The 72,089-nt window shown below is 34.0% G+C and overlaps 3 protein-coding genes across 3 annotated transcripts; 2 read left to right on the top strand and 1 right to left on the bottom strand.

Moving 5' to 3' along the window:
• Nucleotides 1–13,308: 13,308 nt before the first annotated feature.
• Nucleotides 13,309–14,385, bottom strand: LOC145040710 (uncharacterized). The gene is made up of 2 exons (XM_078988617.1): nucleotides 14,208–14,385; nucleotides 13,309–14,132 (listed from the first exon to the last, which is right to left on the bottom strand). Exons 1-2 carry the CDS (start codon nucleotides 14,383–14,385, stop codon nucleotides 13,309–13,311), a joined length of 1,002 nt encoding a protein of 333 aa, XP_078844743.1.
• Nucleotides 14,386–25,005: 10,620 nt separating this feature from the next.
• Nucleotides 25,006–38,891, top strand: LOC145043679 (uncharacterized). The gene is made up of 11 exons (XM_078992400.1): nucleotides 25,006–25,131; nucleotides 32,362–33,964; nucleotides 34,046–34,156; nucleotides 34,260–34,292; nucleotides 35,137–35,496; nucleotides 37,127–37,263; nucleotides 37,354–37,449; nucleotides 37,519–37,588; nucleotides 37,689–37,763; nucleotides 37,853–37,898; nucleotides 38,494–38,891. Exons 2-11 carry the CDS (start codon nucleotides 32,774–32,776, stop codon nucleotides 38,547–38,549), a joined length of 2,175 nt encoding a protein of 724 aa, XP_078848526.1. The 5' UTR covers nucleotides 25,006–25,131; nucleotides 32,362–32,773; the 3' UTR covers nucleotides 38,550–38,891.
• Nucleotides 38,892–43,431: 4,540 nt separating this feature from the next.
• On the top strand, nucleotides 43,432–47,985 carry LOC145043678 (uncharacterized). The gene is made up of 5 exons (XM_078992399.1): nucleotides 43,432–43,644; nucleotides 44,111–44,872; nucleotides 45,538–45,954; nucleotides 46,951–47,138; nucleotides 47,691–47,985. Exons 2-4 carry the CDS (start codon nucleotides 44,125–44,127, stop codon nucleotides 47,106–47,108), a joined length of 1,323 nt encoding a protein of 440 aa, XP_078848525.1. The 5' UTR covers nucleotides 43,432–43,644; nucleotides 44,111–44,124; the 3' UTR covers nucleotides 47,109–47,138; nucleotides 47,691–47,985.
• Nucleotides 47,986–72,089: the final 24,104 nt, after the last annotated feature.

Here is a 72,089-nt window from a genome sequence, read left to right as displayed (position 1 = left end):
CCCCTATTATTCATGTAACGACACATAATTGAGTTAGAATTAAGGTGTTTCATGACTAAAATGATGGGAAAACATCCTTAGGACATGGAATTACTAAGAATAAGTGCCCTAGGATCCAGACTTAATGATTTATGCAAGTTTAGGGCCAAATGTGGGCATTAAATTGAGTGTATGGCCTTGAAAATGAGTGTGCGGCTGGGGTGTGCGGCCAGGAGTGTGTGTGAGGAAGCACACAAGAGTGTGCAGCCGTACAGAGTGTGTGTGCTGCCGTACACAGGGGTGTGCGGCCGTACACACCTCATTTGAGTCCATATGATGATTTTTGAAGTGTTTGCTCTTCACACTTGGGAGATTTGAATGTATGCTACCCCCATATGAAGGTGTGCGTCCGTACAACTTCAAGGGATGATGAACATGATGAATATGATAAGTTTTAAGCTTGGGATTCAAGTGTTTACCACTATACTTAGCTTGAAGATGGAGTAGATCACAATTAGGAAGCTTTCCAAGTGTTCTTGGTTGATGATTTTAGAGAGAGAAAGTAGAGAGAGAGAGAGAGAAGAGAAACATCCAAATGAATTAATGAAGGGGTATCCATCCATATAAGGGTTTGAGTGTGAGGTTGAGGGTGTGTACGGTTGGGTGTGCGGCCGTACACACAGGTGTGTGGCCGCACACACCTTATTTGGTGTGTTTGGTCCGATTTTGTGATACTTAAGCACTTTCCAACCCTTCCTAGGACTTATATCCAGGTTATACTAATTCTAGAGCACCCATATGGAACCACAAGATGTAACAAAAGACAATGAACTCAAGTTTTAGTGCTGAACACAGATCAATTACATGGCTAGAAGTTTCGGGTTGTCACACTGTAGGAGCTGTTAGACAAAGGATTTATCAGGCCAGGCAGTTCGCCATGGGGAGCCCCGATCTTGTTTGTGAAGAAGAAGGACGGGTCACATCGGATGTGTATAGACTACCAGGAGTTGAATAAGGTAACGGTGAAGAACCGCTATCCCCTCCCGAGGATTGATGAATTATTTGACCAGCTTCAGGGTGCATCTTGGTTCTCTAAGATTGATCTGCGATCAAGCTACCACCAGATGCGAGTCAGGGATGACGATGTGCAGAAGACAGCCTTTCGGACTTGCTATGGTCACTATGAGTTCGTGGTGATTCCGTTTGGGCTCACTAATACGTCTGTCGTATTCATGGATCTCATGAACTGCGTGTGCAGACCAATGTTTGATTAGTATGTCATAGTTTTTATCGATGACATCTTGGTATATTCCAAGACTCGTGAGCAGCACGAGGAGCACCTGAAGGAGGTGCTGGAGACATTGAAGAGGGAGATACTTTTCGCAAAGTTCTCCAAGTGCAAGTTTTGGTTGTGTGAGGTGCAGTTTCTCGGGCACCTTGTCAACCAGAACGGTATACTAGTCGATCTGACCAAGGTATAAGCCATGATGAGATGGGAGGTTCCGTGGTCTCCATCCGAGATTCAGAGTTTTCTTGGTCTGGTGGGTTACTATCAGAGATTCATCCAGGATTTCTCCAAGATTGTTGTTCCACTGACCCGACTGACCAAGAAGTCGGTGACATTCCGCTGGGGCCTGAGCAGCGGGTAGCTTTCGAGACTTTGAGACAGAAGTTGTGCGAGGCACCGATATTGACTCTGCCAGAGGGCATTGAGGATTTGGTAGTGTATTGTGATGCATCTATCACGAGCTTAGGTGCAGTATTTATGCAGAGAGGGTGCGTCATCGCTTACGCCTCGAGGCAACTGAAGCCTCACGAGGCGAATTACTTGACACACGACCTGGAGTTGGGGGCAATTGTTTTGCCCTCAATATTTTGCGACACTGCCTCTCCGGGGTCCGTTGTACTATCTACACGGGCCGCAAGAGCCTGAGGTACTTGACGAATCAGCCAAATATGAACATGGGGCAGTGACGTTGGTTGGATGTAGTGAAGGATTACGACTGTGAGATCCTTTATCACCCGAGGATGAAGCTTCAAAGGTCTAGTTAGTAATAGGGTTTTTTGGAGAATACAAAAATTAGGGTTTTAGATGCAAGGAAGCAAACCTTTCCTATGAAGGAGAAGGATTCCTTTTATACTTGTCCTCCTTGTCAGCATGATCCCAACATTTTACTTTATTTTGTCTAGGTCGAAAGGATGTGGAGAAGATCCATTGGTGGATCGTACATCACTAGTAGTCCCTTATGCTATTGGTGCAGAGGGAATAAAGTATAATGCTCTAAGAATTACACTTGTATCCCTAGGGAGTGGTCAATTGTATTTTGGTTTATTATAGTCCATAGATTTTTGTTTGGAATTGGACCTGGGCGCAAGAGCACCAAGCACCAAAGTCCTAACACGAGGCCGTGAGAGTGAGGGCTCAGGTCTGACACTTGGTTGGTTAGCTAGGTCATTCTAAACATAACAATTCTATTATTTTTAACAAATTCCTAGAGGGATACATTAACAATCATGGAGTTGATCATCTTCTTTTTCTGTAGTCTGGTGATAGCGTTGGTCCATCTGGGACACAACAGTGTCATGGTGACGAGGATTGACATTGTTATACTTTTATGCTTATTTCATTTTATTAGACATAGTATTTCAGTATTTTTATTTTGGTTTGTTTAAAACTTATTTTAGGATTATGGTTTGTTTAAAACTTAGTTTAGTGTTATGGATTGTATTTTTGTGTGGTTTGTTTTTATTTTTTGTTTTGTTTTCCACGATGATGCTCTTTGATTTTTAGATCTTTTCCGAATTAAAATTCCTTTAGAAAGTTGGTCGTAAATTCAGTATGTAGGAGCGATTGTGTCAAGATACTTCACGAGAGGCGTAGTATCACATAAGTATGAGTTTATTTACCACACGAGAGAGGAATCAGGGTATCAGATATGTCACGAATAAAGAGGGACGAGTTATTACAAGGCACTGGAATTCGTGAAGTTGACGACGTTCTAGATCGACTTTTACGTGGAGAAGAAATTTATTGTTCGAATATCGCAAGCAAGCCTAGCTAAACTAAGTCGTAACATACTATTTGATCGCAAAAGAAGTTTCATACTTTTGATAATCACGAAGCGACATTTACATACTAGCGTCGTGGAGATTCTAGAGTTCTTCAATTGTACTATTATATGATGTTTTCTCTAATCAGTTCGCATGAGTCCGATAAAGAGCATAAACGAGATGAACATTCAGTTTTCAATTTCCGACAATTACACAAGTAGTGATTTAGCACTAGCTGCCCATAACAATCATATTGGATCTTCCCACTAATATCCCAAGACATTCTGACCCTTTTCTCCCTTATTTCTTTTAATTGATTTTATGCATACAATTGTGACATTGTATGTAATAAGTGTAGGGTAGGAGGTCATACTAGATAAATTTTGGTCAACTTCAAAGTTTAGAAAAGGTATAAAAAAGTTGTTGGAAAGTTAAAAAAAAAAAAAAAAAAAGTCAATAATGAAAATTTTTCAGTAGTTAGTAAAAGTTCAAATGTTGGATCAATAAGAGCCTACAAAGTATGAATATTTAAAAAAAAAGTCTCACAAAGTAAAGTCAAATGAGCAACTAACAAAAGGAGAGGTCAAAGTTTGCCAAAATTTTCGAAGTCAAAGTCTTTTATTTCTTTGTTCTTTTTTTTAAACTTAGTCTAGAAGCTTGGAAACTATAACAAGGCCTAAATTTATTTTATGTTTGCTTGAGGGCAAGCACAACTCAAGTGTGAGGTATTTTGATAAAGTCTATTTTATGTATATATCTCCGACAATATCTTAATATTTTTTGTTATGCTTTGATAATTTTTAGAACAAAACGTGCTTAAAATGATTTAAATTATGTTAGTGTAGGATTTATACGTTGTTGGAGCGAAAGGATGCAAGAAGATTGGAAAAGGAGCAAAATTAGGAAAAGTCCAGAAGAATGTTGAACTAATGAGACATGCCACACCTTTTAAAGCCGACATACCACTCCCTCGCATATCACATGTGAGGATAGTAATGGATTTGAATTATCATGATGCGGATCTTATTTATCGTGACACTAATTTCACAGAAGTCTATAAATAGATGTGAAATTCACCCTAAAAATACATCTGATAACCCAAGACAACTTGGTTGACAAGAAACCTCAAACCTGCGGTTTTGAGAGTGTAGAATGTGGCCTGAGGGATGTTAAGCTGATATGGAGTGAAGATAAGAAGGATTATAGAGTCGATTATGCTATTTATTGACTTTCATGACCATTAAACTCAATTCCTCGATTAAATCTCTCATAATCCGAATACAATTATAATTGTTTAGATGATTAATTGCATGTCCAGTGTGTTGATTTTCTATATGATTATACAAAATTAGTTTGTCGAACCAAGATAATTGATTGCAATAGGAATCATTAAGTAATGAGTAAATAACCATTGCACTTTAATAACTAACCATGATTTCGAAATATAATCAACTTTAAACCAAAGTACTTAGAAATGAATTAGTTCCAATTAGTTTATCTAGTAAAATTCACAATCATTTAAATTATATAATCAAAACCCCTTCCTTTTGATTGGTTTTTGTTTGTGTTTAGAGTAACATATAATACAAAAGTTATAATATTAATTCATACTCGTTCACAAGAGTTCAACACCCTTTATTATCAAAACTATATTGCTACACGATCATGTTCACTACCTGTAATGTGTATTAGTTTAGTTGTGATAATTAAGAATTATAAATTTAAAACTAATGCATTAAAAAAACACATCAAAAATAGAGTTCGATAATATACTCTATTCTCAAAATGAAAATTTACTTAAAAAATAAAACAGACTACGCAAGGTTACTTATAAAATATGAGACGTTACACTTAATAAAAAAATAAATTAGACTATGAAAGGTTGTCAATATCTCGATTCTACACAAGGTTGTCAAGATCAAGTTACCTAAAAAATAAATTAGACTAAGCAAGGTTGTCAAGATCAAGATTGTACAGTAAGACCATTTTGGTTTTGCAAGATCGGTAACGAGATCTTACAATCCTACAAAAAATACATAATTATAAGTTTAAAACATAATATGTCTCCATCAATCATTTTATTGTTCAAAAGCTATAAAATGTTTCAAATTTTAGTTATAACACATACCATGACAATATTTAGATCGTAAATTAGAAGCTTGGGAAGTTTCAATTATGCTCTTTTATTGTAACATCTGCGGGCTTTAGGGCTAGAGTTTTCGGATAAATTAAAATTTTTGATTAAATTAAAATAATAAATAAAAAAATTAGTTAGAATGACATGAGTTATGAAAAAATGAATCATAATAATATTTTACATGGTAATTGAAAAAAATAATAACTTAAATCTTAACATTTGGATGTTAGGGACTTAATGAGTAAACAATGACAAAAGTGTGGTTCACCAAAGAGTTGACTCACTTAAATGCTTTTGGATCATTAAATTCATAAATAAGATAAAGAGGGACTAAAATAGCTAACTCTCAAAGTTAAAATCTACTAGTTGGTGGATTATGACCTTTATTGTATATATATATATATATATATATATATATATATATATATATGAAGAAAGGTAGTTAAAAATCTAAAATTTGTTCATAAGATGCACCCCTCCTCCCTATTTCAACCAAAAATACAATTGAAGGGCTAGAGGGCAGTTATAGATGGTTATTCCATGGAGAAACACCATTTAGAGTTGATTTCAATCAAGCATAGTAGAGAATGGAAGGATTCTAAGGTTTTAATGTATAATTTCTCAAAAGTTGAACATGTTTTGGTCAAAACTCATATGACTCAAAAAACATTATTGTCTTACTTTTTTTTTTCTTTCTAAACTTAGTTGGACGACCTTCCTCGTCATATATGAGTACCTTCAATTCTTTTTCACTTGTGACACGAGAAACAAAATACATATAACCGACAATGATTGAACACGGGCCTACATAAGTATAATCCAACATTTGATAATTATTTTCATTGATTTTTGTTAATGAGCACAACAAAATTAACAACTTTGGGGAATTGCCTCTGCTGAAAACAAAATGAGATTCTTTTATTAGACGGAGTTAACTTCATGCAAGGTATGTAAGTAGTCTCGTTGAAGAATCTAGCATATATGATTCAGGCTTCAATGACGTGTCTTCCAAGCCTAACAATATGTAATCTAATACCATTGTATAGTCCTTTGGTTTGGTTGATATTACGAAGTAGCGTGACTGGAACACCTATTTTTAGTGTAAGTTTATGGTTGGAAATTCTAGATGCCTTAAAACCATTAAACACAACTGAAGAGTAGATTGATTCCTCAAAAAAATATGGTAACTCTGTCTCATGTAAAGAATTTGAATTCATATATGTTTTCCCATCATCTTTCATAAATCCTAAAATGCAATCATTGGTAGCATCAAATTCTTCATTTGTAGGGACCAAAATAGCTTTATCTTGAAAATATGACGGATCATCAAGATGGTTTTCAAAGGATGGATAAATGGTGGATACAGCTAAATGAATATGGTCACCTGTAGAGTATAATGATTTCAATCTTTTGTGTCTTATTCCATAAAATTGTCACAGTATAAATACAGGAGAATATCCTAAAAACTATGGAAAGTTACAACAAATAAGGAAAAATAAATCAAAAGAGATATGTACATTAAATAACACAAAATTCAAAATAATTTGAATTATACGCCATCTGTTTGTGGTCTAATATGCCCCCGCAAGATGGACGACTTGTGAAGAAGGCCAATCTTGGATATAAGCGATTGAAAGTGGGGTTTTGGTAGAGGCTTGGTGAGAGCATCGGCAAGTTGATCATCTCCAAAAATATGAGTGACACGTATCGTACCTTCTTGAACTTTCTCTCGGATAAAATGGAAGTCAAGAGCTAAGTGCTTCATGCGTGAATGAAATACAAGGTTAGCCGAATAGTATGTGGCACTTAGGTTATCACAATAAATGGCTGGTGTGATGGTTGATTTATAACCAAGTTCGTGAAGTAGGGATATCAGCCATTGTACTTAGGTTGTGGTGGAAGCGACAACTCGAAATTCAGCTTCCGTGGAGGAGTGAGCTAGATTGGGTTGCCTTTTTGAACTCCAAGATATCGGATTTGAGCCAAGGTAAACAATGTATCCAGTTGTGCTACAATAGGTGAGTTTATCACCTGCCCAGTCAACATCGGTAAAAGTATGGAGTTGTAGAGGAGAATGACTTCGTAGTAAAAGTCCATGATGAATTGTGCCATGTAGATAGCGTAACAATCTTTTAAGGCAGCCCAATGGAGATCCGTGGGAGCATGCATGAACTGAGACAACCTATTGACAGAAAAAACAACATCTTGACATGTTAGAGATAAATATTGTAGAGCCCCTACAAAGGCTCGGTATTTGGTTGGTGAGGGAAGCGGTTGTCCGTCGGTTTTGTTGGGCGGATTTGGAGCAACCATAGGTGTAGTGGCCGGTTTACAGTCACTCATATTGGCACGAGTAAGAAGATCGAGAATATATTTCGTTTGGGAAAGAAGTAATCCAGAGGGATGAGAGATAACCTTGACACCTAGGAAATAAGATAGATTACCAAGATCTTTTAAAGAGAATAGAGTAGCAAGAGTTTTAATGAAATTTTTTATAATAGAGGGGTCGGGACCAGTGATGATTATATCATCAACATAGATAAGAATTAAGATTGGAGAAGTTGTATTTTTGTTGATGAAAAGAGAGGAATCTGAAACAGTGGGTTTAAATTGGTTTAAGAGGAGGTGTTTTTTGAGTTCATTGTACCAAGCACGTGAGGCTTGACATAATCTGTAAATAGCCTTTTTGAGCTTGCATACATGAGTAGGAAAGGAAGAGTCGGTAAAACCCTATGGTTGAGACATATATACGAATTCTGTAAGTGTTCCTTGAAGGAAAGCATTATTGATGTCGAGTTGACGAAGACACCAATGCTGAGAAGTGGCTAGGGAAAGAATGAGACGGAGTGTGGCCGATTTGATTACAGGGCTAAAAGTTTCCCTATAGTCGAGGCCAGGACGTTGGTGAAAACTTTAGCGACAAGTCGGGCTTTGAGACGGTCAACGGAACCGTTTATTTTGAATTTAGTGCGGAAGACCCATTTGAACCCGATGAGATTAGATGCAGATGTAGATGGGACAAGGGTCCAAGTTTGGTTATGTTGGAGGGCATCAAACTCACTTTGCATGGCCTTACGTCATTGTGGTTGTTTAAGAGCTTGGGTTATTATAGATGGTTCGGTGAAGGGTTGTGCGGAAGTTGTATATAAGACAAAATCAAAGTTATTATATTTTGGATTAGGCTTTCTAGTAGAACGGGTATTGGGACGAGATATATTTTGGGTATTAGGTGGGGTAGGGTCCATAGGTGGTGTAGGAGAAGTAGAACTGGGTGAAGAATTATTAGATTGGGTGGGATCTTATATGTGAACACTAAGAGGGAATAACGATTCAGGGAGTGGGGTAGGAGGTGTAAGAGAGTTTGTTAATTTTTCATAAGGAAAAACATGTTCAATAAAATAAACATGTCGAGAGGTGTAAATTCGATTTGTTAAGCGATCAAGAAGATGATAGGCACTTTGGGAGGATGAGTATCCAACAAAATACAAGGTGTAGAACGTGGTTGAAGTTTGTGGCTGGTATATGGATGTAACCACGGATATGATAGACATCCAAAAGAGCGAAGTTTGTCATAGTTTGGGTGGCGATGAAACAAGCAATAAAATGGGGAGTTGTTATTTAGAGTGATGGTGGGTAATCGGTTTATGAGGTAAGTGGCGGTGGTAAATGCAAAGGTCCAGAATTTTATAGGTAATTTTGCATGAGCCATTAAAGAAAGACCCGTTTCGACTATATGATGGTGGTGTCGTTCGGCATAGCCGTTGTGTTCGGGAGTGTGAGGTGGGGAGGTTAGATGGGAGATGGCACAAGAAGTAAGGTGTAAGGTTAATTTGATGTATTCTCAACCGTTATCAGAGAAAAGAGTTTTTATTTTACATTGGAAATGGTTTTCAATGAGATTTTGAAATCGGATGAAAGTATTAGAGAATTAGATTTATGTTTTAACGGGTAAATCCAAATATATTTTGTGAAATGATCAACAAATATTATGTAATATTTGAATCCATCAAATGATGTTTCCGGTGATGACCATACATCAGAAAATAAGATCTGTAAGGGTGTAGTAGAAGTAATGGAAGAATAGTTGAAAGGGAGTTTATGACTTTTACTTATGCAACATGAATTATAATGGTCTTGAAAATGTTTGATGGAAGGAAAAGAAGAAGATAAAAAGTGCAAGACTTTGGAGTTTGGATGCCCAAGACGATGATGCCAAAATGAATCCTTATTGGTTTACATGTGAAAAGCATATGGTGGTGGTGAGGAGGAACGAAGAACGTAGATTCCACAACTAGCGGTTCCCTGAAGGAGTGGTGTTCGGGTTCGGAAGTCCTTGATAACAAAATTGAAAGAAAAGAATTTAATTAGTATGTTGTTATCAATACATAAACGTGAGACAGAAATAATGTTGCGTGAAAGTTAGGGAACACAGAGAACATTTTGTAATGTAAATGTGAGATTTGAAAATGAGAGATTGAGAGAGCCAATATGAGTTATAGTAAGTGACGAACCATCACCGATGATTAGTTCCTCGTTACCATCGTAAGGAGTATGGAATGATAATGCATTGAGGTCGTTGGTGATGTGATGAGAGGCACCGCTATCAAATAACCAAGCTGAGTTGGATGTGTTGTGACCGGTAACACCTATCATATGTGCCTGCGGTTGATGAGTATTTGTTTTTTGATAAGTGGGGAGGGTGATATGTGGGTGTTGCCTTTTGAATACAAGAAAAGATGTAAGAGAATGCCCTTTAGCAAAGCACCATTGGCACTTTCCTAAAAATGGTTTAGAGGTATTGGAGGATGAGGGGGTGGGTAGTAATCCAGGGGCATGCGAAGGGGGGCGATTGGTCCAAGGTTTAGGGAGGATCGAGTGTGGGTAGCAAATGCAGTGATAGGTTGATGGAGATTAGCGTTCGGAGCGGGGTGTTGAGCAATAGAAAGTTCATGGTTGATTAGCTTCTCGTGTAGTTCATGAAATGAGATGGGGTTGTCCTGGGCATAAATAGCTTCAATAACGGGTTTGTATGATTGCTGATCAAGACCATGAAGAATAATATCAGTGATGTCTTCAGTATCCATTTTTTTCCGAGAATAGAGAGCTCGTCGACAAGAGTTTTCACAAATTGCATGTATTCTGTGATGGGTTGATCGGGAGTTTTGGATAGTTGCTTTAACCTGTGTTGTAGTTGCTTAATGTGACCACGTGATGGAGAGGCATAAGTGTTGGAGAGGATTTTCCAAGCCTCAAAGCATGATGTAGCATTGGTGATGAGAGGGACGATGGGTGGAGATAAGGTACTGACAAGAGCGCCAAAGAAAAGACGATCCTATCGAAACCATTTGGTGTAGTCCTTGTGCGGAGTAGTAACACCAGCAACATCAACAATTGGAGTAGGTGCATGGTAGGAGCCATCGATAAACTTGTAGGGGTCAAGTCCTTGAAAGAGTGCTTCAGTTTGGGTTTTCCAGCTTAAGTAGTTTGTTGAATCGAGTTTAAGTGAAGTAGGGAAGTCGACCAAAGTTAGGTTGTTGGTGATTGGAATAGACGAAACAGAAGAATTGGAGGAGCTTTATGTTGACATATTGGAGAAGAAAGGTTGGCTGGAAAATAGAGATAGAAAAGATGATGGATGGTGGTAATCGTGTGCTCTGATACCTTATAATGATTTCAATCTTTTGTGTCTTATTCCATAGAATTGTCACGGTATAAATAATTTGATTGTCATCGTGAAACATAATCAGATTAGAAATTGTTTTCTTATCAACTTGAATGAGAACATGTCATCTTCATGCGGACATAGAGGAATCCTTGAACCAAATCTCTAGAATAGTTTATTTCGACTGTTAGTGAATACTTTCTTTCGATGATTAGTTTCAGAAGATTATTTAGGGGGTTAAGGTTTAGAGGGAGGGTGTCTTGCAATACATATTAGCAAATTGGTTAAAAAATGGGACTTATTTATTTCTGCAAATTTGTATATGTTCTTAGCAGGAACATGCTATACTTTAAAGGACACATAATATATTGTTCTTGTATCATCTCCCATTCCTATATAAGTATACATTAACCATAACCAAAATAAATAGCTATTTTTTCAAAATATATGTTTAATAACTAAAATAAGTATGTGAAGTTTATTTTAAGATGGGTTGGTGCTAGTAATATTTTTCGTAATATGGTTTTCATATATGAAAAACATAAACCACGATTTCTTTTATAATTTGACAAATTAAAACATGGTTACTTTTATATATTTAGACAAAAATTTCGTATAACAAAATTTTAGAATATAATTAATCGTTTAAAGATCATAATGAAATAGAGAATCGATTAATTCATTGCTATCTTATTTGTATTTTTATAAGGTGGTAACTTCGTTATGTTTTATTTAAAAACTTATATTTTAATATAACTTTGATATATATATATATATATATATATATATATATATATATATATATATATATATATATATATATATATATAATAATAATAATAATAATAATAATAATAATAATAAATTAATATATTGTTATCATTCTACTTTTATTCCACAAATAAATAAGTACGATGATAATGTAAATTATTTTAAAATAAACTAAATAAGTAATCAGATTTACATAATAATTATATAAATTTTAGAATTAAGACAACTAATAAAACAAAAAGATTATGGTGTAACTTTTGTATTATTAATGTAATACTAAATTTAGCATACAAAGAGGAATAATATTGGTTTTTAAACGATTTTACAGAATGGTTATTTAAAACCGATCATTCAAACTTTATTATTTTAAAACAAAAATGCTACTGTCAAAATAACTATTAGACATTTCACAAAGAAAAAACTACATTCTCCTATATGTATAACATTAAAAAAATACAAAAAATATATATAAAAAATAAAGTATAGTTATGATATCTCTTCTAGGGTACATATGACTATTGAATTAATACCAACAAAAATCTTCATTATTCAAGTGGCTCTAAATACAACTACCCTTCAGTTTTAGGGATGTTGACTTCACCCCACTCCCAAGTAGAAACAATCCCTCGAATACTCTAAAACACCTGAACGATTAAAACATACAAAAAAAGATAAAAAGGTCAAATGAAATTTCAAATATAACAACAATATTTTATAGATAATACTACAAACAAGTTAGAAACATGCAAATAGAGACGAAAGAACATCATAATTATATTAACACTATACACTCATTTAGTCTTATCTTTCTTCTCCCCTTACATGAGTTTATCAAACATTTTCTATTTTGTGATGAATTTCTGAATTACTTTTTTTTAGATATGTGAGGTTGCAAAGAATGGAACTACTAAGAAATGAAATGGATATGTAATCGTAAAAGCAAGATAATAGAATGAGTAATTCCATTTCGGAAACAGGTTTGTGAGGCATGACATGGAAGATAATGAAAATTCCATACGATTTTTATGTTATATATTGCAATTTAAATTATAAAGATAATCCTTCACATATCTTTGTTTAGTTATTATTATGTGGTTAAAAATGGTTTATATTGCAATTTTTATACTAATATATGCTTTTATTGCTGAGAAAACCTTGATACTCACAATGTTCTCAACCCTATTTTCAAGAGTGTAGGGTGTACCTATTTATCCTTGAGAAAGTAAACTCAATAAAAAGATTCAAATCAGTTAAACGAAAGAATAAGATTGTGCAAGGTTCTTACTATACTTCTCGACATGCCCAGACAACGCAAGTCAACCAAAAAGAATCCGCTAATTAATCAATCCCAAACATTTTCCAATAAGATTTATCGATGTAATCTATTTACATAGTATACTAAAACTCTATCTTTTCTTTGCTATTGAGTCTAAAAGATGTTTTTTTATAATATTAAAAAAGGTTTGGTGAATAACTTATTTATGAGAGTCTAATTTGTATTTTTATAAAAAGATGTTTTTTACAATAAATCAAAACAAAGATCACCACTAGGTTTTGCTGAGTTGTAGCCACGGGCGGAACACGAAAAGTTGTAGTGGGGGCCGAAAGTAACACTTGTAAATAAACAAAAAAAAAATTATTCGATTCAATGTCATAAAATATAAATAATCAAACAAAAAATTAATATAAAGTATTCTAGCATCGCTCATTAAAGTGGAATTTGTCGATCTTTTACGTCTTTAAATTCTTGCACAATCGTCTCTAAAGTAATCTTTTCTGCAAGCTCCCTTTCGAAGTACAAAACCAACGAGTCGTTTAAAAACTCATCTTCCATTTTATTTTGTAGCCTTGTTTTAACAAGACTCGTTGCTGAAAATGATCTCTCTATTGTAGCAGTGGAAACTGAAAGAGTGAGTATAAGACTAACTACTCGATAAATCAAATAAAAATTGGTTGTTCTTCTAGTCATTATCAACCATTGACATAATTTTAAAATAGATATCAATTGTTTATAATCATCACATTGAATGACATCCGCCTCGTAATGTTGGAGTTGCATCTTCAAAAGATTTTTCTCAGTTTCATTGAAATCTTCAAGATACAACTTTTCTACTAATTGAAATATATCACCACTTCGAAAAGGCTCATCAGAATTTTTAGGATCTAAAGTTGATGAAAGATGGAGTAATTCCATCAAGCTATCATTGAACCGATGATCTAATTCAATTAACTGACAGTTAATTACTTCAATGAAAATATCCACTCGATAATGATGTTCAAGTGTATGACCGCTCCGCTCATTACGAGCTCGAGTGCCTCTACTAAAGTAAGAAGAAGACAAATCAGGGATATCGATGTTGTGTTCCAAACAAAATGACTTAACATGAGATAGAAAACTATCCCATCTTTCATCTTTCATTTTTTTCAATAACATTTTGGTGGATGCAACTAGCCTCAATGCATTCAATATATCTTGAGATTGTTTTTGTAAAGCTTGGCAAAGTAAATATGTGATCTCCGTTATTTCTTTCTCTAGATGCAGAACAAAAATGAATTAAAATGTTGTAATACTCTCATATGCTGAATCTACATCTCCTCTGATCGAACCAGTGTCATCCTCAATAATTTTAAGTAATACCGCACAAATTGGACTAAACATTTTGATTAAGCTTGAAACTGATTTCAAGTAAGAACCCCATCTGGTATCTCCAACCCGTTGTAATGTACCAATCTGATTGAGGCCTTTACCAGTCTCCAACTCACCAATAGATTTAAAATATGTCATTTACTCTGCATATGCACCTCTTAGTTGGTCAGAACACTTGGAAGAAGCATCAACGACATTGATAACAAAAGATAACTTAGTAAAAAACTTTTACAACTCAATAACTCCTTGTGAAGTGGCCATTAATGCTAATTGAAATTGATGAGCAAAGTAATGAACATAATACGTAGATGGACAATCCTTAGAAATCAATGTTTGCAACCCTTTGAAATGACCTCGCATATTGCTTGCACCATCATACCCTTGACCACAAATCGACTTAAAATCAAGATTGTTATGTGTCAATAGGAAATATATTCTATTCCTTAGAGTTTGTGATGTAGTATCTGGAACATGAACAAGTCCAAAGAAACGTTCCACAATAACGCCATCTTTATTTACGAATCTCAAAACAATAGACATTTGTTCTCTGTTAGAATCGTCACGTGCTTCATCAACAGTAAACAAAATTTCCCACCATCAATCTCATCACAAATCGTCCATCTCACCCTATTAGAGATAAGGTTTAAAATCTCTTTTTAAATTGTTGGTGATGTATATGATGCATGTTTATGTTGTAATAGTGTATAAGGCTGCTACTATATTAAGCAAGTATTTGACCCGATTGAGCATAGTCCTTTTGGGTTGCCTTCACCATAGCAACTTGATAGGATGATTTACAATGAGAGTTGAAATATTATAAGGAATAATATTATTATTTGATTAATATAAGTCATAAGTTAATTAGGAATTAATTTGGTGACTTAAAGAGATTAATTAAATAGAAGGACTTAAACTTTCAAGTGTATGATAGTTATACTTTAGGCTATAATTCCTTATGGATAATGTGGTGGACGATTTTAGGGCTTAGGATAGACCTAAAATCCGTCCAAAGGGTTATCATGAAGGGATTAGGACTGCTTAGGGCTTAAGTTATCCAATTAGGTTTAAGGGTGAAACCCTAGGAGCCTTACAAGTATAAATAGACCATTGGGGTCATGGAAATCGGCACCCCCTTGTGTGTAAGGAAACCCTGGCCGATTTCTAAGTCCCTACCCACTTTCTCAAATCATCCTCTTGCTAGTTGGTGTTTGTAAGCCATTAGAAGAGTGACAATTGTGACTCTAAAGCTCCAAGAACAAGAAGATCAAACAAGTGATTCGAGGTAAACTTATAACTATGATTTGTCTTTGTTATTATGGTAGAATAACCATTAGGAGCCTTGGATTCATGCATGTTCAATTAGAGAAACCTAGATTCAAGCATTAGGGTTTTGTATGTGCACATAAGAATGTTCATATGGCTAAAACTCATTAGTGGTATCAGAGCCTAGAATGGTTTCTATTGAATTGATGCATTGGTTGCTTGTTTAATGCTTGCAAAATTTGATTTTTGTGTTCCTGCCTGATGAGATCGGCGAGTCCCATAGTGGACTCGGCGAGTAGGCCTCAACTCGGCGAGTCCATTGTGGTACTCGGCAAGTTCGAGCGTCAAAAAGAGCTAATTTCAAGATTTCTTGTTGTTTATCCTTTTGAAACTTACCTTAATCATATTAGGTCAATATAAATCCGATTTTTTGATATATGTGAGTATATCCTTGACCTAATTGAAGATATTTATCAATTAATTAAATATTAGTCTCCTTATGTGATAATTGATTAATTATTTTAATTGAATTGGTAAATTGTTTTGCAAGAAATAATTAAATAAATCAAATATGGATAATTATGTGATTAAATGTTAATTTAGATTATTTGTTATTTGATTCTCTATGTTTTGAAAAGTTTAAAACGTACCCTCAAGTTTTGAAATTTACGTTTTGTGATTAAAATTTTAATTTGGACAATTTAAATTTCAAACCCTAAAATTTTACAAGTTTAAAATTCGACCCTATACTAATATAATATTACAAGATTAATATATATATATATATATATATATATATATATATATATATATATAACTAAAATGCTAGTCTTACCGTTAGTAGGCCTCATTCACGAAGCCGGTCTATAAGGTGGGTATAAGGTTGTTGCCTATAAAATGGCGCTTAATGGGTGTACACTCACACCCACCGCTTGCTTGATCGGTGGAGGGTCGTTAGCCGAACGGGTAGGATAGGCAACCTCATATTCTCATTAAAAGTATAATAAGAAATACAAAGTAACTACATGTTTTCAAAAAAAAATTCCCAATCCTAGTTACTTTAGGAAAGGTGAATTGATGCAATCCCATGAAATTACACTTTGCACCCTTTCTAAGAAGTTAGTGGAGCGTGTGTGGTTTACCGGCACACTAATTGGTTCTAAGAAAAGGTGGAAAATGGTGATTCATTGTTTATCATAGTTCGATGGAGCGTGTGTGGTTTACCGGCACATCGAATAGGTGATTGTTACAATGAAGGCACCATGTGAATTTGCATGGTAATTCACACCCACTTTGTGATACTCGGTATCCCAGTCACAAATGAGAGGGGCATATTGAGATTTAAACATGTCATTGAAAAGTTCAATGAATCTCATCTAAATCTAGGAATTCTCATTACACTTAGAGTTAAAGTTATGTTTTGTGGTGGAGAATTAGTGAATCGTCATTCACTTACCTTCAAATTTTTTGCATGTTAGATTAAGGCATCCCTTTTCTAATATGTAAATGTTGTTGTTGGATCCTAACCCTAATTTTTCTTATTAGGTGATAATTAGGGATCTAAATTCTAATCTATCTTTGTCCCTTCTATTTGTAGATGTCGAATGCGAACAACATTGCTGTAAGCTCGTTCACATTGATGAGACTTTGCCAAAATGTAACTTTTGATGGAACGAACTTTAGCGAATGGATAGGATACATTCGCACGATTGCTCGCTACGAGGACAAGGAGTATGTCCTCGATGAAAAGCTCGAGAAGATCAATCCTGAAATCGCTACTCCGGCTGAAATTGCATCATGATAGCCACCATGAATGCCGAATTCCAAAAGTCCTACGAGGACATGTATCCGTACGAAATGCACCAAGACTTGTTAGAGAGATACCACCAAAACGCGAGACAAGAGCGTTACGAGATTTTCACTAACATGATTTCCGCCAAAATGGGTCATGGAGAATCTGTTACCGTGCACCTGCAAAAGATGCAAAGGTATGTCGATCGACTTTGCAAGTTAAATGTTGACTTTGGGGAAGACTTGGCGATCGACATGGTGCTTCACTCTTTGCCTCCATGTTACAATCAATTTAGGAAGACCTACCACATGAACAAGGAAGAGGTCACCCTAAGTAAGCTCCAAGGTCTCTTTAGGGTTGCTGAGAGCAATCTCAAGGACAAGTCTGTTGCACCTACTCCCAATCCACCCGCTGCTCCTGTTTTGGCCATTAGGCGAGGAAGAGGCAAGAAGAGGAAGGCTCCGTCTAAGAGCTACCGCAAGGGAAAGTCCCGAGATGGTTCCTCCTCTAGTGGGACTAAAGTTGATCCCACTAAGCCTACTTCTAACCCAAAGGAGGCAGAGTGCCACCATTGCCACAAAATAGGGCATTGGAAGAGAAGCTGCCCAGAGTACCTGCAAGCCATCAAGGAAGGAAAGATCAAGCCGTCTTTCGCAGGTATATACACAATTAAATCTAATGATTCATCTCATGCTATTTCTTGAGTCCTCGATACCAGTTGTGGTTACCACATTTGTTCTGAATTGCAGGGACTAAGAAGAAATAGGGATGTGGAGCATGGAAGAATAAATCTAATCATGGGGAACAGAAGATCGTCGCCTGTGACCAAGATTGGAGTGTATTCTCTAGTGCTTAGGAATGGTTTATCTTTAGATTTGAACAATTGTTGCTATTCGCCAGAAATGGCAAGAAACATCATTTCATTTCATGGTTTGTTTAGACAAGGATTTAGATTTTCTTTTAATAATGAGAATGGTTCTATTTGTGCTTATCTAAATGGTGTCTTATATTTTGAAGCAATACCATGTAATGGAATTTATGAAACTGTTATGATTGTAGATAACCTAGGAAATGATGTTTTATGCATGGATTCTTCCAATAGTATGGATAGAGAATCCTTGTGGTATTGTCGTCTTGGACATGTCAACAAGAAGTGCATGGCCCAACTCCAAAAGGATAGAGTGTTGGAGTCATTAGACCTTAGGGAAGATGACACGTGCGAATCTTGTTTACTTGGAAAGATGACTAAGTCACCCTTCACTAGCACATGTGAAAGGGGTGAGGGTTTATTGGACCTAATACATACCGATGTATGTGGACCGTTTAGATCAACCACGAAGGATGGAAACCACTTCTATGTGACTTTTACCGATGACTATAGTAGATATAGGTAATCTACATAATCAAGCAAAATTCAGAAACATTTGAAAAGTTCAAAGAGTTCGAGAATGAAGTGGAGAATCAATTGGGCAGGAAAATCAAGATGCTTCGATCCGATCGAGGAGGAGAGTACCTAAGTCTTGAATTCCACGACTATCTAAAAGAGTGTGGAATAGATTCACAATTGACACCACCTAGGACACCACAATTGAATGGTGTGACAGAAAGGTGTAATCGAACCTTGTTGGACATGGTCCGCTCTATGATGAGTCGTGCTTCACTATCTATCTCATTTTGGGGGTATGCCTTAGAGACTGCCTCCCATATTCTTAACCGAGTCCCTACTAAGAAGGTTGCCAAAACACCTCACGAGATGTGGAAAGGGAAAGCTCCTTCGTTAGCACATATCAAGGATTGGGGTTGTGAGGATTTCGTAAGACGAGATACTCACGACAAACTCGAACCTCATAGTGATCGATGTATTTTCATCGACTACCCGCAGAAATCCTTTGGATATCTCTTCTATAGACCGAAGGATAATGTTGTCTTTGTTACGAGGAGAGGAGTTTTCCGAGAGCGAGAACTCATAAGCCAAGGAGACAGTGGGAGGCAAATCGAGCTTGAAGAGATCCAAGAGTCGATAGATGAAGGAACCTCTACCGCTGGCACTCAACCCGAGGAGGAAACTCCGGTTGAACCAATTGACGAGTCCTTACCTCTTAGACGTTCCGAAAGAGTTAGAGTTCAACCCCAGTTTAATGGTTTTCATATTACTACCAAAGGGGACACGTATATTAGTGATGGTACACTAATAAATCTAGATGAACCTAATAGCCATAAGGAAGCCATGGCAGGCCCAGAGTCTGCAAAGTGGAAAGAGGCAATGGACAGCGAGATCCAATCCATGTATGACAACCAAGTTTGGAATTTGGTTGATTATGTGCCCGGACGTAAGACCGTTGGGTGCAAATGGATCTTTAAGAAGAAGACCTACATGGATGGAAACGAACACACATATAAGGCGTGATTGGTTGCGAAGGGTTTTACTTAAACTCTCGGAGTTGACTATGATGAAACCTTCTCGCCAGTTGGAAGATAAAATCTATTAGAGTGATGCTAGCAATTGTCTCATTTCATGATTATGAGATTTGGCAAATGGATGTCAAAACCGCTTTCCTTAGTGGGAAGTTGGCTGAGGATGTTTACATGGCTCAGCCAGAGGGTTTTGTCGATCCGAAGCATCCAAATAGAGTGTGTAAGCTTGAGAAGCCCATTTATGGACTTAAGCAAGCGTCTCGCAGATGGAATCTTTGCTTCGATGAGAAAGTCAAAGAGTTTGGATTTGTACGAAGTGAAGATGAATCATGTGTATATGTCAAAGCCAGTGGGAGTATAGTTAGCTTTCTTGTTTTGTATGCCGATGACATATTTCTCATAGGAAAGGACGTCCCAACACTGCAGGAGATTAAGTCCTGGCTCGGGAAGTGCTTCGCTATGAAGGACCTCGGAGAGGCTTCCTATATTTTGGGAATAAGGATAGTGAGAGAACGAAGTAAGAGATTAATAGGACTTAGTGAGAACACTTACTTAGATAAGGTACTAAAACATTTTAGTATGGAAAATCGAAGAAGGGAGAATTACCGATACAATATAATGCCAAGTTGAGTAAGACTCAAAGTCCAAGTACCGAAGCCGAAATAGCACAAATAAGCCGAGTACCATACGCTTCCGCAGTTGGCTCAATCATGTATGCTATGACGTGTACTCGCCCTGATGTAGCCTTTACTTTGAGCATGGTCAGTAGATATCAAGGGAACCCTGGCAGAGCCCATTGGATTGCGGTGAAAAATATCCTTAAGTACCTTCGGAGGACCAAGGAATGGTTTTTAGTCCTTGGATGGAGTGATGACTTGAAGGTGCAAGGGTATAGTGACGCCAGCTTTCAGACCGACAGGGACAACTACCGTTCGCAGTCGGGCCGGGTCTTTAACCTGAATGGAGGAGCAGTAACTTGGAAAAGTTCCAAACAAGAAACCGTAGTTGATTCAACGTGTGAATCAGAGTACATTGCAGCGAGCGAAGCATCAAAAGAGGCAATATGGTTGAAGAACTTCATTGGTGATCTTGGAGTTGTACCTACCATAAAGGAGCCCATGAAGATTTTCTGTGATAATGAAGGAGCGGTTGCTTTGACCAAGGAACCAAGGGATCATGGTAGATCTCGACATATCAACAGAAAATATCATTTTATAAGACATCGTGTAGAAGAAGGAAAACTCGTGGTGAAGAGGATATCATCAGAAGATAACCCAGCAGATCCGCTTACGAAGGGATTGAGCAGGGTTAAGCACTTGCAGCATGCTAGGAGCATTGGGCTGAAGGATGATATTAGTATAGATTAGATAGTATTAGAAATGTATAATAGATAAATGTAATTAACGTTTGATGATTAAATAAAAGAGTATTATTTATGAGTAAAGTTACTATCTTATGTTAATCATTTAACTATTGTTTCACTTTGCATGTTTTGACTTCCAGAATAATTGAGTTTATTAAGAATAATCGAATTATTCAAATTGTCCACAATCATTCATATGTTGGAAGTAGGTATGAATGAAGATTGTCATGAATTGGTGTGTAGATTGTCTAAATGGTATTAGACATAGAAAAAGTTTGCTGCAACGTTCATGAGTGTTTATGAACTAGTTTTGAGCATTGGAACAAACCCGCGCTTGCTGGAATCACCTTATGGAATGTGACAAAAGAGTGATCGCAAGACGATAATATCATATGGTCTTAAAACCTAGATATATGGTTTGTTATTTGTTAATTGGTTATACATTGATGGTGCGAAACCGCATCAGTAACTTGATGCTATAAAGCGCATTGTTGTGTATAGTTGGTTAATGAATAAGTAAATGCATATAAGTCGAAGTTTATCTGTTACTTTTATCCTAAGAAGGTAAAAGTGATATCTCGGCCACTCGATGATTTGATTTGACTTATGTGTCGGGCCTGGTCAGAACTAAATTGATGTGTTCGATTAAGTTCTATGTCAAATAAATCTGAGATCGAGAAATCAAATGCTAGACAATTGGTTCCATATAAATGTCAGCATGATATCTATACAGAGGACTGTATGATCCCTTATCTAAAGGACAAGATTGATTAGATCAGAGTTTGACAGCGTCTTTGAGAGCTACGATTGCTAATCGGTGTATATAGTTACTAGACTTATCCAAGTGTGTTGGAATAGTGTCTAAGGCTGCAACTATATTAAGTAAGTATTTGACCCGATTGAGCATGGTCCGTTTGGGTTGCCTTCACCATAGCAACTTGATAGGATGATTTACAATGAGAGTTGAAATATTATAATGAATAATATTATTATTATTTGATTAATATAAGTCATAAATTAATTAGGAATTAATTTGGTGACTTAAAGAGATTAATTAAATAGAAGGACTTAAACTTTCAAGTGTATGATAGTTATACTTTAGGTTATAATTCCTTATAGATAATGTGGTGGACGATTTTAGGGCTTAGGATAGATCTAAAATCCGTCCAAAGGGTTATCATGAAGGGATTAGGACTGCTTAGGGCTTAAGTTATCCAATTAGGGTTTAAGGGTGAAACCCTAGGAGCCTTACAAGTATAAATAGACCCTTGGGATCATGGAAATCAGCACCCCCTTGTGTGTAAGGAAACCCTGGCCAATTTCTAAGTCCCTCCCCACTCTCTCAAATCATCCTCTTACCAGTTGGTGTTTGTAAGCCATTAGAGGAGTGACAATTGTGACTCTAAAGCTCCAAGAACAAGAAGATCAAACAAGTGATTCAAGATAAGCTTATAACTATGATTTCTCTTTGTTATTATGGTAGAATAACCATTAGAAGCCTTGGATTCATGCATGTTCAATTAGAGAAACCTAGATTTAAGCATTAGGGTTTTGTATGTGCACATAAGAATGTTCATATGGATAAAACCCATCAGTTTAGGCGCAATACAAAACAATTCTTTCAGCTCATTGTTAAAAGAACAAATTGCCTCTAACATTTCAAGGAAATTTCCTTTGTTAATGGAATCTGGTCTTTCATTATGATCTCTAAATGCAATTTCTTGAAAGGCATACCAATAGACTGCATAAATAATAGTCTTCAATCTCAATCTATTCTTCTTACGATCTTCATTTGTAAATTTCTCAATCGTATTTCGTATATCTTGAGTCTCATTTAACAAATCATCATATGATTTTTGTGCAACATTGCGAAAAGATGTACACTCTATTCCCATATGTTGCAAAAAAGCACATTTTTCCCACCTACTTTATTCCAATTTTGAAATCCATCTATAGTAAGGCCCCGTTTGATACGCATCTTTCCAGGTCTAAACAGATCTTTCTGGCTGAATCGATCGGAAAGACTGTTTGATTTGCACAAAAACAGGGGTCTTTCCCGGTAAGATATGTCTTTCCCATAAAGCCCCAAAATCATATCTTTCTGGCCAAATGGGATGGAAGTACAATTATGCACCAAACCCTGCCTCTTTCTTTCGTTCTTTCTTGGATTATTAAATTTTTTTAATAACTTTTTTAAAATTTATTTGTTATTGAATTATTACTTTTTTTCATCACTCAGCATATTCAATCAGATGTACAATCAAATAACATGATTTCTTTCCCAGTTAGAAAACTTTCCCAAACAGAAACTATCAAACAGGACCTAAATACTCATTGCCCGTAGTATCCCATTCCGAAAGTTTTATTAAAAAGGAAACATGGAAAACAAAACACTGCATCTGAACTCTGTGAGAACTCTGTGAATATTCAAGCCATGGGAATTGCTTGAACCAAGAACATTGAAATCTACGTTTATGGTCTTCCGGTCCAGATTTTGGATATGCAGAAAGTATTGGTTGAAAGGGACCACGATTCATATAAGCTCGTCGAATTGTGTCTCGTTGATTGACTGACAGGATAATCGTAAATTTGAATACGCAAACTAGGATCTCGTTCTAGTATATCAAGATCAACATCATTTGTTTCAAGACAAGTTTTTTTTTTATGGATTCTCGGTCACATGAACACTATCATTAGGAGTATTTGCATCTATAACAGTTGGAGGTGGCTCTATTGGTACTTGAGAAGAACTTTCATGTTTTCTTTTTAAAAATCCGTCAAGTGTTGATTTTTTTTTTCATTTTGGTTTACACTACATGGCATAATTAATAAATAGTTAACAAATAACTAAAAATTTAATAATATAAAAAATAGCCATTAACAATTTAACATATGATTATGTGTAATTAATATATATTTAACTAATAACTACAACTTTCTAAAGCCTTTTGCATAACCAAACAACCAAACAATAAATATTCTAACGACTTTTATGAGAAACAAATAGTATATAATATTATATAATTAAAATTTTATCTTATTAAATCCTTGACAACTAATGTTATATCTATCATTGACAGCTAATGATAGGTTATTCTAATGCCTACAACTATCATATAACTTTCGAAGGATATCATATATTATAGAGAGAGAAAGACAAAGATAGAAGGAGAGAGAAATTGAGAACCAAGGAGCTTACAGATCTAGCCGATTGAAGAAATTGGATAGGCGTACCTGGTGATCGGAGACACAAGTCGGAAAGGGCGGATAGATATATGGAATGGTAAACACTCCAGCGGCGGTGGTGGCTAATGCAGTGATCTGTGGTCGGAAACAGAGAAAATAGCAAAGCAGTGTTGGTCGGAGTAATAGAAGTCAGCAACGGCGATTGTCGATCGGAGACTCAGAAGTCCGTGGGTTTTTTTTGGGTGCGGACTCAGGCGGAGATGAGCACTCGGGTGGTTGGTTTCTAGGGCGCACACCAACAAAGATGAGCACTCCGACGGTGGGTATGATTTCCGGTAGAAGCGAATTGATGATTTCTTATATAGTTCTTGTGTTTCTCAAAGATTTTGATTCAGATAATAAGCGAATTGATGATTTCTTATATTGTTATTGATTTTTTTTAGCAAAAATATGTCTTCTGTTACAAGTGATTTACGTGCATCATAACCGATCTCCTGATTATGCATAGTTAATTGTTTTTTAAAATAAATTTTTTTAATTACACTTTTATATATATATATATATATATATATATATATATATATATATATATATATATATATATATATATATATATATCCTTACTATACATAATAAATTGTAATACACAAATAAAGATATTATTTTATATATAATATGTGTATTTGAATGCAAAAAATCAGGGGGGCTAAGGCCCCTGGCCCTCTCATAGCTGTGCTTTTGGTTGTAGCATACGTGGATCACTCACTGGTATAAATGTTTGAATTCCATCTCCAAATCCAGGAGGGGATCGAATGGGTAAAACATTATAGACATTGACTCGAGTGTATCTTCCATTCATGACCTGGTAAGCCACAAAAAAATCATTGACTAAATGCATATACAAAAATTTTAAAATAAAAAAGAAAATCGACATATACAAATTCACTACCTAGTGGACATATCTTCCAAATCGAAACAACGGATGAGAGGTAGTGGTATTGTTGTGTGCATCCTTTTTCTCTCCAGATACCTATAATTTTAAAAAAGACAAAACTTCAAAAATGGTCCTTGTGGTTTTCGAAAATCTTAAGTTTAGTCCCTAATTTTTAAAAACCTCACAGATGGTCCTTGTGGTTTCAAAACTTTTAACAAATGGCCATTTTTGCTAACTTCGTTAGCTTTTTGTCGTTAACCGAAGGGTATTTATGTCATTTCACTACTACATGGACCATTTATGAAGCTTTGCCTTTTTTAAAAAAATGAAAAAAAAAAAATATAATTATTTAATATTAAAGTCTCTCTCTCTATATATAAACAAGAAATTGAAAATTGGATGAGAAATTCTTTCGCCCCTTTTAGGTTGAAACCAAACAAGCAATCTAAAATCATGTTCATCACAAATCTTTTAGAAATCCAGAATCATGTTCGTGTCTCCAAAAAACCACTCAAATCAAACTATTATAGATCATAATAGACACATTCACCACTTTGAATCCTTTCTGTGCTAAATAGATCGGCAATGGAGTCTTCCCTATTCGTCAAACACCAGCAAGAACAATGTCTTATTTGTGTAAGTTTTAGGATAAAGTTCTGTCATCTTGTTTTATGGTGAATTCAATTTCATCGATTCTCTTGAAGTAATCTTCAGTCAGGGTGAATTTCCTTCCCGAAGCACCATGATACACCACTCTTCACCCACTCGTTCCCAACCACCACTGGTGTTAGAACTAGATGCAGAACCATCTACAAATATGTATTGTAAAGACGGTGAACTAGGTAACTTGAAGATGTTAGCCTGTTACAACGAGGGCTAGACAACACCAGCGATGGCAACAAGCAAAGAATAATACATAATTGAGTTACATGATAGTAATCAATTCTACCTAGAACATTAGGGCATTTTGACAATTTCAATTCTTTCATATAGAAGAGCAGGAAATAGACATCGTGAATTGAGTATTCACCTTAATGGACTCATCTGGACTTCCTCCAACATTGCGCAGATTCCAGATAGTTGATCTAGGGGTCAATTTATAATTCTAGAAACTAGAATTGACAAAGTGTGAGGGTGTGTTTTGTGTGCGACTAGAACGTAAGAAGGAGAGAAGCTGAGAGAGTTTGAGATCGAGATGGACTCCATGGATGCTCTTTCTAGCAATGTTGAAATTAATAAGAGAACAAGAAAGATACATTCGTGTTCTCCGGCAGAGACATTGGGGAAGAGAGTGTGCGATGTTCGTTTTGTTCATGGGGATGATGTCGTGAGTAATGCTTAGGTCGGATGCATTTTTCTTGTTCGTGGTTGCTTCTCGTCCTTCCGACAACACTGAAAGATACGAATTCCGACGAACTTTGTCTCTCTGGTGAGCTTGTTTTTTCTTTTTGTTTTCGTTCATTTGACGTCAAATATGTGCGCGAAGAGAGAGAGAGAGAGAGAGAGAGAGAGAGAGAGAGAGAGAGAGAGAGAGAGAGAGAGAGAGAGAGAAAGACCCTTTAATATTAAATAATTATATTTTTTTCTTTTTTTAAAAAAAATAACACAAATCTTCATAAATGGTCTCTATGATAGTGAAATGACATAAATACCCTCCACTTAATAACCAAAAGTTAATGGAGTTAACAAAAAGGACCATTTATTAAAAGTTTTGAAACCACAGGGACCATCTGTGAGGTTTTTAAAGATTAGGGACTAAACTTCAGATTTTTAGAAACCACATGGACCATTTTTGAAGTTTTGTCTTTAAAAAATCAAAATAAACAATACAAATCACAAGAACAAAAATCGAAACAGATTTAGAAAACATAATCATCATGGATTTAAACTTATATCGAAAGGTTTTATAGATTGGAAATTCATAGTTGAAAAAGAATAAAAGAACACATAATCTAAAACGTACCCAAAATCGATCTAAACTATGATAAAATTAAAGTAAAATATATCTATATCATTCATCCTTCTTCCATGATGATCGAACACAAGACTGACCCACATAGATCGAAGCCCACATATATTCTATTTCTTCTTTCCCCTATTTACTTCTCCATTACAAAGCTTAGGTTAGATAAATTATGTAAAGAAATGAGGGAGATGACATATGGCTACCAGTAATGAGGGGTGAGGCGGGGTATTTTTCATTTTAATTTTGGTGAGATTTAACTTTCATTAATTGAATTCCTAATTTAATTCATTTTATTTTTGGTGAGATTTAGTTGTCATTAATATAATTCCTAATTTCATTCATTTTATTTTTGGTGAGATTTAATTGTTATTAATAGACTTCCTAATTTAAAACATAATCTACGTTTTATAAAATTTATGGAAAAAAAATAAAAGGGTTGACAAAGATAATGTCAGAAAATAATCCAATGGTGGAAAATATAGGATTGAAATACAATCAATGACCTTGATTTATTCATTTAGAGTTAAGGGTTCTCTTTTAATAATATTTAGAGGAAAGTCGGGTGTTATAGTTATAATATTCACATTGCAAAATAAGAAGTATAATAATGAAATCAAATTTATCAAAGTAGATTTAAGGACATGTATTATTCGGTATAAATGCACTTTGATCTTAATAAGTACTTTCCTTCACTTCTAGTGTTGAGTAATTGCTTAGTAGTCACAAATGGTTAACAATTATACACTAAATCAATGATTAGTTTCATAAAATCGAGTATAGAACCAACTTCCAATTATAATTATCTTATTTAAACTATTGCGAAAACTAAAAAGTAATAAGGAAGCTAAAGGATTAAGTGGAAAAAACTGAAAACTTAGCATTCAATACCTAGTTACTCAACCGAATCAAGCGATTCCAAGGCATGAACTTGACCGAGTCACCCTCATCACAACACATTGTGTCACACCCCAAAACCATGAATGGCGGAAAAATTCTGGGGCGGAGGATGTCATGTACAGTATCACAACAATAAAAAGTAGTAAACAAGCAACAACAACATCCATTGCATTAATAATATAATTTCATATATGTGTATTCTGTCAAAGTTATAGACACCAAAAATATACATATCAAAATAAAAGATGAGTCTTGAACGAACTCAATCTTCTCAAAAGCCTGGCACCTGTACCTGTCTAGTGGTGACCCGAGAATACAAGTTATTTTGAAAGCGAGTATCAGCTTAATGTTGGTTAGATCATAAGTATATTAATGTCTGAGTTTGTATGAAAACGTTTGAAAGTTGTTTCTATAAGATGTTTTGTACAATGTTTTGTATAATGTTTGAACTCTCCTAGAAAACCCTATGTTTCCTACTAACTGTAGCCTTCTACTAAGGCATCTCGTGTCCGTAAGTATGTCTCTTGTTAGAGTGTGTGTTTTCCAATTCTGACTATCATTAACCAAAAATATAGTTACTACATTACCGTGCATCATGTGAATATTCACGAAGTGAATGTAATGGGAAAATATTATCGTACCGTAGTATTTGTAATAAGTGACTACCGTGGTACTAACTACCTTAACACAAAAAGGTGTTCCAAATAACATGTGATCGACCTGTATCCTGTTACCGACTCTAGTAAAACGATGATGTAAGACGCTGTAAGAAATGAAATTTGGCACCCGTAGACTTGCAAGTCCCACTGTAGCGAGCAGCAATATGTAGGATAGTCAATCCAGTATAGATCTATACGCAAACTCATACGCTCTCCAGTTAAGGAGATTCAGGATACAAGAGCGGTTGTGGCAGGAAGTGCCATGACCCGCTCAATGGTTCACATAACTGCATAAATGTATATGTAATGAATGTGCTAACTGAAAGTGTAATCTTTCTCTGTCTAGCCTGTGTGTACTGAAATGTTCTGCGTGTGCTAGCTGTAATGTATGTTCTCTCTATCTAGCATGTATAGTAATGTATTGTGTGTACTAGTTGTAATGTATGTTATCTCTTTATCTAGCATGTATAGTAATGTACTGTGAGTACTACTCGAACTGACTCATGAATGAACTGAATCATTGTATGTTTCATTGTTCTAGTTATAGTATTAGTATCCTCCTGTGCTACCCCTATGGTAACTTACTAGTGATGTAACTGGTACGTATGAACATGGAAGTATACCCTAGCTACCCAAGGGTACTGAATGAACTGGAAGGACCTTTATGACTATATATGTACACATGATATATAATTAATATTTAAATGACCTTCGGATGGATACCCGATATCCCACCAGACCACATCTCAAGCGCAAAAAGGAAATAGGGCGGGCAGGCCTTCCTAAGCCTTTTAAACATTTCTTATATAACTATACATACATAGACATGCAATTGATAATAAGTATAAAAGAGTTTAAGTAAAAGTATTTGATAAGTAAAAGAGTTTGTAAAACAGTTTGAAACAATACAGTTTGATAAACAGTTTGAACAGTAAGAAAATCACTGGTTTTGTAGTTATTAATCACATGTGATTGATGTAATAACTATAAGTATTCAACTTGTATCCCCCCCCCCCCCCATAAAGCATTTAAAAACATTTAAATCATTGGTTAAGGGGTATGAACTCACCTGTAGTTAGTGGTACGGATGAACTGAAGATGTAGGATCGCTAGGTGACAAGTAAAGTCTTGAACACACTTTATAACCCTAGTTAACATATAATACCACATATATGTATCCAATTAGTCTTAAACTACTAATTGATAATGTTAAGACATCCTAGAACATAATAAACACTTTATATAAGTGTTATAAGCCCTAAGGATTGCATCTAAGTTGTTGTGGGACAAGGCTAGTGAGTTTAGGGTTCCAAGGGACCTCATACTTGAGTTTACTCTCCAATAAACCCCACACAAGGAGTTTATGGTCGTAAAACCTTGAGTTTATGGCTGTGAACTCCTAAGTATAATGTCATTAGGTGTTTTGAAGTGTTACATGATCCCTAGAAGCAATTCTACTTGGTGGTTTAATCCTTAGAAGGGTTTAGGGAATCAAGACACTCTTTTTAGGAGTTTTCGGCCCCAAGGACATTTCCTTTTGAGTTTACTACTGTAAACTCATATGGAAATGGATATTTTTATGCTTTCAAGTCCCAATCACATGTAGGATAGGTTCTATACATTTATCTAAGGCTAATGAAGGCCTTAGGCACACATTGGTGCCCTTCCTTCATGTTCACGGCCCAAGGACCTTTTCCCTTAGAGATTACGACCGTAATCTCTCTTTAGGAGGGGTTTTTGATGTTTTAAGGTCCCTAAATTAACTAGGAATAAATAGAGGCTATTGTCCAAGGCTTTAGGAGTGATTAAAACACTCTTTGGCCTTTGTTTTGGAGTTCACAGTCCAAGAACTTCTTGGGCCGTGAACACCTAAACCTTGGTGTTCTTTGATGTTTTCTTGTCTTAAATACACCTACATACAAGCCTAAGCTCGTTACTTAACAAGTGGAAGGGACTAGGAATCATATAAGCCTTATATAAGAGTTTACTCCCCAAGATGTTCTTGGGCGGTAAACTCTCGAATCTTGCAGTTTTGCTATGTAATCTATGTTATTAAACACGTTATAAGCCATATAATACAACTAGAGAGAGGTACTCACGATTTGGGATCAAAAACCCGAAGATCCGTGAGAGACAAATGGCTTTTCTCTAGTTGAAAATGTAACTAATGAAATAATTTGGTTAAGAATCATATTTATAGTCCTGGGATTTTTGGTAGAAAATATTTTTATTCCCGCAATGAACTCTAATATAATAGAGTTTTGGAATAACAATGTTGCACAAAACCCTAGTGCATCCACTCTCCTGATATCTCCTTAAGTGTAAATCCCGAAATACTCAAACTTATACGGAAAAGTTTGAAAATTTACTGTGACTGTTATAACTTCTATTGACTTGATAAAGTTCGTACATAATGGAAATTTCGGGTTGTCACACATTGCGAACCATTTTTGCTTCTATATTGTTCAAATATGTCTAAACTACTTCCAATACATTCCAAACAACTTTCACTTGTCCTAGTTATGTACTAACATCTAAATAATTTTTTTAGTACATTCGATGTCAGTGAGTTTCATCCTCTAATCATGATCTACAAGCTCAACATGAAGGTGGAATTAACCACTTGGCGGAATGATGTCTCCTTTATGATCTAATGCTTGATTCTGAATTTAAAACTCATCCAAACCTTCCTAATTAAGAAAAATCTCGGATTTAGGAAATCCTTAAATCTTAACTCGAAATAGCGTAGAAGAATCACAAGTAATGTACCTTACAAAGCTTAAATGGATCGATTTAAGTTTTTTCTTTCCTCCTGATCAACACTTCAAACTTCTTCCTAATTATTCCCCACCCTCAAAATCACCAACTCTTTTTCCCTCCAAAGTCCAAACTCTATCAAATCGATTTGAGTTCAAATGAAAAGAGAGAAGAGTGTAAGTTTCATCTTTTGCATCTTTACATAATTGGTCCCTTAACTAGCCATTTTTCTAAATTAACCACTAGTTGGTTCTACTGAGGGGTGTAAACGATCCGAGTCGAGCCCGATCTTGGTCGGGCTCGATCCAGACTCGTTTAAGTTATGAGGGGATCGAGCTCAAGCTCGGCTTTCGAGCTTTATTGGATGAACAGCTTAAGCTTGTGAAGAATTATATAGGTTCGGCTCGAGCTCGAGATTGGCTCGTTTATTGTGTGATGAACCTAAATAAACTTAAGCTCGATTCAAGGCCGTTTATTCATACCCAAAATCCCTAATTCCCCAAATATATTTTTTTATTTTAATATATAAAAATAATAATAATGTATATTATATATAAACTCGTTTAGGCTTGCAAGTTCATTGATTGAAGCATGGCTTGAGCTCATTTAATAAATAAGTCTCATATTTAGGCTTGAGCTTGATTCGAGCTCGTTTAATTTGATCTCAAGTTGAGCATTTAACAGGTCGATTTCGAGTACCTCGATTTACTTGCACCCCAAGTTCTACTCCCCTTGGTCTGTTCCTTTATTTACCATTCTAACCCTGCCTAACATAGTTTCTAACAAAAATGGTCCAGGATGAGTTAGTTAACAAATGATCAGTTTTTGGCGCGAACGATGATGCCTGCTTACAATCTCTCAAAAGGTACCTTTTTTTCACAGGTATGGACAGACAACGATCCCGACTAAACTATACAAATGTTTTACCTATGCAATTCACCTTGTAAACGGCAGCATTATGCTGATTGCATATTCACTGGTGTAAATAGCAAGCGTGGATCTTGTGACAACTTCACATCGTGTTCAACGATGTCTATGCTTTGTAGACATCGATTTCTCAACCTGAAGCATCTGTATTTCTATCATCGGAAACGACACATCTTCGCATCAAAACCTAGAGAACCATTTCGAGTTCTCATTGTTTGTTGTTAACTTTCTAACTTCCTTCCGGCTGCTGTTCCCCAAGTGTTTGATAATATTCCTGAACCAGATTATGCGTTTTAGGTTTTAGCTCTTGTTTTTGTTCAATCGCGTTGTAGAGTTTGTGGTATATCCGACTATTCCGTGTCTGGATATGGAGAGTCCGGTGCCATATAGCAGAGGGTTGCAGAAACATTCGATCACGAAGCAAGCGCGAAGTGGATATGAACCATCTGATACAGAGACAGAATTGCATGAAGCTCCGTGGAGTCAATTCAATAAAAAGAGCTTAGAATTGGGATCTGGAGTACCAAAAATGAGTCCTGAAGAAACCAGAAATTTAAATCATCTGAGACTCAACAGAAGACACTCTTCAAAGTTCGATCCTGAAGGTCTTCCACCTCCGAGAAGACACAGCAAATCTCCATACAAAACACGACGAGATGACGCGAATCCCCGATCACCAACTCTCGGCCCACTTCCTCTTCCACCTGGGAGAAACATCAGCCCCTTTTCAAAATCTGAGCGTAGGAGACACGTTTCACCATTTCTACAATCGCATGATCCATTGGATGATAATGATGAAGCTAATGGCTCATATATCAAGCAAAAACTCAGACAATCAAATCATGATTACACTAGAACATTATCAGCACCTAGACTTCGACCAAAGGACAAAGACCAAAGGGTAAAAAGGAGAGACGAAAGGAGTAGAACACCTCCATTACGCAGAAGTATAACCCCAAGAAAAGACAAAGAAGTAAATTCCAAGAATTCTCATGCTCCTTCTGTAGGCGAGATCAATGAAATGGTTGCAAATGCGAAACTCGCGAAGAGTCCAATCCGACGTGGACCTGTTTTCGATAGCACAGACTCTCTTCCAGGTGGAGATATCTTCTTTTCTCGAGATTATCCACCAGTTTCAAAGCCGAAAGTCTTCATAGAAAAGAAATCCTACAAATCAAACACCATTCCTAACTACAATACTCCTGGTAATTACTCTTCTAGTCTTTTAACTCCAACAACTATCATCTCAACTTCTGCTGTAAGTAGACAAAGTAGCAACGTAAGCGATGCTAGTGGGAAGTCAACAGGGAGTTCATGGAAGTTCACTGCAAATAGGAGAAAAAACCAGACAGATGCATGGTTTTCTTGCATAGGGAAAGGATCATGTCGAAGTGGAACTAATAAAAAGTCTCCTGAAAGAGCTTTTGATGAAGCTTCTTTTATTGAAAAGGCTTTTGTTGTTGAAAGTCTTAGACAATTTTGGGCTGATAAACATCAACCTTCTTCATTGGATGGATTTGCTTGTCATAAACAAGAAGCCCTTCAACTTAAACAACTTGTAAGTGTCTTCAGTTTCTTAATCTTTGTTTTTTGCTTATATGAATTTGGTTATAAAGATTCTTATTATGTTGCAATTTAGGCATCACAAGAAATATTTCCACATATTCTTTTCAAGGGAGGTCAAGGTTCAGGGAGGAAAGCATTGACAATGGCCCTATTGCGTGAGATATATGGAGATGCTGCTCGAAATGTAATTTTAGTTTTAATAACTAAAACTATGTTTACCCTTTATAGTTTATATAAATTATACACCAATACTCAAATTTCTCATTTTTTTTACCTTTCTTTTGCAGATATCTCATGATTTAAGATACTTCCAGATTCAGGTATGAAAACAGGAAGTAAAATTATTCCACATTACAATCCACATGGTTATATTTTTTAGTTAATGACATAAATAGGTAACAAACTATTTTTTTTTTACAAAACACCATTGTTTTTTTTTTTAAAATACCATACATGGGTGACACTATTTGTTTTCATCCACAAATTACCATTAAAATAATGGTATTTCACTATTTTTGGACCAAACTCTTTTTTTTCTTTCGATTTTCACCTGCTTTATGATTTACCAGGTATAGCAGGTCATATTTCATATTTACACTTTTGACCCAGATTTTAAACTTTGTTACGAATTTGGTCCAAACTTATAAATTTTGTTATGGATATGGTCCAAACTTTAAATTCGAATTTTGGACCAAATTTATGTAGAATGTGTTAAAACAAAAAGTTTGGACCATATCCGTAACAAAATTTATAAGTTTGGACCAAATTCGTAACAAAGTTTAAAATCTGGGTCAAAAGTGTAAATATGAAATATGACAAGGCCAAAATCGAAAAAACATAGTTTGTTACTTTTTCATAACATTTTTTGGGTTTGTTAGCAACTTGAAGACAATTAGCAGGTATATCAGGTCATATTTCATATTTACACTTTTAACCCAAATTTTGAAATTTTGTTACAAATTTGGTCCAAACTTATAAATTTTGTTACGTGTATGTTCCAAACTTTAAAACAAAAAGTTTGGACCAAATGTATGTAGAATTTGTTAAATAAAAAAGTCTGGACCATATCGATAACAAAATTTAAACTTTTGACCAAAATCGTAAGAAAGTTTAAAATCTGGGTGAAAAGTGTAAATATGAAACATAACAATTTTATGTTTACAGGAAACTCGGTTGACTCAAGTAGCTGTTCCTGTAACTTCAAGTGTGCATCATGTAGAGCTTAATGTGTATTTGGAAGCTAATGCCAGATATGCCCTTATGGCTTCAGTTAAACAAATAACTAGCAATCATTCAGTTGCTCCTGAGATTAGTACAGTTAATTTGAAGCCAGATTTTACAGTTATGGTCCTTTATGATGTTGATAAAGCTGATGAAAGCATTCAGCACTTGATAAAGTGGATCATGGATTGCTATTCAGATGTTTGTAAACTTGTCCTTTGTTGTGAGGATGATCTTCATATTCTTGAACCTGTCAAAACTAGGTGCCACGTCATCAAACTTGATCCTCCAGTGACCCATGAAGTAAGTGCTAGTTAACATTTTTCTTTTTTTACTTAAACTTACTTTTTTTGGAATGTAAGGGTAAAACGGTCATTTAGACGGTTTATTCAGTCTAGAAAAGAAACAGAAACAGACCTTATGTATATATACAATACTTTATCTATAGACAAACACCATTAATGTGGCTGAATGGGTAATGATCTTTGTCTGGATAAAGTGTTGTGTATATAAAGTTTGTTTTTTTATATAGCTGAACGAGACTAAATGACCGTTTTACCCCTACATTGTAACAAACAAAATTCACAATATTGGTTAATTTTAACAGTTTTCATCACGTGAGAGGAGTTTGGACAGTGTTGTATACATAAAGTTTGTTTCTTTTATAGCTAAAAGAGACTAAATGACCATTTTACCCCTACATTATAACGAACAATATTTCACAATATTAGTTAATTTTAATAATATTCATCACATGAGAGGAGTTTGGACAGTGTTGTATATATAAAGTTTGTTTTTTTTATAGTTGAACGAGGCTAAATGACTATTTTACCTAGGGGTGTGCAAAAAACCGCACAAACCGCCCGCACCGCACCAAACCGCACCGCATAATGCGGTTTAGAATTTCGTGGTGCGCTTTGCGGTTCGTCATTTTATCAAACCGGACTATGCGGTGTGGTTTGCGGTTTGTATTTATAAAATCGCGGTTCAAACCGCACCGCACCGCATGTTATATATATATATATATATATATATATATATATATATATATATATATATATATATATATATATATTCTTTACTTTGTTATAACTTCAAATCACGATTTAAAAACGATGTATTTAAATATATTTCTTACAATAATCAAATATCTATAACGTAACATTAAATCACTATTAGATCAAGATCCCATAGTTTACAAGAATATAGCAACTATAACGGCAATATATAGCAATAACAGCGACACCTACAAAACTATAGTAGCATGAATCACAATTTATTACAAACGATTTAACTTGAAAATTGTATTTGTTTTTATAAAATAAAAGCAATCAATTTTTTTTAACCGGGTCAGTTTTTTGGTTTTTTGATAGATTTAATGTTGAACAACTCATTAAACCGCACAAACCGCAACCAAACCGCATAAACCGCCAGCATCAAACCACACCGCATAACGCGGTTTTGAACATTTGTGGTGCGGTTTGCGGTTTCTAAAATATTCAAACCGCATATACGGTGCGGTTTGCGGTTTTGACTCTAAACCGCACCAAACCGCACCGCGCACACCCCTAATTTTACCCCTACATTCCAACAAACAATATTCAAAATATTAGTTAATTTTAACAGTATTCATCACATGAGAGGAGTTCAAACAATGTTATATACATAAAGTTTGCTTTTTTATAGCTGAACGAGACTAAATGACCATTTTACCCCTACATTGTAACAAACAATATTCACAATATTAGTTAATTTCAACAATATTCATCACATGAGAGGAGTGTTGACAGTGTTGTATACATAAAGTTTGTTTCTTTATATAGCTAAACGAGACTAAATGACCATTTTACCCCTACATTCCAACAAACAATATTCACAATATCAGTTAATACATTTGGTGAATAACTTTTTTATTTATAAATGAAATTTTCAGATCATGGAAGTTCTTATTCAAATAGCAAGGAAAGAAAACTTTGATTTACCAATGAAATTTGCTGCAAAAATTGCTAATAAATCCAAACAGAATTTAAGGAAAGCAATCATGGCTCTTGAAGCATGCAAGTCTCACAAGTAAGAAAAAAATTTATTTATTATCTTGATAATAATAATAATAATAACATTCTTACTTCTTATTACTCTAACACTCAAGAATTTATGCAGCTATCCTTTTGTAGAAGATCAACCAATTGCAATAGGATGGGAAAATGTCCTAATTGACCTTGCTGCTGAGATCCTAGCTGATCCATCATCTAAAAGGCAAGTTTATAAATTACAACATTTTTTTATGTAAAATTTTAATTACAAATATTAATTTTTTTTTAACAGGCTATTTCTCATACGTGGAAAGCTACAAAAACTTCTGGTGGAGTTTGTTCACCCAAAATTGATTCTTTTGGTAAATTTATATATGACTTTTTAGTAAAAGAAATTTAATTATATTAAAATCCACGTCATTATTAAAATTTATATAAATTAAAAAATTTCCATGTGTACAGAAACTGATTGAACAGTTCCTCAAGGGTGTAGAAGCTACCATCAAAAGGGAACTATATTATTGGCATGGTTATTATGTAAATTCCACGTCATTCTACAATAAATATATTTTTTTTTCTTAATTTTTATGAAATATATGTGACTTAAATTTAACGCTAACTTTCAGGATAAGAGACTCCCAGTTGGAACCAGTGCCTTACTAAAATTAGAAGGTAATAAATATAATCAGTTTTTTTTTATATGATCTATTTATGATAAATAAATGTATCAAAAGGAAAAATAAACGGGTAAATTTGTAAATAGTGAGTATTTAATATAAAGGTTTTTTTTTTTTTTATTAAGTGAAAAAACATCTATATATAGCTTACTGAAACATCTTACCTATTTGCCTTTATTTTTTTTTTATTCCTTTCAACACATTGCATGTTAATATTATTGCATATTGTTAAAATTAATGAATATTGTGAAAATTGATTTTGAGATGTAAGGGTAAAATGGTCATTTAATCTCATTCAGACGATTTATTCGGTTTATTATAGACCTTATGAATACGACATTTCAACACTTTATCCAAAAAACAAAACAAAACAAACCTTATCTATTCAACAAACACATACAATATATATATATATATATATATATATATATATATATATATATATATATATATATATATATATATATATATATATATATATATAATTCTTAGTAGAGAAAGTCAAGAAAAATTTACCTTTATTTATTTTTTCCTTATTTTTAAACATTATTTATCCACTTCAACAAATTTTTTATTGGTCATCCTAACAGAGTTTGTTGCCAAATTCATGAGTATACACCGCAAGAATTTACTTAATCGTCAGTGACTGACTGAAGTTTTGCGAATGCGTATTCAGACACATCGGAAAGAAAAGATAATGCGGAATCCCAAGATTGCAATATTTACTTTTTGGGGGAATTGTTTGGTGTGAAATTACATATTTACCCATTATAATCGTTATGAATATAGATTTGGTTGTGGGTGTTTTTTATGAATATTTTGTATCAAATGGTGAATTATGTTGAACTTAAGTATGTATATTTTAGTTAATAGTTGTTTGAGTTAAGTCACTCAAAAAGAGGTATGAATTTTGAAAATAAATTGATTTGTTGTAATAGTCATTAAACAGACATATCCATGGATAAAGCCGTTATCACATCCATGATTGTAGAGAATTTTGAAAATAAAATGATTGTTGTATATTTATTCATTGTAATGTAATTTTTGGTTGTATAAAAAACTTCATTAGTTGTCTGGCCATTTTTGGAACCGTGTTGCAAAACATTTTACAACACAATGGGTCATCATGCCTATTGTACACACTACTCTAACTCAAACTCAAAATGGAGGGACGTAAATCGAAAGGTTGCAAGGTTCACTTACATCCCTCCGTTTTACAAGACATCGTACGGACATGAGACATAGATTATAATCAATCTCATTGTTTAAGATTTTGTTTCCCGGTTTCTGATTTGTGATGACGACATAAGACTTTTAATCGAATGTATCAATTTAGTCTTGGCTAGGCCTAACACTTGTAAGTCAACACCAAATCACCACTGAGGGGCCTAAAGATATCGCGTTTTCCGTTAGGGAAAAAGGAACGAATAAACTTTGATTTATATGCTTGCATTATTTACTCATCAAATCATGCACAACAATACATTTTATAACATCAATTTACTGATGCGTTTACGTATTATCAATGCACAATTGACTTGTAAACCACAACTCATATATCTTCGTTTCAAGGATATAAGATATTATCATCTCAGAATTACTCGTAATAAAATACATGAAGTAATTCTCTGAGCGTGGGTTTATCCAATACTCAAAGTCCCCATTTTCAAAGTACTCATGAATATTGTAGCAACCATGGTAATGTCTAATCTCCATAGACAATCTGCAATTCAATTCCTGACAGTTTTCATTCACTACTTACTTCCTAAAGTATGAGCGACTGTGGAGTTTCGAATAATCAAATTATTCAAGAAGTAAAACATGCAAAGTGACACACAATAACAACCTAATTAACTATGGTCTCAAAACTATTGAATATAAATAAAACTCTTATTATTTAATCACCATATTAATTAAGACTTTATCATTGTATAATGTTTCGAGTAATCAACTAACCACCTGAATTAAACATCAGTCATGCCATGTTATGAACATACATACTATGTTTCTATATGGTCCTTCCTTTGTGAATAGATCGATCGACACTATTTCAATTATGCTCATTTTTCAATTTCAAATTCTTGTCACTACTAAAACGTGTTAGAATTCTAAGCTTACATACATTGTCCTTTAGTGATTTCGAGGCTTTAAAGTCATAGAGACTTAGCCAATGACATTACAAAATGTTCCATTGGAACTTTGTTACTACAAACAATTCCATGGAAATGAAGTCTTAAATTCAAGCTACACTTCTTTAACACCTTTCTTGCATTAAAGTTTCCAACTCAAATGTAGATTCTAATGATCAACTCTCATTATGGAAACATTTCCACATTCCTATATGACCATCAATTTTGACCAAGAATCATCCTAATCTAAAACATATCACTATGGTCCTTCCAAACAATACCATACTTCCAACCGTCTCTTAGAATGTTTTTTGACAGTTGTTTAACAACTTTGGTCACACAAAGTTCTAGTCCTTTTCCCTCTCAATGTCCAAAGCATTTGGAAAAATCGTAACAAGTGAATATTATAACATATGTAATCGATCCTATACCCGAAGCATATGAGACTCGATTCATTATGTCTTACATAAGGACCCGATATATGTTCTGTCTCTTGATATAATATTTCCATATATTGAATTTCCTATGTTGAATCATTTCAACATGATATTCATATATGTTTATGACTAAGTTCTATTAAACTATGCAATCTAAACTTTTAGATTTGAAACAAAGTATGAATGCCCTCTCCCTTAAGTCTATCATAGAGAAACAATTCCCAAACTTTGCAATTTGCAAAATGAAAAACTTTGTTTCTTATGAACAGTATTGCCAACTTGCAATACTATCATAACAATTATGCTTCCACTAGCATAACAATTATGCTCCCACTAGTTTTGACATGTACCCATAAATTAACTGGACTGCTAGAAACCAATACTCTTGATTTTCTTACTAAAGTGTAGATTTCTGATACGTGATAAAAGAGGGGCACGACTCGATTGCTTCGCATCAACGGGGGACTTGTGTACTTGATAACTTTTAATGATACTCTGATAAATGCACTTGTGATTTCAATAAATACTTAAAGTTTTAATTGAAAATTTTAGGTTGAATTTCGGGGTGTTACAACAACCTTTCGGTTGGAATGCCCCGACCTACAACATTTCAGTTGGATTGCCAATACATAATGGGTCCACAACCTCCTGATTGGATTACCCCCGACCAACAACCTTCTGGTTGGAATTCCCCTGCCCATAACCTTTCATTTAGAATGCCCCACAGTCTCAACCCCACGATATCATGTCAACATATACATAACAATTAACATATATCTAGCTACAGATAAATATATAACTAGCCAGCAAACAAACAAGCAGATCTATAGATCACTACCGCATAGCAACAACCTATTTACTAGGATACAGACCTAACAAATAACTATAGTATAACGACATCCTATATAATAGGATCCATAATCTAGTGGGCCAACATTGGTGCCTTCGACCTATGAGTACATTGAAGAAAACTCGCATCTCAGTCTGAAGAGATAGTTGATCAACACGTTGCTCTAAATATGAACTCTACCAATCACCTTTACATGAGCAAAACTCAGTCCACAGATCAAATACCCAAAATACCCTTATGTCAAACTTAGTCAAAGTCAACATAGCTAGTCGCCACGTTGTGGCCTCATTGGCCGCACTGTGGCTATAAACCGATAAAATAGGCGGGTCTTGACCAAGTCACCACGCCGTGATAACTTTAACCACACCGTGGTGATGCGTCCGGAAAACTTAAACCATTATGTTGTTTCCTTCATCTATATAAGCTCCTAAAGCTCAGATCTAGTCCTTCCCATGGTCTTTATCCCTCAAAACCCTCCATAAACCAAAGTCCCAACCCCAACCTCTAATGGTAACTTAAGGCATCAAGACTCTTATTAAGCGCCCAATATTTAGAGTTGAACCTCCAAATTTTCCAGAAGGATTTCATGCCCCTAAGGGACCTTAAAAATTGTAGCTTTATGAACCTGCATGCCCAATGAATGCCTTTTCCATTTTTGGTCAAACATAGGGTTTTATGACCAAAACTTCCATGCATGACCTCAAAACTCGATTATAATTTAGATCCAATACACTAAATGCTCTACTTGATCTGGAGATTCATAAATTTGCAAAATTTATGAGATCCCATTACTTAAATCCATCAAAACATGGAAAAACGGGATAAAATCCAAAGATCTAGCAACATGGTAAGAAAAAGGTTGAATCTTGGACACTCACCAAGGTCTATAGGATATGCTAGCCGGAGAAATGATGTTTTCCAAGCAACCATCACACCAAGAGCTTCCTTCTTCATCAAAAATCACCAAAAAGCATCAAGAATGAGCTCACAACTTCAATGGAGGCTAGGGCTAGGGTTTATGAGGTTAGGAGGAAGATGAAGGCTGAAACCCTAGCTTTAATGTTCTTTATATAGGGTCCAAAGCCCAAAATTAGGGTTTTCACTAAAACACCTTCCACGTCGTGGTGCCCAAGACCACATGGTGGTGGGTTATTTTAAGTCTCACGATCCAAAACACTCCGCCACGTCGTGGTGATGCTCCACCACACTGTGGCCACCACAATTATGATTTATACATAAAAGTTGATTCATACCTGGACCGGATGTTACATGAAAACTTATAATACAATAAGGGCCCTTTTTTTGGCTCATCCTGGGCCTTTGAGAATATTTAATTCCTCAAAACCGGCCCTACATGTTAAGGTGCAAATGAAGGATTTATAAAAAAAGTTTGTTTTATAAAAAAAAACAGTTTGATACGGTATGTTTAAGAGCATGTAATTCAGTTAATACATATCCAAATAAGGTGCTTTTAGAGTCTAGAATTAATCCAAAACATTGAAATACATTCTAAAAAAATCAGGCCGAATCGACTTATAACAAAACGGGTATGACAATTTAAGGACTTATAACGAAACATGTATGACAATTTAAAATGAAGTAAAATCCAACACATTGTAGAAACAACAACAAAAAATCAACTTTGATACTCCATATTTACGGACTATAAATGAGTCAATACATATGCAAATAAGGTATTTCTGGATTCTAGAAAAAAACAGACATACTTATAACAAAGTGATTATGATAGTTTAAAGTGAAGCAAAAAATACTTCACAATGTAGATTGATTCAAGCCCATTCTAATTTCGGTTCTAGGTCTTAGGCCCAATTAACCCAAAACCCGAAGGACCCCTACACAATACTTGATTTTAGGCTAATAACGAACCCGATAACTAGACCGATTTTGAGTAATATGGTTCCAACCAGTTCCGGTTTGGTTCCGATTCCAGAACAGGTTTCCGGTTTCAAAGCACATCCCTACCATAGGGGCTGGCGTTGTAATGAAAATAATAATTGGACCAACATAGAGTATTATGCCAAACAACAGGGACCACTAATGTAACTTTGTCTATATATAATTGTTACTTAACCATTACCATTTTGTATGGTGCATGGAAATTTTAAGGATTTTGTGGTGGTAATTGGTGCAGAGAGCGATGGTTATTCGCAACGAGAGAAAACTTTAAGCGGTTGTTTTCACCACAAGCCATGGAGAGGAGGGAGGAGTCTTGTTCCAAACTTTCTCATGGGATGATCTTCTTCTTCTTCTTCGTTTCTCGTTTCCCTCTCTGATTCCTTTCCTCCAACTCCACCACCGTTAAAGGTAAATTTCTTTTGTCGATCGGAAATTCTGCTTGCATCTACATTCCATGAATACTTTTTCTTGCTCGTGCTTTTTGGAATTCGATGCTTAATTCGGTTAGCTTGGGTTGTTTCACATTCGACATTTTGTTATTACGATTCCATTTTAAGTTAATTTGTTCAATATAATGTTACGACGTTTCACATTTGAATTTGCGTGTTAATTCGTTTCGAGTGCTCTAGGGTTTTAATTTGTAGTATGCACAAACCAATTGTTTGATTCGACATTCATACATTCTCAATGCATAATATGCATCCAAATTTAGGGTAAACTTTATTGATTTCAGATCGTTTGAAAGAATAAACATGTTTTTAACTTTCAATGTTCGAAACTGTTTTAAAAACGTAATTGCGAAATTACGCACTTGTTTCTTATTATAATCTGTTTTTTGATGTTGTTGTTCCAAAAAATTCTGAAAACAATACAGATCTTCATGGTGCAATGCCTACATTTACAACAGTGGCTTTAGATAGTTTAATAGAACCAAAAGCTTCTAAGCTATCATCAACAAGGAAGACAAAACCTGAACCAAAACTGGAGAGAAGAAATAGCAGCTCCACTCTTACAAAACAAGCCAGTGGAATCCATGGTGCTGATGGAAAATCAGAATTGGGAAACACCACAATCACAATGGAAAGAAAGCATCATTGGAATCAAATCTCACCTGCTCTTTATGCTACCCCTGAACCAACACCACTTCCAGATTCTCAACTATCATTTCCTTCATCACCTTATGTTGTTGACCATAAGAGACGTGGACCTAGACTTTCCAAGACTTATTCAGCTGTTCTTCATCGCGATGAAAAAAAGACAGTTGAAATTGGGAAAAGTTTAGAAGCAGAAGATGTTGGATCTAGCAAGGTTTTTGACACCAAAGATACTGTTTCTAGTAATGCTGATGTTCCCCATGTGAAGTTTCTGAATAATGGAGATCTTGGATCAAAAAAGGTTCTGAATGTCATAAATACTGTTTCTGGTGATGTTGATGATACGCGTGTCAAGTTTCATCATAATGCAGATGGACGTGAGAGTTCAAGAAAGCATGATGCATTGGAAAGAGAAGGTGAAGTTGATGACTTTTTTGACCCTAATGATACAATGAGTGGAAGTGATGGGGAAACTAATCATGTAGTAGAGAGGCCTTTAAATGTCAACACTCCATTTGCAGAGTTTTATGATGCTTGGGAAGGTAATCTGATTTCATTCCTATCTGTTTTTGGTCTTTCTAACTCACACTATTACTAAATGAAAGTTAAATTTTTCGATACCCAACGCCACCCTTCAAGAATATTTTTTCATAATGACTATTCTACCCCTTCTTTATCCAGTTATAAGAAAACAATGAAAGCACAAGATGTAATAGAAAGAAATACAAGTAGGATGCTACAATACACAAACAATATTTTTTCAAAATGACTATTCTACCGCTCCTTTAATATCGAAAGCAAAAGATATAATAGAAAGAAATAAAAGTAGGATGCTACAATACACAAACAATATTTTTTCAAAATGACTATTCTACCCCTCCTTTAATATCGAAAGCAAAAGATATAATAGAAAGAAATAAAAGTAGGATGCTACAATACATAAACAATATTTTTTTTTTCAAAATGACTATTCTACCCCTCCTTTAATATCGAAAGCAAAAGATATAATAGAATACACAAACAATATTTTTTCAAAATGACTATTCTACCCCTCCTTTAATATCGAAAGCAAAAGATATAATAGAAAGAAATAAAAGTAGGAAGCTACATACAATACACAAACAAACGAAAGACTATTGCTATTTCTTTCATTTCAAGCATATTACAATACTAAGGAATTGGTGATTCCGATGTGTTATCACCACAGAACTGGCAACAGAAACCGGAATCCAGCATAAGGCAACTGACATTGAGGGGGAATTACGTGAGATGCGATCAGGATTTCTGTATGAGAGGGAGAAAAGAAGGCAAGCTGAAAATCGTCTGAATGATATGAAAAGTCAATGGGGAAGAATTCGTGAAAAATTAGCCATTGTTGGATTGAATCTTCCTTTAGATCCTAGTGTAGTGGAGGATGATCAAACCAAAGATCCTGGAGAAGAGATATGTCGCCAGGTTGATGTGTTAAGGTTTGTTTCCAATTCCATTGGGAAGGGAATTGCAAGGGCGGAAATGGAATCACAATTCCAGTCTAAGAACTTTGAGATTGCTAGGTTGTTGGATCGAGTGCATTACTATGAGGCTGTTAATCATGAAATGTCTCAGAGGAATCAAGAAAGTGTTGGTGAGTTTTATACTTTGACATTTCGTTGACTTTTTTTTATTAAGCCCATTAAGTGAAAGAGAAACAACACTATGGAATTGGGGAATGATTCGTTACATTGAAATGAAAAAAGAAAAAAAAAATTGTTTTGACTGATGGAATGGAATGGACGATTCAGGAATGTGATTCCATCCATTTTGATAATGATTTTCATTCCATCATGAAATTGCAATTGAACCCATTTTTTATTGAACAGTTGTTAATGAAACAAATATTTTTAAAAAAGTTCATTTCGTTGAACTAAATTACATTTCTGTTTTTTTAGAAGGGTTAATCTCATAAAAGACCTTATATTTTGTGTTTTTTTTTTTTTTTTTTTATTAAACTTAACTTTGTTTTTTTCCTGATAAAGACCTTGTACATTTTTCATTGTTTTAGCCCGTTTAGTCATTTTTTGCCGAAAAAACTTGTAACATGTGAGGGTTTTTTCGGAAAAAAGTAAAATAGTTGAGGGTTTTTTCAGAAAAAATGAAAAAAGTACAAGGTCTTTATCAGAAAAAAAATAAAGTTAAGTTTAATCAAAAAAATAAAAAAAAAACACAAAATATAAGGTCTTTTATGAGATTAAACCTTTTCAGAACCAATTATAAAATAATATTTTTTTATTATAACTTATTTAGATGTTAATAATAATGAGCTTTTATTACGTACAATGTATTATTTACTTAAATCCCTAGAATAAAATTAAAATTATATCGTATCTACACATGATGTAAAAGAAATCATGTGAAAATTCATTTCCATTCGTAGAGACCACCCAAACATGATCATGACTCATTCCATTAACATATATATATATATATATATATATATATATATATATATATATATATATATATATATATATATATATAGTGATAGTGATTAATTGATTAATAACTGGTTTAAATGCACATATTTTTGTTAAAGTGTCAACTATTACTTTTAGAATATTTATTTATTTATTTATTTTTATAGAAACCATGCGACGACTTAGGCAAAAGAGGAAGAAAAGACAAAGGTGGATTTGGGGTTCAATTGGTGTTGCAATAACACTTGGAAGTACCGCCTTAGCTTGGTCTTACCTCCCAACTGCAAAACCATCATCATCTGAATCCAACCGTTCCACTCAGTGATCACTACCCCCACCCACCCACCACCACTGGGTATGTCTCAATACCTCAATAAGAAAACAATTGAATCTCAAATCAAAACTATGATGTTAAAAACACACATAGTTAAATGAAAGATAACCAAATATGTTTAAATGCAAGAAATAACAATGTACTTTAAGAGCACAATATTTTGTAAAGAAAAAAATGGAAGAGTAAATTACACGAATGGTCCCTATGGTTTGAGGTAATTTGCATGTTTGGTCCCTAACTTTTTTTTTAACCCAGAAAGTCCCTACTGTTTGTTTTTGTTCGTGTTTGGTCTCTGTCTTACCTAAAATGACTATTTTGCCCTTGATTTTTTATTTATTTAAATAAATATCAAGGGCAAAATAGTATTTTTAGGTAAGACAGGGACCAAGCGCTTAATAAAAACAAACTGTAGGGACCTTCCGAGTTAAAAAATAAGTTAGGGACCAAACATGCAAATTACCCCAAACCATAAGGACCATTCGTGTAATTTACTCCAAATGGAATTATAATGAGAGTATTATGCTATAAATTATGATACACAGATAAATAAAAACATGTTGCTATTTCTTGCAGGTTAGTTCCGATTGTAAGTTGAGCTTTTTGAGAAGGTTGTATATAATACATATTTTTCGGCGGTAATAAAACATTTTTGGCAGTAATAAAAAACATGGTATTCATAGTTTACATCATACATGTAAACAAAAGTTACCATTGTGAGAATTTGTGGGGTGGAGAAAGAGATCATTTCAAGAAGTTGTGTCAAGACTCCTAGGTGTAATTATTTTTTTTGAATTTCTTTTTATTTTTTATTTGTTAATTAAAGTTTATGTTTGCCAAATTTAAGAAAAAAAGATCTTAAATTTGTGTTTGGCTATCGTTTCTTTTTTTTTTCTTTTATCTGTCAAACATAATAATTAAATTAAGGATATGTTTCACGGATTATCTGAAAAGCTAGTTAATAGCTAAAAACTTGATGCTAGATAAAAAAAAAATGTCTGATAACACTAACTGATAAGCAAATTGAAATATGTAAAATGACATAAAATAGCTATAGAAGATTGATTTTTTTAAAAAGAAATAATTAATAAAGCATATATTTGGGAGAATTTTAAAAAATCTCAATAAGCTCTTTCAAAGGCAATTTAAAAACTACTTTTTGATTAATCAAACATTGCAACATAAAAAAATTCGAAAAATAAATTTTTTTGTAAGCAATATTTTAAAATTGGGTTTTTTAGTTAACTCGGTATGATGTTAGTTCAAACCGATTTTTAGAATTTTCTTGTATTTTATAAATATGTTCATACATATAAATTATATATAATATATAATTACCACATGTATCAAGGTCTTTTATGTGCTTGTAAAAAAAGTTATAATAATAGGGAACGTGGTGATCTACTAACTAAATGCCTAAGTGAAGTATGAATAAATTATATTCAGTTAAAATATGTATAAAAGTCTATTTAGATGAAAAGCCTAATGGGATTTGCTCTCTATGTGTGTGCGAAAATGATTTCCTTCTTTCCATTATTTAACTACAAAAATCTTTATTGTTAACAAACAACACTTGCTTGTGTATGGAGAAGAATAGCTTTTAGGAAGGAAAGAATTATTAAGTTACCGTGACAACATAACTGATTATAATTGACATTGAATAAAATTAATTGTTATAGTCATAACTTTGTATATAGGTCAGTTTTAAAATTTAAATTTAAAAGAAGAAAGAAAAAGTACAAGTGAATATGGTCCGGTTTGATGGTTTTTGAATTTAGGAAATCATTTATCTTTGTTATTTATTTATTTATTTATTTTTGTTAATAAATAATTTGCGTTTTGTTATTTTAATAACCATGTTGATTACATCTAACAAAAAGAAGTAATGTACTAAATATAATATAACATGACGTAAAATACCGATTTATAAATTCACTTCATTTGATTTCTTAGGTTTTCTATGAAAAAAAAATGAAAAAGGCAACCTAAACATAAAAATTTGGCCTTTTATAAATCAAAAATCAAACCGGGTTTTTCAGAATAATTTGTTATTTTGTTTTCTTTTTATTTGTTTTTGCACACTCCTAAAAAGAAAGCGAAAAGGATCAAAGTTGCCGAGTGTCAAAGCATATATATATATATATATATATATATATATATATATATATATATATATATATATATATATATATATATATATATATATATATATATATATATATATATATATATTCTAATTTAACGACATTGATATTTTAATTTGGAAAATTGAACTTTGAAATAGAAGATACAAATGAAGTTTGGAATTTTGCAGTATAAATAATATTTCTTTGGTTGAAAATAAGAGTATACTTCGCAGGTTGAATGGCTATGGATCCTCTTCACCACCATTAACTTAATAAAAATATTCTTTTTACCTTTATCACAATCATTTTGTTTTTTAATTGTCATTTTCCTTGCTTTCCATTTGTTAAATAAGAAAAAAAAAATATCCATATAATTTTTTTGATTTTTTATACACTCTTTGGGCCATTGGTCAAGGTGCGGAAAATATGGACTTAATGGAGCCCGTATTTAGTTACAATATAATAATATATCTTTTATTTGCTTTTTTCCACTTTTCTTCTTTATTTTTTCAAAGGATAAAAGGGACGGTTGCATATATTGATTTTTTTTTTTTAAATGCTTGAAAATAAATAATGTTGTACGAAATTGCTTCATCTTAAAAAAAAAATTCTGTAATATGCATGTCAAAATTCGTCCATCTAAAATGATAGAACAAAGCCTCTATGGAAAATAATACATGTTTATTATCATATGTTTGTGTCTAAGTCTTCTATGCCCAATGCAATATTCGCAAGGACAAAGATCCGAATCATGAGAAACAAGGAACCTCAGCGATTAAGGTAGTGTTGCATCTTCATCATAAAATTATCTAAACCACAATGTTTGCAACGAAAATCAAAAGCATAAACTAATAAAGATATTATAAATCGTTGTATTTATTTGGGTTTTATTTTTATAGTTGTATTGGCCAAAACAGTTGTATATTATTGTTTTTAATAAAAATGTTTTGTTTATTATTTATCCCTGGGTATAAGAAAATAATACTATGCATATGTGTAGCTCGGAAATATAAGTATATACATATGAAAATAAATGAATTTATTTGTATTTCTTTTAAGTACGCATCAAAAATGTTAGAGGAGTGTATATTCTACGTCTCGTAACAAAAGAAAAGAAGAGAAGAGAAAAGAAAGTTATGAGAGAAAAAAAGAGAAAGGAAAGGAAAACAAAAATTTCTTTTATGTTTAGAGTTTGAGAGAGTTTAGAGTTTGAGAGAAGTGGAAGCAAAATGAATCATTTTGTTCTTTCTTTCAAAATCCTCCCAAATTGAAAGGAAAGTCAGGAGGGAAAGTAATCCTCCCATTTCCCTCCACTTCCTTTCATTTCCCTTCTTTAATGAAACTTAGGAACACCAGTTCTTTTATTTTCTTTTCGTTTCTACCTTTTTTTTTTTTTTCTTTTCACTTTTTAAGTTGAACTCGGGAACTGGGTGCTAGTGTTTTTACAAATAAATCACAATATAATCGTATAATGTTAGAATTAAATGGAATTTTATTAAATACATTTTATATTATTACCATAAAATATACTATAATCATCATTTAGTATTTAATACAATATGAAGTTACTCTTATAATTATGGAAGGTAGTTAGTCTCATTAGAATCAATGTCGTCCCCTTTTATGCTTAATCTATAATTGGTACAAATGGTTTTAGAGTTCTCACAATTGTTTGATCATGATTTATATTCCTACATAATAAACAACAAAAACATAAAATTAAAAATATCATGGTTGAACCATGGATCCTTGTTCATTATTTAAAAACAACAAATAATATATAATAGGGTTTAATAAGAATACAATTATGATGTTAATAAGTTCAAGAACTCAAAGTATTGTTCTTCTAATGGAATTTCACACCTTGGCTTCAAGCAAGCAAGTTCCTTCTTGGTGATGATTGAAGTGGAGAAAGGAGATGGAGTGAGAGGCTTTTACGGTTTAGCTAAAGGAGCATCCCTTGGTCTCGCATTCCTTATATAAGGAGGGAAAATCCTAGGAGCCTTTCTTAGCCTTTAGGTTTGATCAAATAATGGTAACATTACAATAATATAAACTTCAGACTATTATTGCATAAATGGACCTCTTAATTGATTTATATTTATTACGAAAATGACCCTCTTGCTTTTCTGGACGAGCGAAGTGTGTAACCCAAATTGGCATATGTAATTAGTAATTGTGTCATGAACTTGTGCTAATGAGCATATCTCCAATAGAATCATACTTGTGCACGTCACAACAATTATAAATAACTAACAAAATTACAAAGGGTATATCTTCCATGACAAGTACCGAGACCTTTAACCTTAAGGTTCGAACCAGTCCTAGGTAAGTGATCAAATATTATTATGTTCTTGATGTTCTTGATATCTAGATAAATGTGAGACATGGAAATCTTGTCAAGCTTAGAAGTTCATGATTTTGTTTCTCAATAGAGATTTACAGTGATCCAAACGATAAACTACATAACTGAATTATTCTCAATTCAATCTGAGTATAATTATATATTTCTTGTCAGTGTTGAATCATTGAGGGGCACATGGATACCACTTCTACAAAATGTCACAAGGAACAAATGAACTTTGATTATACATAAATGTACGCATTTGTTCTGTCATACCTAAGTGTATCTCGTATTGCTGCCAATTACAAATAATATGTAAGGACGTCAAGGCATAATAGACTATGCATAAATCCTATGTATCTCTATTTCAAGGACATAAGATATTACCATCTTAACATTACATGCAAGAATATTTTAAAAGTAATTCCCTAAGTGTGGGTTACTCGTATACTTAGGGATGGCTCAACCAATTTGGTGGCTCTAAGCGGATCAAAAATTTGGGTCCCTTTGGTATTTATTATACTTAATGTTACAAGCCCTCCTCTTTTATTCGGTCTTGAGACCGATAATAATAAACTAAAAAAAGTTTATAAATGGCGGAGTTATAAATTTTTATTATTATTATGTATATGTTTTTTTGTGAATATATTTAAGACATAAAGTTAACTTTTCTAACATTTTTAGATACTTTATGCATGATCTCATATTTCCCAGCTAACAAACATCATATTGTTCGTTATACAAGTGTTAGGATACTTTCTATCCCGTATGCCTGAATTCAGACCCCCTCATCATCAAAACATACCGTGACATAGGCCAAGTGGCATTTGGGAAAAATGGAGGGGGATTATTTCAACCTTCATGTACCTCAAACTTTTTTTTGGTGGCAGTTAAGTTTTTAATTATGAAAGGTGACAATTTACACATTTCCAAAGGAAAGTTTTGATATTTTTGGAATGAAAATTGGATGGAAAAGGGTTTGTTTTGGTGATTGCTCTTGTGGTATTGCCTACAACCAGGTTAGGAAAATTAGGGGGTGTTCGCATATGTTTTTGCTGGTGGGGTAATTGCATCAGTGATTTTGGTGTTGGCTATATTATGGGTTGGTGCTTTTGATGGAATTGGATTCCATGAGAGAGGGGAACTCTGGAACTAGAATGGGTTGCGAACTGCCAAAAGCTTGTTTACTTTTTGTTATTATGGTCATGTTGTTTTTCCAACACTATGAAATTCCATGAAGGATAAGTCCCAGTTTCCCAAGGTTAGTATTTGGTTTTATATTGCAATTTAACCATCATTCATACCAAAGTACATTAAAGACACTATACTTTACAACAAAACAAGCATGTTTTGAGAAATAGTGACAATGGAAAGGTAGAAATTAAGTCTTTAATTATAAGGTGCTTCTATATCAAAACAGATTTCCACATCAAACAGATTTAACTTCATCAAAATAACTAAATTTATCATAGATTATCAGATTATCACAAGACACAAAATTTATAATCATAGATTATCAGCAATAAACAGTAATCGGCTATAGAGAAATAGAGAATCAAAGGAAGAACCAAAGAAGAACATGCCTTTTAAGAATTTGGCCTTTCAAGATTCATGAATCACCAAATCAGTTGAGTTCTTAACAATTGACAGCCTTTCAGAATGAATAATCAACAATTGAGCTAACCACTTTTTTTGAACAATCAATAATCGATCAGAGCTAGGAAGAAGAAGATTTGAAAAATAGAGAATCAAACTGGTAATGGTTTTTTGCAGCTCAGGGAGAATGAAGAATGAAATTAGAGGGATAGAGAATGGCTTCCGTCGATAATGGTTTATGCGGTTTTGCTAATGTGCATGAATGGAGAATCTGGATCGACATCCCCTAATTGAAATGTGGGTTATGTGGTGACCTTTGATTTGGGATCCCTAAGCAAGGGCTTAGTTTCATTCAATGTAAGGCCGACCCTACGTATACTTGATCTCTATCAAGTATATATGTATGTTTTTCATATATGTATGTTTTATCCATTAATATGGATAATCTACTGACACTCCTATAGTAGTCGTGATTCAATATTTCTTTCCTTTGAAGAATGACCAACCATGGATATTCTGAATTGTTACTCAAGGAAGTTTGTAAAACACGCAAAATGGAATGAATTAACGAAAGTTATTGATCTCTAGAACATATTAAGCTCTCAATATAATAATCACTATTTTAGGTAAAGTAAATACTATATAAGTTCCAAAACATTAAATCAATTGATAAATTAAGCTAATTAACTTGTAAATATAATGCCACTAGACCTTTTATAAGAGTCATGCTTTGTCTGGGAAACGACATGGTGAATGGATCAACCAAGTTTCGTTTAGAAGTAACTATGATATCGATAATGTTCAACAGTTCTAAGTATACTTTGTGTGCGTTTATGTGTAACCACACTGAGAGATTTTTTATGAAACTCTTCATCCATATAATTTTTTTTTGCTCCATTAGTTTCGATATACTCAATCTTATGTATCTTACTTAGTATTCTTCCCAGCTACCGCTCCTCCGTTTACTAAGAACAAGAATCACGATTGTGAATATGAATTGTTTCTATTGGTTTGGAAGTCTACATCAAGTAACTCATTACAATGATCTCTTCCTTTCTTGTAAAGGATCAAGGATATACTTAAATGTTAGAGATTTATCTTTATTCCAATCCTTTCGATTTTTCCATGATTTTCCTGATGCTATTCGTCATGATTGTTGGAAATAATGTCTAATGTCATTAACTATTTTGTGATATTTCTAATAATAGCATGGTCCTTTTGATTGGCCTTATAACTCAAATAACAATAAGGAAATGGAGAAAAATAAGTTATTAATTTATTAAGTAATTAATAAATTAGTTAGAGATTATTTTAGAATTAATTAAATAGTTTAATTAATTAAAGAGCTTGAATATTAATTAATATCTAGAGATTAATTGGAATATTCTAGAACCTTCTGGAGAGGTGATATGGATAGTTTTAAGAAGGCCTAGATACGGATAAGACATGTTTTGAATCAGATAAGGATTATCCTGTAGAATTTGAATATCTTAAAGATTTATCTACTACCTATAAATAGACTACAAGGGGTCAAACCATAGTTGTAGATTCCTTCTGATTTTCGTCCACCTCACCCTTTCTTTCATAGAAGCTGAAAATCATAACCCCTCTCCTAGGGTGAGTGATAGAGAAAGAAACGACTACAGGTCAGAGGTTTCCCAACAGAGAAGGTGCAATTGGAGGGAGGCAACAACAACATCAAAAGGGGCTAAATCAGAAAAAAGATATGAAGAGGTGGCCAAACGAGGAGAGGGCAGAAGGATCAGAGACAAGGGTCATCTGGGGAGGAGGTAGAAGTAGACGAGACAGTAGAAGAAACCGATGAAAGAGCTCTAGTTTGGTGTCGGTAGCTGTTTTATTATTTAGTCGGAAAAGAGAAAAAAAAGGAAAAATTTGGAACATAATGAAGGCACCTCCGACAACTAATAGAGAATGTCGTTGGAGGTGGAAGGCGGTGGTTGTGGTTGTGGTCAGCTATATGGTTTTAACCTAGAGCTCTGATACCATGTAAACATATGTAGATCCCAAGATTGTCTCTCCAAAAGAGGCCTTATGGAGAGAACGAGAACTCCAACACATATAACCACTTATAAAACCATATTGCACTGATGTGAGATACATTAACAAAGAAATATTAAGAAATAAAATTTCAACCTCCTTAACTTGTAGTATTGAACTCTCTTTCAAAAAAAATTATAGTACTGAACACATACCTTGGGATGATCATAAGTATGTGTTCCAATCTTCAAATATCAAGCTTTCCACATTGAATTCAACATCTAATATTACATTAGATGGAAATTGGGTATCTCAATATAAAAGATTTTAAGTGGACTTTAAAGCCATCCCTATAGCCTCCTTATGTACAAGATCTCTTGCTAACCCTTTGGTTAGATGATCAGCTAAATTCAACCGAGTTCTTACAAACTCCACAGATATCAGACCAGTCATGATGAGCTCACGAATCATGCTATATCTAACACCTAAATGTCTAGACTTTCCATTGTACACTTGACTATAAGCCTTAGCCAAGGTTGTGGCACTACCACATCTGATAGAAATGGTAGATATCAGTTTGGGCCATAATGGAATTTCATAAATCAAATTCCTTAACCACTCAGCTTCTTTACTAGCAGCAGACAATGCAAAAAACTTAGACTCCATGGTTGAGTTAGTAATACAAGTTTGTTTCTTAGATGCCGAAGAAATACCACCTCCTCCACGAAGAAACACCCAACCACTTGTAGAAGAGTGATCCTCTAAGTTGTTAATCCAACTGGCATCTGAATAACCTTCCAAAACAGAAGGATATCCACTATATGTTAAACCATAATTCATGGTCCCTTTCAAGTACTTGAATACTCTACTCACAACTTGCCAATGATGTGAACTATGATTACCAGTATATCTACTGAACCTTCCCACAACATATGCTATATCAGGCCTAGTACTAATCATAATATACATTAGACAACCAATATCCCTAGAATATTCAAGTTGAGACACTAGAGATCTTTTATTTGGTAGAAGCTTGAGACTGGGATCTATGGGAGTGCTAACAAGAGAGCAATTCTCAAAGTTAAACTTTTTCAATATCTTCTCAATGTAATGAGATTGAGAAATTGAAATCCCATTTTTTCCTTATTTAATTCTTATACCAAGAATTACCTCAACCTCCCCCAGATCTTTCATTTTAAAACTAGATGATAAGAATTTCTTGGTTTTATTAACTTCTTCTAAATCAGTACCAACAATCAAGAATCAACATATCATCCGCATATAAACAAATCATGACTCTTTTACCAGAAGTATCAAATCTGCTATATACACAGTTGTCAGCTTGGTTTAATGGAAAACCATTAGACAAGACAACACCATCTGTCACACCCCCGAACCAGACGACGGAAACGTCCGAGGGCTCTTGTGACTTAAATTGAATACCATCACAATGAATATACATGAATCATAACATAATACATCACCATGCATTGAAATATTACAACTGATATTGTTTACATTCCGTACATTGTTTTAGACATTACAATTTCATAACATAACTGTCTGACAGATAACCTAAGCAAAACACCATGACATTACTTGTTACTTATCCTTCGGCTTACCTGTTACCTGAGAATACAAGTTATTTTGAAAAACGTCAACATATGAAATGTTGGTGAGTTCATAAGTAATGTTGTGGTAAAATGATTTGGTGTAGTTCGTAAACCCAGAAAATCTGATATTTTTTGAAAAGAGTATTTGCTTATAAAAAGTGTGAAGATCCTTAAATATGCTTGTTGATTTTCAAAACATGTATAATTGTTGAACTTTGTATTCATCACACAAGTGAAAATGTTGAACTTCCCAGGAAAAACCCGATGTTTTCCCAATACGTAAAATACATGACTTGTTTATTGTTATACCGATACGTCGAATGTTTTTGATTACCCGGGTGGCGTTGGATTAATTAGGGTTTGTGATTTGTTATAATCATGCATTTAGAAAATGACTAGTTTATAACTAGAATTTACGAACGATCCTTAAAGGCATCGGCCGTTACTACTCACTTAATCCACCCACCCTGATTACTATTGTTTATCGTCCTGAATCTGTTTACTTTGATTTCTCATGAGGCCAACAACCGAGGAGAAAGGAGGGTGCGAAGCCCCCTTTATTTCCATGAGTTATTCAAGGCTATCAGGAAAGCGAAAGACACTTGGCCCAACTCGCATTTGACTTCTCGACCTTACTAGCAGTACTAATGGGCCACTAGGGCCCAATAGCACATTAGAGCTATTGAAAATCCTTTTACATGGAATTGGGTCATAGGAGGCCCAATAACACGTAAGTGTATTCCCTTCGGGCCCAAAGATCATGTTATTGGGCTAGCAAGGCCCAATAAGCATAATTTGAAACTTCCAAGCCCAAAGTTTGTAAGTTGATTCATCATAATTATCACGTGTTTATTGAAATGCTTTGGTTTTATGATTTTGTTTTGTTATTGATTCGAGACTGAATCAATTCGTTTTGTAACGATATTTGTTGTTGAGAATGTATTTGTCTTTCCATTTCATCGGAAGTCGTGGATCTTGTATTTTGTATTTATGACTTAATTTTTTTGAAAATGGAGTTTGATCCTTTTCATTACCCTACTTTTATAACCACATTTTACTTAGTTGACAGTTTCAGCCCTTCTAGAGTAGTGATTCTCAGTTAAGGACTCATTTTTCACAACTTTTACAGTTTTAGCCTAAAATCTAAAAAGTTTTCATTTTTGGTCCTTTTTGATAATGAAAAGAATTTTTGACCCTTATAAACATTTTGTTATGCTAAATACCCCCTGTTTTACAGAAAGTTACATTTCAAGCCCCTCAGCTTGTAAAATTTCGCATTTGGAGGCTTATTGGGTCGAGAAGCCTATAGTTAGCCCATTAGGTTAAAAATTTACATTTGAAGTCCTTAGAAATTTCTAAAAATCAGAAAAATATTTATGGAAACTGTTTTGGCCCCTTTTAACCTTCAAGAAACCATGACTTGTTGATTTTTACCCCAAGTTTGTATTTTTGACAATTTAAGCCTAAAGATGGGTTTTATGTTCAAGTGTGTTCATCCTAACCCTATAAACTATTTTTCTTGACTTGATTAGTGTAAAATAGCTTAAGTTATGTTTATTTCCTTTCTCATGTCTTAGATCTCGGTTTTACACACTTTTTGATAACATATTCATCACAAAACACATGATATCACACATATACATGCATCAAATCACACATAGCATACATTTACACATAGATATACACATTTTCTTGTATTCTCCCCCATAAAACTCGTAAAAACCGAAAAGAAAGGGGTATGAAACTCACATTTTCTTGTTGTTTTCGATTTGAAGAAGAAAAGAGAAGAGTTTGTTGTTATTTTCGGTCCTAGCAACCTTTCTTGGAAAATCTAGAACTTAAAGAGCTTCTAAGGTGCAAGATCACAAGATTGAATGGATTTAGAAGATATTTTTGATGAAATGAAGTGAGTTAAATCATAAATTTAACATCAACTTACCTTGAATGATGATTTACTTGATGAAAATCCTTAGACTTCAAGCCAAATTTTCTAGATTTTGGATGAAGGAGAGTGGATGATTCTTGAGTGGTTTAGAGGGAATTTTGTTGTGAGTGTTTGTGTGTTTCTCTTGCTCTTGGCCGAAGAAAAGAGAGGGAGAAGAAGAGAGGGGATTGATGAGATGTTTACTTGGGTGTATGGGATTTACATGGAGAACCATTAAACAAAAATAAGGTGGCAATGAAAAAAGTCAACTCTTCTTCCTTGGTTGGGCTTGGGCCGAGAATGGAGAGGGAAGAGAGAATTTTTGGGCCTTAAATGCTTAAGCGCACTTTCATGGTTATGTTGAGTGATTTTTGGTCCAAATAAATATAAATGTGATTTTTATGACCTATTAGGGCTAAATTAGGTTAGTTATGGCCCAATAAGGTCCATTTAAATATTTTGTTTCATTCTAGGCCCAATATGACCCAAAATATTGAAATAAATGATAGTGGATCCAATTGGAGCCCATTCAAGAGTTTTAAGCCCAAGATAGTCCAATTGGAAGCTTATTGGTCCATTGGGCCCAATAAGGAAATCCTAGTCCAAAATGGACTTAAACAAGGATTTCTAGGGTTTCCAATTATTTGTTGACTATTTGTAGTGCTTGTATGAAGTGTTTGATTGAAATTTTATTGTTATTGAATAAGCATCTTACATGTTTTCACATTGTTGGTTCACATTTGTTATCATTATTCAATGTTTACAAGGCATCAATTTCCTAGTTGTGACACCATCAAACCTTTGATGCCATTGTTTTGGTGCTTGTTTCAAACCATATAATGATTTCTTTAAGTTGCACACTTGGTGTTCATTTCCAGGCATCACAAACCCTTCAGGTTGTTTCATGTATATTTCCTCATCCAAGTCACCATTCAAGAATGCAATTTTCACATCCATTTGGTGAATCACAAGATTATGTATAGCTACAAGAGATAATAATAATCTAATAGTAGAAATTATGGCAACCTGAGCATAAGTATCAAAGAAATCAATTCCTTCCTTTTTGTCTAAATACTTGGATAACCAATCTGGATTTATACTTATCAATTGTACCATCCACCTTCATTTTTCTTTTGAGGATCCATTTACATTCTAATGCCTTGCAATCAGGAGGTAAATCAGACAACACCCAAGTATTGTTATGCATGATAGAATCAATCTCATCCTGAATTGCCTCTTTCCGGAAATAAACATCCCTAGAAGCCATAACTTTATTGAAAGTCTTTGGATCCTCCTTAATATTAAAAAAATATTGATGTTGAGACACAATCTCATTTCTTGTTCCTTCAACTAAATATAGTTGAAAATCAGATCCAAAAGATTTAGCTTTTCTAGCTCTCGAACTCTTTCTAAGTCCAGATACAGAAATTGTACCACTAGAACCATCTTCAGCTTGAGTTGTGTTCTTGCTGAAAGATTATTGAATCATGTCCCTTGGTCTAGGTATAGATGTAAATCTTTCTTCATCAAAGATAACATCTCTTGACTTTATCACAGTGTTTACAGACACAGAGTCGTTAGATTCTATAACATAGAATCTATATGCTTTGGAATGCTCAGTATATCCAATAAAGATAGAATCTACACCTCTCTCACCTAATGTTTTCCTTTTGGGTTCAGTGAGCCTTACAACTGCTCTACAATCCCAAACTTTGAGATAACTCAAATTTGGTACCTTTTTACACCAAAGTTCATAAGGAGTATTCTTACTCCTTTTATTTGGAGTTCTATTTAAAATGTAACATGCATTTAACATTGCCTCACCTCAAAACCCTTCACGTAATCCAGAATATGACAACATGGAATTAACCATTTCTTTCAAAGACATATTCTTCCTTTCAGCTACACCATTTTGTTGCGGTGTATAAGGAGCTGTGGTTTGATGTATTATTCTAGTTGATTCAAAGTAAACCGGATCATAATACTCACCACCTCTATCAATATGCAAAACTTTTATTAATTCATTTTTATGAAGCTCAACTTGTTGTTTATAAATTTTAAATTTATCAAGTGCTCCATCCTTAGAATGTAGCAAATAAATATAACAATATCTAGATGTATCATCAATAAAATTAACAACATACTTTTTGTTTCCAAGGGAAGGTGTTGCATGGAAATCACATAAATCACTATGTATAAGTTCTAACACCTTACTTTTCCTAACATCTTTGAAAGGTTGTCTTTTAATTTTAGTTAACATGCATGGTTTACATTTTTTATTGTTTATATCAAAAGCAGGAATTAAAGTTATTTTGACATGTCTTTTAATCTCTTGTAATGAATGTGTCCTAGTCTAGCATGCCGTAAATCAGATTTATTAAAGTTATTGTTAGTAGTTAGTACTAGAAGAAGCCATGTAAACAGAATTATCATAACTAGGATAATTAATATTAAGCCTAATCATTCCATTACATACATATCCGAAACCCATAAAAGAACCATGTCTTGACAATATATAATTGTCACTTTCTAATACTTGTTTGTAACCACAATTATTTAAAACAATTTCAGACACAAGATTCTTTCAAATCCTCAGTACATATAAAACATTGTTCAAACACAAACACTTTCCAGAAGTAAAGTAAAGTAAAACATATCCTAAACCATTTATTGGTTCAGTTGCAACATTTCCCATTTTCACCACATATCCATCTTCAATTGGTTGACATTCCTTGAACCAACGAAGATCTTTACATATATGACTTCGTGCTCCCAAATCAACCCACCATGCAACATCATCATCCTGTACATAAAATGCTCTAGAAAATCATAAAATATAATTCTAAATATATTTAGAATTCTGCATGGAAACAGAAATCTGACCTTGTTGCTTTTCTGGATCCACTTGGTCCAGCACCATCCTTGTTCACTTTGTGAAGACGAAAATATTTCTTGAAGCGATCCAGTTTGTTATAATTCCAACAAACCAACTTAGCCTTCTTGTTGGAAGACTTGTCCTCCTTCCTTTAAACTTCCTTTTTCCGTTAGACTTCTTGGGATTCTTTGAACTTTCTCCTTCCACCATGTTCACAGAAGAGGAACCAACTTGGTTCTTGCCTTTAGGATTGTTATTAAGTTCTTGAGTCCTTAACGACTCTTCAATCCGTAAATGGCTTCCAAGTTGAGTCAAAGTTAATTCCTCTTTGTTATGTTTCAGATTATGTTTAAAATCTTTCTAGGAAGGGGGTAGTTTGTCAATTATCACAACCACAGAAATGGCTTCATCCACTTTTCAGATTGTGCTGAGCAAACTGTCCTAGGATCCTTAACATTTCATGGAATTGTTCCATAATAGGTCTAGAGTTAATCATTTTGTAACCCATAAAGTTACTAACAAGAAACTTCTTGCTAGAAGCATCTTTAGCCATGTATTTGGATTCAAGAGAATCCCAAAGTTCTTTTTGCAGATTCAAAATTTTGATAGATATTAAAAAGAGAGTCAGACATACCATTGAGAATATGACCACGACATATGTAATCATCATTTTCCCACTTTGATCTCCTTCTTGTTGCCTCCAAAGGTTCATATTCAACAGATTCTGATAAAACTAGCATGGGTGTACTCAGAACATACACCACTTTTAGAGTGGTAAGGAGAAAGTGCATCTTCTTCTGCCATCTATGAAAATTTTACCCTTCAAACTTGTTCAATTTGTCAAACTTGCTTGTCATATCTTTCGCAGAATCACCACTTGTCATGTTCAATTCGTTTAGGGGCTTTGCCCCTAAATAACAATGTACTTTGAATCTTGAAAAACTTGAATAAGTGTGCACTCCTACACCATCCTAACTTGTTCAATATTCAACAAAATTATTTTTGGTCAACAAATTTAATCCTATTACACTTAAATAATATTGATGATATAAAATCACCAACAGTTTAAGCTTTATCGAACGGCTGAAATAAGACATAATAGTCAAGTAATTTACTATAGTCATAAAAATATAATTTCCATTTCAAAAAAATACATATCTTATATCTATTTTATAAGTTATTTTCATAAATATATCTATACATAGATATTGTTTGAAGTCGCATATGAGGGTACAAATATATTGTTGTGCAATTTAAGCTACTTTCAATTAGGAACTAATAATTAAAATTTCAAACTATCCAAGTTTTAAACTTGACAGGCGTTGTAAACTTCCATCTCAAAAAATACTTATTTTATATCTCTTTTTTCAATTAAAAATGATTATTTTCATAAATATCTCTACGATATAAATGTTGTTTGAACTTTAAAGTGGCTACAAAGATATTGTAGTGGCAGTAATAATTGGGGAGTAGAAAGATAACATAGGCTACGGGGGCTACCTGGAAGTACAGCGAAGTGTGTGGTGGGTCAAAAATAGAAAACCTGACACGTGTACGATGGTGATATTAAGTGCCCGAGATGTATAAAAAAGTAAAAAAAAGTAAAGAAAGTCAATCAATCAAGAGTTTCAGTCATCTGAGTATTTGTACTGTGGTCTGCACACACAAACAACAATTCCCCATGTGGTCTCTCCTGCTCCTACACTTCACTCTACTCGACTCTACTCTTCTCACTTTTAACCTCTTCTCTCTTTTAACCTCCCAGGTGAAATTTAGAATCGTTCTTTTCCTTCTTCTTATCCAAAATAGGGTAAAAATACTCTTTTTACTAATTAGAATACGGGAAATCAAATATTTTTTATATTTTATTTTTATACATCTTTAGATCATGACAAATATTATAATTTAAATAATTAATTAATAAATTTTATGTATTAGTATAAGTAAAAAAAAATAGAAACCTATTTAATTTTTATTTACTATTAGACCATCTAAATAATGGTTGTTAAAATCGTGATCCTAATCGTAGGATTTACAATCTCACATACGTAAATCGATCTAAATGTTACTTGGATTGTTTTTCGGTAAGATTGTGTTAGGATCATAGGATTGGATCCGAACATCATATGATCGTTAATATATATTTAAAATCAAATAGTTTTTTAAACTAACTAACTAGAATACCCATTTTGAATAGTTTATCATTAAACAATTTATTAAAACTGTTATTTTTATGTTTTATAGTATTTATTCTTAACTGTATGGTTAATTTATGGATGAATATGTATTTTTTATGTTTTAAAATGGTTTTGGTATGATCTTACGATCTAATTCGATCTTACGAGCACAATTTTACAAAGCAGAAAAACGTTCTTATATAAGATCTCAATCTTAACAACTTTGATCTAAAGTAGCCAATACTATTCATATTTCAACCATATTACATTAACATTTACAATTAATCCTATGTACTATAATATCAACTCTTTTTTAATATATATATATATATATATATATATATATATATATATATATATATATATATATATATATAACATCAATACTCAATTTATATTTTGTAATTAGTTCTTACATATTAAATAATAAGTTAATATGATTATAATTATTTATAATTTACATAAACAATATCTATTGTTAAAAAAATAATAATTATAATGTATAATCTAAATCCATAGTTTATCCATGAAGAACTGAAAAAGAAAACAACGAATGTTTTTTAACATATGATAAATAATAATTATTATATATACTAATTAATAACTGGAAATGAATACTGTATTTTTGTATTTTAGATTTTTGATATAAAGGTTTTGAATGTTGACATATTTAGTTTTTATCATTTTGTAATTTATAAAAAAAAGTATTTGTGATGTTTGTTTTAACAAAAACAATGATTATGTTTATAATCGTGTAAAAAATAAATTATAAGAATTGTCCCTATAATTTACTGAATATGTTCTTGCAGATTTTTTTTTTTTTTTTTTTTTTTTTTTTTTTTTTTTTTTTTTTTTTTTCTAGAAATGGTCTATATGTTTAAAAAAATTATATAAGTAATCCCAAAATTTTACAATTACATCTGGAGTACGCCCCACAATCCTCACAATATATTTTCATGTTTGACGCTATCATTTTTTAGTTTCAAACTTTGGCATAAGACTTTTTCATATTTGCAACTTTTCTCCTTACACTTTTACAGTTACTAAGTTCCCCCACTCAACACAAAACGGGGGGAATAAATTACTAATTATAATCTAATAACTAAGTCCATCAATAATAAAATCATATATTAAGCATCGAATGATGTTTACATTCTCAAGTCTTTCAAATCTGGAAAGAATAAGTTGCGATGTGGCTTCAAAATTTGATTTGCAAGAAGTTTTTAAGTCGTCTTGTGGAATATCTTATACCGAAGGAAATGGTGATGAAAAAGGTACTTGACATTCTTGCTTAACTAGACATATTAAGATGGAAACCATCCCATGAGTTTGGAAAGCACAAGAAAAATGCCTCCATAGGTGGAGCTCGGTGAGCTCTAAGTACTCAACACACCGTATATGCACGAAGGTGGGTCACATGTCGTCTTAGAATATATACCAAATAAACGATATTTATCATAGTATTCTTGATAGAGTTTTTATAATTATATGTAACAATTTTCAAGTAGCCTTAAGCACAGTAACGTATTGGGTTTTAGAACTTTTGCAACACTCCTTTGGATTTTATTCGCTTTTCGTCCTTGGATTTCAATCTAGGCTCTTTTTGTCCTTTGATAGAGATTTTTTTTTTGACAGTTTTAGTCATTTATTTTACTTTTTACTTTCACTCTCTAAAAAATATGAAACAATGAAGTCTGATTAGACCTGACAAGCGTGTTGTGTTGTGTCGGGTTAATGTTGTGTCAAAATATTAAACGGGTTGAAAGAGCTTGATCCTAACCTTACACGTTTAATTATCGTGTCGTGTCAACCTGTTTATTTTCGTGTCGATTTCGGGTTAAGGTTTAAACCTTGTAAATATGTTGTGTCATGTCGGGTTTAAATATTTTAGAGGTTGAAAAGTAGGAGTTGGGGAGGCAATAAGGAAAAAGTGAAATACTGGAGTTATGAGATAGAATGACAAAATTTATAGTAAGTTTAGAAGGAAAAATGAAAAGATTAAAATTGGGGAGTAAAAGGGATAGGTGGTGAGGATGACTAAAATTAAGTAGCTTTGAAAATTTGAATATTACTTTTAATTATTGAATTTGACCAACTACAAGTCTATAACATATAATATATTTATAAAAATACAAAAGTTATAATAAACAATATATAATTAAACGGGTCATATTCAAGTCATCTTCGAGTTGAAAGTCTTGACTCTAACCCTACCCGTTCAATTATCGTGTCGTGTCGTATCAATCCGTTTATATAAACATGTCGAAATCTCTGATCCTAACCCGCTAATTTCGTATCGAATTTTTGTGTCATGTCATGCTTTGCCAGATCTAAGTCTGACCAACTTGAAGACTCAAAATATGCATGAAAAACTTTCCTAGTTAAATATTAAGGGTTAATCTTATAAAACTTATAAAACTGATTTTGTATTAGAATAATTATTTTTGTGAGTCAATTTCTTTCTTATTGTATTAAATACTTTTTAAAATTATGTAATTAACTTTTTGATCAGTAATGTTTTATTTTGCTTCTACAATTATATTTAAAGCTTCCCTTATTATTTTTTGAGTACAAATTTAACAGTATTTATTTAAATTTGTGTATTATATTGATTTTATTTCATGTTATTGTTAATGTTATTCTTAAGTATAATAAATAATTACAAATATTAAAAAATTGCCAAATTAGATGATTGAACTTTATAAAGTATTTCCTACAAATAACGAAATAAAGGTATTATTTAGTTAATTTAAGAAATACAAATATAAAGTAGCTAATTATTGGAGAAATGCTTTTTTTTTTTTTCCTTTGAAGTTGGTAAGAAAATAATATTACAAAACCAAGTTATATATGAAGTCAATAATTATATATGTTTTTAAAATTAAGTATATTTATGCTACGTATCGTGTTAGATATATTATATAATAGTTAATATTTTACAAATTTATTGAATTGTAGATTGGTTTTTTAATTGTTCAATTGTATCTCGACTTGATAAAGTATGACACGATATGATAAACCGACACAAAATTAGTAAGTTGGAGTAAGAGATTTCGTCTCATTTAAATAAAGAGGTTTAACCGACACGACGCGGAAATTAAACGGATTCGATTAAGATCAAGACTTTCAACGCGAAGATGATTCGAATATGACATATTTAATTACATATCAAAATTTGTAAATTTTAAAATACAAATTTTTAAAGTGACTTAATTTAATAATTTTCACCACTTATCCATTTTTCTACTCAACTCTAACAATTTCCATTGTATTCTAAACTTAATATAAATTTGTCTTTCCACCTTACAACTCCAGTGTTTTACATTTTCGATTTCACCTCCCGGTAACTTACATTCCAACCTTTAAAATGCTTAAACCCGATATGACACGACATATTTACAAGTCTAAACATTAACCAGAAACTCAACACGAAAATAAACGGATTGAAACGACACGATACGAACATGTCTGATTAGGATCAAACCCTCTCTACCTATTTAATATTTTGACGTGATACGAAACCGACAGAACAAGACGCGTTTACTAGGTCCAATGGTATGGCCATTAACTTGATGGTAAAAAAGAGTCGTGATCTACTGTAACAAAATTGTGGGACCAGTTATAACCAAGAATATGTACTCATTTGTAAGACAAAAATATAAAGGGATGTATGACATAAAATTTCCCCGCCTAATATGCTCTTTATAAATGATGAAGACCACGACCTCTTTCATGTTCATGGTGGGATTTAAATTTTTACGTACTAGGTAAAAGACATGCTACTTTAAGTTATTTTTTACTTATAAGACTAAAAACTACATTACTAATATATAATTAAATCAGAAAACAAATCAAAGTGAAGTAGAACTCCAAAGTTATGAAGAAATAACTATTTGTACATAAAATCAAAGGAAATAAGAACGCAATAATCAATCGATTTCAAAACACCAAGTTTGATTTTTAAATTTCAAAGTAGAGCACAGCAACTTTGTTGATTAATTTGTTTGGTTTATGTTGAAAGATATATAATATAAAGAGTAATATACCCAATCTTATAGTCAAATTAAGGGTTTAGTTATTAATTATACTCGTGTGGATTTTTGTTAAAATAAAGGTTAATCGTATAAAAGAAACTACGTTTATATACAAAAATTATTTTGATAATTTTATTATTACTTTTTTTTTTTTTTTTTTTTTTTACAATTAAGGCATTAAGTTTTCAAAAAATAGTAATTTTGACATTATATTTTTCAATTTGGTTCGATGTTAACCATTTGACAAATTGACCCAATTAATGATGTGCGCAGTGACATGCCGGTTTTTTTTAAGACGTGGCGCTAACAAGGACGATGACATGACATTATTTGGTTACACTACTTTCTGAATGTCAAAATTGAAAAATAAAATAAAATGTGGTGACTTAATTGGAGGGTTGGAGACCCTTTGCACGCAAAAGTTAGGAGCAAAATAGCATAACAAAATTAGCATCAACATATGTAGTGTCATAATTAGTTTGCATTCCAATCTCCGACATCCTTGATGCCAATATGGGATGCTTTAAAATTAATGGACGAAATAAATTCAATACATTAGTTTTGTGTGTCTATCCATTAAACTCTAAAGAACTCAATATATTGTAAACGCCATGAACTTAATGGACGAGATGAACTACTATATAGCGAGAAGTGTTGTTTTGAGGTGTGGACTTTGTAACAAGCCGACACGTCACCAAACAATCTTACATCATCATCCCATGTCAGTGTCACGTCAATAAAGATCAACACATCAAAATGCACGTCAATTGATAATTAGGTTGACCGGTCAAATAGTCATCTTTGATGCAAATTATAAAATATAGTGTCAAAATTAGTAATTTTTAAAAGCTTAATATCTTAATTGTAAACAAAATAACATTATTTCAAAATCAAAATTTTGTATAAACTTAATATCTTTTATGCATTTTACTCTTGAAATAATAAGAGGTGTTTGAGATCTATTATTTAAAGCAAAGAGATGTGAATTTACCATAAAGACATCCATAAGTATTATTCTTTTGTTGTTATATATATATATATATATATATATATATATATATATATATATATATATATATATATATATATATATATATATATATATATATATAGAGAGAGAGAGAGAGAGAGAGAGCTAGTTTCAAGTATTCTAACTAATTATTGTGCGGATATCGTGTAACATCCGGATTTTACCAGGTATCTTGTAAATCTAATTTTGTCATATTGTGAGAGGGACTCGACGAGTTGGAGCTCAGACTCGCCGAGTAGAGACGCGGAATTGAACATTGGTGCGCGCCTGGACTCGGCGAGTCCAAGATATGGACTCGGCGAGTCTGCGCTGTGTAATGAAACCCTAAATCTCCGGGTTTGAGGCCTATTTAAAGGGCCTTATGGCCGTCATTTGTGCTCACCCAACCCTCAGTGAGTGACCCTTGTGTTCTTGAGCTATTTGTGAAGAGAAAGGAGCCATTCTTGATCTTGTGTGTGTTATTTAGCAAGAAGAAGGAGACCCTAGGCAAAAGGAAGCAAAGGAGGTTGCTATTTCGTGGATTTGGAGCTTAGATCATCACTCTAGAGGTATTATCTCGGACCATTTTCTGTTTAGTGAAGCATGATGCAATTTAGGGCTTGTGGTGGTCATTTATGGGATGATTTGATGCCCATTGGTTCCCTCTTTGAGTTGAGGCCATGGATCTGGATCCATAGAGGTCCAGAGAGCCTCACTCATCAAGCTTTATGAGTGACAATAGAGTCTTTGACCTTGTGTTGTAGTATTTGAGTCATAAACATCATATATGGTCATATAGAGGTTGTATGTGCATCAAGATTGTAACTTTACGTGCTAAATGAGCTTGGAGGGACTGGATCTATGGATTAATGAACTGGATCTGACCTTTAGAGCAAGATTGAGTCAGTGCATGGCATGGACTCGCCGAGTCCGAAGAACAGACTCGACGAGTAGCATGAATGTTGCCCGACCACACTGTGAGTGGCCTCGCCGAGTTGGGAAAGGTGGACTCAGTGAGTCAAGGGGGAGTCAGAATGGACAGGTGGACTGAGTCTAACTGGACTCGCCGAGTTGTTCTTAAGACTCGGCGAGTTGAGTCGTGGTGGCCCCACAACTCGTGCCAGGTGGAACTCGTCGAGTTGAGGGAATGCTCGACGTGTCAAGGGAGGATTCCAGGGAAATTGGTGTACACGACCAGACTCGCCGAGTCGCCTGGGTACTCGCCGAGTCCGGTCAAAGTTGACCGTTGACCGTTGACCAGCGTTGACCTAGATTGACTTGTTATAGTGTGGTCAACCCTAGTTGGGAAAGTGTTGATTAGAGGTGTATTGTACTATAGGGGGACGACAGCTCGACAGGTCGAGTGATTAGCGATTTCAGGGTTACGATTTACCGAGACACGCGAGGTGAGTCTTCTCACTATACTTTACCTTGAGTAGGTAACCAGAGTTATGTGATAGAGCATTTGTATGCTATGTATGTTATGTGTTGTACTGCATTACTTCTATGTGTTTGATGCTGTGCATGTTTACAGAGTTAGAACCGAAAGGTTCACAAAGTTAGAACCTGAGGGTTCACAGAGTTTGGGTGCACGGACCCACAGAGCTATAGCCTCGAGTGGCTAATATGTGTTATATGTAGTATTTTGGGGAACTCACTAAGCCTTGTGCTTACAGTGTGATGTTATTGTTTCAGGTACTAGTGACGACCGCGAGAAGGCGCCGGCTTGATCCGTACACACACACATTCGGAGCTTGATATCATGATCTTGGGATTTTGTATTGTCTCGTTTGGATAATTAAAATGGTTGTTTAATGAATATCAATGGAATTATGTTTTATAATAATTGAAAAATTTGTTTTGAAAATTTTCGGTGTTACAAATTGGTATCAGAGCCTTGGTTTGAGGGATTCGGGTACACCTTCAGGGGTATTTGAACTCAAACTGAGGAATTGAAGAGATATTTCAAGATAAAACCAAAGTTTTTTAAGAGTAAAAGATTTTCCAGGAAGAAACGTGTGTACGATCAGCCAGCGCCCGAACGGTGAATTCCCAAAATACCTTTATATTATGTGATAATTGTTATTAATGTGATGTATTTGCATGCTAGAGTAGGCTAGGTATTGCTAATAGGACTAGAGTGGCCTGTTTTGTGATGCCTTAGCCTAGGGATGGGTGAGCTGCTATGAGATGCTGAGAGTAATTAGGTAGCAGCTAGGACTTTGTGTGAGACCTGTTACAGAGTGATTTAAGTATAATAGAGTACTTGGGGATTGGGATCCGAAGAGGAAGATTTGGGGTGTGTACTGAGACGGTGCGGACAGTAGTATTGGGCCCGTACTACTGAAAGCACCGGTGTGGTACACAGTCCAAATAAGAATCTTGGGATACCAAGAATCAAGGAGGGGTGGATTGTCGAATGTAAGAGTGTTCGAGTAAATTCTAATTATCGAATGTTGTATTTCAAAGGTTGATTATGGTGAGGACACGTCACATGCCGGAGGATGCCGGAACTAGCGATGAGGAGATTCGACAGATCATTCATGAGGAGGTGGCTGTGGTCATCAGAGCTGAGTTACCAGAGATGTTCGGGTCCATTAAGACCGCGTTGATTGAGACATTTGACAAGCGCTATGCCGCTCTTTCTGAGGCTGCGGTTGCAGCGGCTACCACAGCGATTGCTGCGGCAAGACCCCAGGGAGGTGATGCGACATTGTTTAGGGAGTTCAGCAACACCAAGCCACCAGAGTTTGATGGTACGTAGGATCCGGTGGAAGCTATGAGGTGGATATCTGATATGGAGGGATGCTTCTTCACTTGCTCGTCCCCTGAGCATTTGAAGGTTCGGTTCGCGCTGAACCAGCTTCGCTTGGGAGCGAAGGATTGGTGGAAGTTTGTGACGACACACTTCACACCGACCGAGCTTTCGGCAGTGACCTGGGAAAGGTTCACTACCATGTTCCGAGATGAGTACGTTCCTCAGGTGGAGAGGGAACGTCTGACACAGGAGTTTCTGACCCTCAAGCAGGGTACCGAGTCAGTCACAACTATTACGAGGATGTTTCATGAGAGGGCGATGTTCTGCCCTGAGCACGTGTCCACCGAACAGGCACGTATGAGCCGTTACCTGAGCATTCTGAGACGGGATATTCGGGAGTTCGCTGCGAACTCCTCGTATCGGACATTTGCCGAGCTTCAGGCAAATGCTCGGAAAAGGGAGATTGAGCTTGAGACTCAGGCCAGGGAGGAGGCGGAGTCTCTGGGGAGGGATCGGCGGTC

Source organism: Lactuca saligna, chromosome 4 (genome assembly GCF_052625555.1).
Source record: "Lactuca saligna cultivar CGN05327 chromosome 4, ASM5262555v1, whole genome shotgun sequence".
Lineage (NCBI taxonomy): Eukaryota > Viridiplantae > Streptophyta > Magnoliopsida > Asterales > Asteraceae > Lactuca > Lactuca saligna.
This window is presented reverse-complemented; position numbering and strand designations above follow the sequence as displayed.

Coding starts and splice junctions, on each gene's coding strand:
- LOC145040710 (XM_078988617.1), bottom strand. CDS start 14,385: ATGACATATTTTAAATCTATTGGTGAGTTGGAGACTGGTAAAGGCCTC. Junction 14,133..14,207: donor AATTATTGAGGATGACACTG/GTTCGATCAGAG, acceptor TTCTGCATCTAG/AGAAAGAAATAACGGAGATC.
- LOC145043679 (XM_078992400.1), top strand. CDS start 32,774: ATGGAGAGTCCGGTGCCATATAGCAGAGGGTTGCAGAAACATTCGATC. Junction 35,497..37,126: donor ATCCTCCAGTGACCCATGAA/GTAAGTGCTAGT, acceptor TGAAATTTTCAG/ATCATGGAAGTTCTTATTCA. Junction 37,264..37,353: donor GAAGCATGCAAGTCTCACAA/GTAAGAAAAAAA, acceptor GAATTTATGCAG/CTATCCTTTTGTAGAAGATC.
- LOC145043678 (XM_078992399.1), top strand. CDS start 44,125: ATGCCTACATTTACAACAGTGGCTTTAGATAGTTTAATAGAACCAAAA. Junction 44,873..45,537: donor GTTTTATGATGCTTGGGAAG/GTAATCTGATTT, acceptor TTATCACCACAG/AACTGGCAACAGAAACCGGA. Junction 45,955..46,950: donor GAGGAATCAAGAAAGTGTTG/GTGAGTTTTATA, acceptor TTATTTTTATAG/AAACCATGCGACGACTTAGG.